Source organism: Phyllobates terribilis, unplaced genomic scaffold (genome assembly GCF_046119375.1).
Source record: "Phyllobates terribilis strain yellow unplaced genomic scaffold, ASM4611937v1 Scaffold_2__4_contigs__length_985480577, whole genome shotgun sequence".
Taxonomy (NCBI): domain Eukaryota; kingdom Metazoa; phylum Chordata; class Amphibia; order Anura; family Dendrobatidae; genus Phyllobates; species Phyllobates terribilis.
This window is the reverse complement of record NW_027362762.1, coordinates 834,352,698-834,424,786: the sequence shown is the minus strand read 5'-3', so window position 1 is coordinate 834,424,786 and position 72,089 is coordinate 834,352,698.

Genomic DNA, 72,089 nt, shown 5'->3' with positions numbered 1-72,089 from the left:
TGCTTTAAAAGGGAGGACCTAAGGTTTAGGAGCAGGCCTGCAGATGAGGTCAGGTGGAGGGTTACAAGGGAAGGAGATCAATATTTGTTTGACGGGTGATGGAGTTTGTTGATAGCAAGGAGAGTTTAGGGGAGCAATGGTTGTACGGGCATATGCAAGCATACTAAAAAAGTAATTGCAGGGAGATGCAGTTAGTAATTGGTTGTAGTTTTTACCTTATGTTCACTTCTGGCATATTTCTGGTATATTTCTATTGTACACTTAAAGGGGTTGTTTGGTCGAAATCGATAAGTCTGCAGTCACTCTGTGTGACTGCAGACTTATGAATCCCCCCAGCTTACGCACTGTGTGCTGTGGAGATTCACTGGTTTCTGAGCAGGGACCAGAGGGTATTTATGAGTTACGGATACTCTCAGCCATTGGGTGTGGCCTCGCTTCCATATGACGCACCCCCTGGGCCAGTGTTGTTTGGGGGATACCCGGAGCCGGATCAGATGGGGGTTGTAGTCTCCGAGTGGCGGTGACCCGGTCCGTGCCCAGGGTGTCAAGCTCAGTGTGTGGCAGCCCTACAGATGTTGCTGGATGTTCTTTAGTGTCGACTACGCCACCCGTTGATTTGCGGTCAATACGGCCGCCGCTGCAGCAGGGTCCGCTGAGGCTGATGGTGTGTGTGCAGCTTCTGATAGTATAACCCCCAACGGGAGGGGTATAGCCTCAGGGGGTCAGTTGTAGAGGGTGGTGGTTGTGGTGGTGCAGTGAGGGTGGTATTAAGACTCAGAGTCGGGCTGTGCAGTTCAAGGTGTTTACTTACTGCTGTTGTTCTGGTCACTCCGGCCTTGAGTGACCGCCCGAGCCGTGCTGCGTCCACCAGGTCCTGGACTCGGCCAACCCCCAGGTAATTCTTTAGCGTGATCCTGAGCTCCCTTTCTGACGTTCCTTTTCTCTGGCCTTCCCCACCAGGGATCCACCTATGTCCGGCTCCCTCGGGTCTCTTGGTGGGTACCCCTCTTCTGGGTTCCCTGACCCTATACTTGGTCTGCCTTCCTGGTGGATTTAGTGGGGGGTCGTGGCAGATCCTGCCCACAACCTCCGGTCTCTGGCTGAGGATTAGTGCCCTCCACCAGCTTGGGATCCGGTACCCTTGTGCCAACCCTTCACCCTGTTGCTTGTATTTGGGCTCTTGGGGTTCCCTCTTCTTCCCCTCTGGGTCCTTCTGACTCCTCTCTCTCTCTTCTTCCAGGACTGCTTGACCCTCTACAACAGACTGACTAGTAGCTGTCTGCCTGTCTGACCCTGATCTAAGATGGTTCCCACCTTATATACTCCCTCTATGTGTGAGCTCAGGTGACCAGCACCCAATGAGCTCCTAGCATTACCCAGACTGCTCCCCCTATCTGCCCCTACACTACTGGGATGTTCCACCCCCCCTGCCACTCCAGCCAGGGACAGACACTATCGTACCTGCACATAAACTGGTGGGAGTACCGTCGATCTGTCCCCCGGAAATGGGATGTATGTAGTGTATGCAGCCTACTGAGCTCAGTTCCCCACTCCATCCTTACCCGGGAGTGGAATATCACACCTCTGGCTTGAGGTGCAATACCCCTGTAGCAGCCGAATCCTCAGGGTGCTACATTCCCCCCTGGTAAATCACAGCACGTCCTCGGGCTGTAAGAGAACAAACATCCAAAACATACAAATTTTTTCATAAAACATAAACATATAAAACAATATATATATCAGCATAAACTTTTCATAAATAACATTCTTGTTCCTCCGGCCACGGTGCAACTTGTGACCGGGTAAAGTGCGACAGTCTCTTCAAGAAAAACAGTTTCCTATAAAACCGGTAGGGGGCACTTTAAGAAGCGCAACTATATACAAGGGAAAAGTGGCCGCTCTCAGTCCTCGGCCAGTGGGGAAAAGGGATGGCTGCTCACAGTCCTCAGCCTGTGGGGAGATGGGACACACTGGAACAGTTCACACTTGTCCCAACGGGGACATATTTAAAGCAGCAACAGTTCACTGTACCCCGACAGGTAACTATTTACAGTCTCTTTACCGTACTTTAACGACGGCGTCCTCATGCGCCTTCTTTATCTTCAGACCCGTCCGGGTCCTCTTGCTCCTCCTCACACCGCAGCTCCTCCTCCGTCAGGCGATGCACATGGAGGGCGTAGGGTCCTTTGGCACATTTGTGCCGGGTGAACGTGACCTCGTCCCCTACGTACAGATCACGTCCTCTGTGTCCCTCCGGCAGATGGCTTTCTACGTCTCTGCGGGTTACAAAGACGTCGCCGGGGGTATGATGGTCTTTTATGAAGCCCCACCCATGCTGCAGGTTGAATTTAATCACAGTCCCGGTGGTACGGGGACCATGAGCTGCACGGGGGTTCCTCCTGGTCCGGCTCTTCTGCCCTGCGCTCTGTTCTTGCAGCCGCTGCTCTCGGATCCGCCTCTCTTTCCGCTCTTGCTCAAAGGCTGCCAACTGCTGGCGGCAGCACTCCACTCGCTCTGCTGCGGCTGCCCGCGTTTCTTGAGTGAACCCCATGAGGTCTCCTCCGGTGGGGTCCCACTCGAATTGCGCTTCTTCTAGCGGGAGCGGGGTTCTCCTGACGGGCTTCGGAGCCGGAATCAGGGGCTCGCACAGGGGCCTTGCTCTTTGGAGTTCCAGTTGGTAGTACTCCTGGGGCCATACAAAGGGCTGCCCATCCGGGCACGTGTGCTGGGCAAATAGATCTTCGCCCAGGTGCGGCACTCGAGATGTTGAGGGCGCATTGATGGTAGCTGCGCCCGGGTTGACCAGGCCTTGCGACCAGGCTTGGGGCACCCTAAAGGTAAAGGGCACCGTAAGGACGGCGGCGCCCGGGGTTACTCGGCCCTGCGACCAGGCCGGTGGCTCCGCGGAGGTAGGGGGCGCTGTTGGAATTGCGGCGCCCGGGGGTACTAGACCTTGCGACCAGGCCGATGGTATTTCCTGTTTGGTCGCGCTCAGGGTCGAGGCGTGTGACGTCACAGGGGTCGCGGCCGCGGCTTCTACTTGAGGCCTAGTCCGGCATGGTGACGATGCAGCGACGGGCACGGCAGGGGGAATTTCGGGCTCTGCGACGGGGAGCTGGGACAGGTACACGGTTTCTCGGCTCGGGGTAGAGACGTCCCCTTTACCTGCCTCCGTCCGTTCAGCTCCCTCCTTGGCGCCGTCTCCGGCCTTCACTCCTCCTGCACCATCCTCAGAGGCGGTCTGTCTCCTCGTCTCGGGTGGCGTGCTCCGCTGACGGGTTCCGGTCTGCTGGGCCATCTCACGGCTCCACTCCGTCAGCGTGTCTTGCTGCACTTGGGCCATCCTCCGTGCGAGGCCCTCCAGCGCGGTCTGTGCACACTCCCGGTCTCGGGGGAGCTGTGCTAGGATCTCCACTAAGCCTAGTGGGGTTGTTGCTTGCAGCAGGCTCCTGACCACTGGGTCGGTGCTGCCTGCCTCTCCCTCCATCTCCGGGTACGGCTTCTCCGGAGTCCTCTCCAGACCTCTTGTCTCCGGGTGCGCTCTCTCCAGACTCCTCCAGGCTGCACCCATCTTCGTTCTTCTGTTCCGTCTCCGCCCACATTGAGGGTGGTCCCGGGGCAACTTTGTGATTGTCAGTTCCAGGGGCAGTTCTCTCACGCTGATGGACACTTCCAGCATCACAGTCTCTGTTGGTGGGCGCGGTTTCCGCTTTTGGCGCCATTCTTCGACCTGGCCCACGATGGGAGGTGGCCTCTTGCCACCCTCTGGCACGCCCATAATGGCGTCCGCTCTTCCAAGGCGGGAAATCTTTGGAAATGGCGGGAATCATCTCCCAGTGGCGGGAAACTCCATGGATGGCGGGAAAAAGCTGCAAATGGCGGACAACCGGCGGGAAACGACCTGTGATGGGGTCCGTTGGCGGGGACCCTCCGGAACCGGCGGGAGACTTCTTTTTGAGGTAACGGTGAACTTTTCTTCAGGCACGCAGTACCCGGTTGTTGCGGGCACGTAATCCTGCCGACTACGCCAAAGTTGACGCACCCCCTGGGCCAGTGTTGTTTGGGGGATACCCGGAGCCGGATCAGATGGGGGTTGTAGTCTCCGAGTGGCGGTGACCCGGTCCGTGCCCAGGGTGTCAAGCTCAGTGTGTGGCAGTGACGCGCCCCCTGGGCCAGTGTTGTTGGGGATACCCGGAGCCGGATCAGATGGGGGTTGTAGTCTCCGAGTGGCTGTGACCCGGTCCGTGCCCAGGGTGTCAAGCTCAGTGTGTGGCAGTCCTTATGATGTTACTAGATGTTCTTTTGTGTCGACTACGCCACCCGTTGATTTGCGGTCAATACGGCCGCCGCTGCAGCAGGGTCCACTGAGGCTGATGATGTGAGTGCAGCTTAGGTAGTATAACCCCCAACGGGAGGGGTATAGCCTCAGGGGGTCAGCCGTGGAGGATGGTGGTTGTGAAGGTGCAGCAAGGAGACTCAGAGGCATAAAATGCAGTTCCAGGGTTTTACTTACTGGTGTTGCTCGGGTCACTGTGTACAGCAGTGACCACCCAAGCCGTGCTGCGTCCACCAGGTCCTGGACTCGGTCAACTCCCAGGCAACTCCGGAGTGTGGTCCTGAGCTTCTTTCTGTCTCTCCCTTCTTCTGGCCGTTCCCACCAGGGATCCACCTAAGTCCGGCTCCCTCGGGCCTCTTGTTGGTCAAGCCTCCTCTGGGCTCCCTGACCCTATTCTTGGTCTGCCATCCGGGTGGATATAGTGGGTGATCGTGGCAGATCCTGCCCACGACCTCCGGTTCCTGGCTAAGGTGTGCTGTAGCCTCTGCCAGCTTGGGATCCGGTACCCTGTTGCCGACCCTTCACCCTATTAGCTCTCTTATGGGCTCTTGGGGTCCCCTCTGCGCCTCTGGGTCTCTCTCTCTTCTCCTCTGCTCTGCTTCTCAGGTTACACTCTGACAGACTGACGTCTCACAGACTGACAACTGACTGACCCTGATCTAAGATGGTGCCCACCTTATATACTCCCTCTATGTGTGAGCTCAGGTGACCAGCACCCAATGAGCTCCTAACTTTACCCAGGCTGCTCCCCCTATCTGCCCCTACACTACTGGGATGTTCCACCCCCCTCCCACTCCAGCCAGGAACAGACACTGTCGTACCTGCACATTTCTCTAGTGGGAGTACCATCGGTCTGTTCCCCGGAAATGGGATGTGTGTAGTGCATGCAGCCTACTAGCTCAGTTCCACACTCCATCCTTACCCGGGAGTGGAATATCACACCTCTGGGTTGAGGTGCAATACCCCTGTAGCAGCCGAATCCTCAGGGTGCTACATTCCCCCCTGGTAAATCACAGCACGTCCTCGGGCTGTAAGATATAAACAAAAACATCCAAAACATACAATTTTTTTTTCATAAACATAAACATAGAAAACATCATATAGATATCATCAGCAGCAATAAACTCTTCATATAAAAACTTTTCATAAATAACATTCTTGTTTCTGGTTCCTCCGGTCACGGTGCAACTTGTGACCGGGTAAAGTGCTACAGTCTCTTGAAGAAAACAGTTTCCTATAAAACCGGTAGGGGGCGCTTTAGGAAGCGCAACTATATACAAGGGGATATATGGCCGCTCTCAGTCCTCGGCCAGGTATTAGGAACTAGGGACACACGGGCATCAGTTCAATTGGCTGGTCCCAACGGGGACTATATTTTAACTAGAACAGTTCTTATACCCTGACGGGTAACTATGTACAGTCTCTCTCTACCGTACTTCAACAACGGCGTCCTCCTGCTCCTTCTTTAGATTCTTCAGACCCGTCCGGGTCCTCTTGCTCCTCCTCACACCGCAGCTCCTCCTCCGTCAGGCGATGCACATGGAGGGCGTAGGGTCCTTTGGCACACTTGTGCCGGGTGAAGGTGACCTCGTCCCCTACGTACAGGTCACGACCTCTGTGTCCCTCCGGCAGATGGCTTTCTACGTCTCTGCGGGTTACAAAGACGTCGCCGGGGGTCTGATGGTCTCTGATAAAGCCCCATCCGTGCTGCATGTTGAATTTTATCACAGTCCCGGTGGAAGGGGGACCATGTGCTGCACGGGGATTCCTCCTGGTCCGGCTCTTCTGCTCCGCGCTCCTTATCTGCGCTTGCTGTTCCCGGACCCGCCTCTCTCTCCGCTCCCTCTCGAAGACCTCGAGCTGCTGCCGGCAGCACTCTGCACGCTCTGCTGCGGCCGCCCGAGTCTCCTGAGTGAACCCCATGAGGTCTTCTCCGGTGGGGTCCCACTCGAACTGTGCCTCCTCCAGCGGGGGCGAGGTCCTCTTTACAGGCTTCGGAGCCGGAATCAGGGGCTCGTCTAGGGGTCTCTCTTTCCGGAGTCGGGGATGGTGAAACTCCGGTGGCCATATAAAGGGCTGCCCATCCGGGCACGTATGCTGGGCAAATAGATTTTCACCCAGGTGCGGCACTCTAGATGTTGAGGGCGCGTTGATGGTAGTGGCGCCCGGGTCGACCAGGCCTTGCGGCCAGGCTTGGGGCACGCTAAAGGAAAAGGGCACCGTAGGAACGGCGGCGCCCGTGGTTACTCGGCCTTGCGGCCAGGCTGGTGGCTCCGCGGAGGTAGGGGGCGCTGTTGGTATTGCGGCGCCCGGAGGTACTAGGCCTTGCGACCAGGCCGGTGGTATTTCCTGCTTGGCCACGCTCGAGGTCGAGGCGTGTGACGTCACAGGGGTCGCGGCCGCGGTTTCCGGTTGAGGCCTAGTCGGCGGCGGTGACGATGCAGCAACAGGCACGGCAGGGGGAATTTCGGGCTCTGCGACGGGGAGCTGGGGCAGGCACGCGGTTTCCCGGCTCGGGGTGGAGACGTCCCCTTTACCTGCCTCCGTCCGTTCGGCTCCCTTCTCGGCGCCGTCTCCTGCCTTCATTCCTCCTGCGCCATCCTCAGAGGCGGTCTGTCTCCTCGTCTCGGGCGGCGTGCTCCGCTGTCGGGTTTCGGTCTGCTGGGCCATCTCTCGGCTCCACTCCGCCAACGTCTCCCGCTGCACCCGGGCCATCCTCCGTGCGAGGCCCTCCAACGCGGTCTGTGCACACTCCCGGTCTCGGGGGAGCTGTGCTAGGATCTCCAGCAGGCCTTCTGGAGTGGCGACCTGCAACAGGCTCCTGACCACTGGGTCGGTGCTGCCTGACTCTCCCTCCATCTCCGGGTAGGCTTTCTCTGGACTCTCTTCCAGACGTCTTGTCTCCGGGTGCGCTCTCTCCAGACTGCTCCAGGCGACACCCATCTTTGTTCTCTTGTTCTGTCTCCGCCCACATCGAGGGTGGTCCCGGGGCAACTTCAGTTCCAGGGGCAGTTCTCTTACGCTGATGGACACTTCCAGCATCACAGTCTCTGTTGGTGGGCGCGGTTTCCGCTTTTGGCGCCATTCTTCGACCTGGCCCACGATGGGAGGTGGCCTCTTGCCACCCTCTGGCACGCCCATAATGGCGTCCGCTCTTCCAAGGCGGGAAATCTTTGGAAATGGCGGGAATCGTCTCCCAGTGGCGGGAAACTCCATGGATGGCGGGAAAAAGCTGCAAATGGCGGACAACCGGCGGGAAACGACCTGTGATGGGGTCCGTTGGCGGGGACCCTCCGGAACCGGCGGGAGACTTCTTTTTAAGGTAACGGTGAACTTTTCTTCAGGCACGCAGTACCCGGTTGTTGCGGGCACGTTATCCTGCCGACTACGCCAAAGTTGACGCGCCCCCTGGGCCAGTGTTGTTGGGGATACCCAGAGCCGGATCAGATGGGGGTTGTAGTCTCCGAGTGGCTGTGACCCGGTCCGTGCCCAGGGTGTCAAGCTCAGTGTGTGGCAGTCCTTATGATGTTACTAGATGTTCTTTTGTGTCGACTACGCCACCCGTTGATTTGCGGTCAATACGGCCGCCGCTGCAGCAGGGTCCACTGAGGCTGATGATGTGAGTGCAGCTTAGGTAGTATAACCCCCAACGGGAGGGGTATAGCCTCAGGGGGTCAGCCGTGGAGGATGGTGGTTGTGAAGGTGCAGCAAGGAGACTCAGAGGCATAAAATGCAGTTCCAGGGTTTTACTTACTGGTGTTGCTCGGGTCACTGTGTACAGCAGTGACCACCCAAGCCGTGCTGCGTCCACCAGGTCCTGGACTCGGTCAACTCCCAGGCAACTCCGGAGTGTGGTCCTGAGCTCCTTTCTGTCTCTCCCTTCTTCTGGACGTTCCAAACAGGGATCCACCTAAGTCCGGCTCCCTCGGGCCTCTTGTTGGTCAAGCCTCCTCTGGGCTCCCTGACCCTATTCTTGGTCTGCCTTCCGGGTGGATTTAGTGGGTGATCGTGGCAGATCCTGCCCACGACCTCCGGTTCCTGGCTAAGGTGTGCTGTAGCCTCTGCCAGCTTGGGATCCGGTACCCTGTTGCCGACCCTTCACCCTATTAGCTCTCTTATGGGCTCTTGGGGTCCCCTCTGCGCCTCTGGGTCTCTCTCTCTTCTCCTCTGCTCTGCTTCTCAGGTTACACTCTGACAGACTGACGTCTCACAGACTGACAACTGACTGACCCTGATCTAAGATGGTGCCCACCATATATACTCCCTCTATGTGTGAGCTCAGGTGACCAGCACCCAATGAGCTCCTAACTTTACCCAGGCTGCTCCCCCTATCTGCCCCTACACTACTGGGATGTTCCACCCCCCTCCCACTCCAGCCAGGAACAGACACTGTCGTACCTGCACATTTCTCTAGTGGGAGTACCATCGGTCTGTTCCCCGGAAATGGGATGTGTGTAGTGCATGCAGCCTACTAGCTCCGTTCCACACTCCATCCTTACCCGGGAGTGGAATATCACACCTCTGGGTTGAGGTGCAATACCCCTGTAGCAGCCGAATCCTCAGGGTGCTACAGCAGTCCTACAGATGTTGCTGGATGTTCTTTAGTGTCGACTACGCCACCCGTTGATTTGCGGTCAATACGGCCGCCGCTGCAGCAGGGTCCGCTGAGGCTGATGGTGTGTGTGCAGCTTCTGATAGTATAACCCCCAACGGGAGGGGTATAGCCTCAGGGGGTCAGTTGTAGAGGGTGGTGGTTGTGGTGGTGCAGTGAGGGTGGTATTAAGACTCAGAGTCGGGCTGTGCAGTTCAAGGTGTTTACTTACTGCTGTTGTTCTGGTCACTCCGGCCTTGAGTGACCGCCCGAGCCGTGCTGCGTCCACCAGGTCCTGGACTCGGCCAACCCCCAGGTAATTCTGGAGCGTGATCCTGAGCTCCCTTTCTGACGTTCCTTTTCTCTGGCCTTCCCCACCAGGAATCCACCTATGTCCGGCTCCCTCGGGTCTCTTGGTGGGTACCCCTCTTCTGGGTTCCCTGACCCTATACTTGGTCTGCCTTCCTGGTGGATTTAGTGGGGGGTCATGGCAGATCCTGCCCACAATCTCCGGTCTCTGGCTGAGGATTAGTGCCCTCCACCAGCTTGGGATCCGGTACCCTTGTGCCAACCCTTCACCCTGTTGCTTGTATTTGGGCTCTTGGGGTTCCCTCTTCTTCCCCTCTGGGTCCTTCTGACTCCTCTCTCTCTCTTCTTCCAGGACTGCTTGACCCTCTACAACAGACTGACTAGTAGCTGTCTGCCTGTCTGACCCTGATCTAAGATGGTTCCCACCTTATATACTCCCTCTATGTGTGAGCTCAGGTGACCAGCACCCAATTAGCTCCTAGCATTACCCAGACTGCTCCCCCTATCTGCCCCTACACTACTGGGATGTTCCACCGCCCCTCCCACTCCAGCCAGGGACAGACACTATCGTACCTGCACATAAACTGGTGGGAGTACCGTCGATCTGTCCCCCGGAAATGGGATGTATGTAGTGTATGCAGCCTACTGAGCTGAGTTCCACACTCCATCCTTACCCGGGAGTGGAATATCACACCTCTGGCTTGAGGTGCAATACCCTTGTAGCAGCCGAATCCTCAGGGTGCTACACATACACTTGTATGAAGCTAGGCCACGCCCTCTTGTCGGCCATGCCCACTGGACAGCCAAGTCTCTAGTTGGGGCGCGGCCTTATTCAATACAAGCCTATGGAGCGAGGCCATGCCCACTAGACGGGCCCTGGCCGGGAGCATGTATAACGCATACATGCCGTCTGGTCCCGGCTCAGAAACCGGCAAATCCCCGAAGTGCACAATGCTTGCTCTGGGGATATTCATAAGTCGCAGTCACACAGAGTGACTGCAGACTTTTCGATTTGGACCAGACAACCCCTTTAACAACAACACAGCAATGTAACATATTGTATAAAGGGGTTGTCCAAGACTAACTTCAATATCAGATCTGTGGTTGTCTGATATATATCACCTCCATCGTTCAGCTGCTGTCTGCACTGGTAGCAGCCACTTGTAAAAAAATTACAGAGCCAGAATGCATCTCCATTAGTGTTGAGCGAGCACTAAAATGCTCGGGTGCTCGAAGCTCGGGCCGAGCTCAACGTGATACTCGGGTGCTTAACCCGAGCAACGAGCCCAATGTTAGTCTATGGGAGACCCGAGCATTTTTGCGGCGGCACCCCCGGCAGTCGGTGGAAAGCCTAAAAAGTGCCCAAAACGATAGTGACAGTACTCAAATGACATGGGGACAGCATGGGGATCGCCCCAGGAAGCATTTCTGACCCCCAGGTCACAGCTGTCAACAACGTGGTCAGAGGTATTAAGCCACTTTAACGGGCTCACAATAAAACGTTCAAAAACTAAACTGAAACTGCTTTTGTGTGAAATATGTTAAGGAACTTCCTTTCCAGGGTAAAGACTTGTGTATAAGGTAAAATAAATAACCAAAAACAAAAATACTCCTCCACACCTTGGGCTAAGTTCACAAGTAGTATTTTTTATGCGTTTTTGCACTTTTGTATTGCTTTCAACCGTGACAAATGCATTCACCGGGAAATGTCATTTTAACATTTTACAATCTTATCTGGCCATGTGCTGTGTGACACATGCATACAGTGCTGAAAAAACATGGGAACAGCATGGGGAAGACCCCTGGAAGCATCTCTGACACCCAGGTCACTGCCTAAAAGTGTGCCCATCAGAAGTGATCCTTTCCGCATCAGAAGATGCAGACTTGCAACTATCCCCGTGCAAGTCCTTGTCCCAAGGCAGTGTTCAATTGTACCTCCCCCATTCCTTGCAATGCAAGTGCAAGTATGCAGCCTGCCACCCACCCACCCCCAGGCTGCAAAATCATACTGCTAGCTTGCTTGCACTTGAAATGGGACCTTTTAGTTTGGAGGAGGCCGAAGCTGGCCACTACCTCATGGCTGCTTTGGCAGCGAGGTTTCAATACTCAGTCCCAAGCCGCCCGGCGGCGGGGTGTCCACGCTCGGTTCCCAGCCGCCAGGGGGCGTCCGGGTGTCCATACTCGGTCCTCTGCCGCCCCGCAGCCGGGTGTTCACACATGGTCCCCAGCTGCCTGGGGGCGGCCGGGTGTCCATAAACGGTCCCCAGCAGCCCCTAATTCTCCTTGAAACTTCCCCCACACTTTTCTTAGCCTGGCCTGCTTTAGGGCAGCATTGGATGAGCCCAGCAGAGAACCAGACTCCTCTGGTGGGCCCTGGCTTCCCCATCAGGGGAGTTGAGAGTGCCAAGGTGAGGAGCATGATGATGATGATAGAAGTTAGCATCTGCTTTGTTTTCTTGGAATGCAAGCGTAAGTGTGCAACCTGCCACCCACCCCCAGGCTGTACCATACTGATAGCTTGCACTTGAAATGGGGACTTTTAGTTTGGAGGAGGCCGAAGCTGGCCACTACCTCATGGCTGCTTCGGCAGCGAGGTATCCATACTCAGTCCCCAGCCGCCCGGCGGCCGGGTGTCCACGCTTGGTCCCCAGCCGCTAGGGGGTGGCCGGGTGCCCATACTCGGTCCCCAGCCGTCACGTGGCCGGGTGTGGCCGGGTGTCCACACACGGTCCCCAGCCGCCCCTATTTCTCCTTGAAACTTCCCCCACACATTTCTTAGCCTGGCCTGCTTTAGGGCAGCATTGGGCGAGCCCACCAGACAACCAGACTCCTCCGGTGGGCCCTGGCTTCTCCATCAGGAGAGCTGAGAGTGCCAAGGTGAGGAGCATGATGATGATGATAGAAGTTAGCATCTGCTTTGTTTTCTTGGAATGCAAGCGTAAGTGTGCAACCTGCCACCCAACCACTCCAGGCTGCAATACCATACTGCTAGCTTGCACTTGAAATGGGGCTTTTTAGTTTGGAGGAGGACGAAGCTGGCCACTACCTCATGGCTGCTTCGGCAGCGAGGTATCCATACTCAGTACCCAGCCGCCCTGCGGCCGGGTGTCCACACACGGTCCCCAGCCACCTGGGGGTGGCCGGGTGGCCATAAACGGTCCCCAGCCGCCCCTATTTCTCCTTGAAACTTACCCCACACTTTTCTTAGCCTGGCCTGATTTAGGGCAGAATTGGACGAGCCCACCAGAGAACCAGACTCCTCCAGTGGGCCCTGGCTTCTCCATCAGGGGAGTTGAGAGTGCCAAGGTGAGAAGCATGATGATGATGATAGAAGTTAGCGTCAGCTTTGTTTTCTTGGAATGCAAGCGCATGTATGTAGTAGCGGCTAGGGCTGAGGTGGTCAGCGTTTTGGCGCATATCCTACCTGCTCCGAGGATTGCTAGATGTTTTCCAGCTACTATCCCAGTTCTATGACTCCCATTAAAACAAAGCTACAGGTGATGAATGATGGATGAGGTGGTGGCAAAAGAGAAAGAGCAGGAGGAACAGGGACCATTCACATCAATATCAGGCCAGTCAACCACACATGTCTTGTAGGATATGTTTCTGTACCAATAGAAGCAGTTCGGCTACACAGTTATAGGGCATGCAGTGAGTGCAATGCCTACCAAAAATTTCGAGGCACTCCAATGCCCCTTGGAACTGACATGGAGGTCAGAGGGCCTTAGCTAAACTGTTTTTTCCATTAACAGCAACTGTGTCTCCTGTGCACTGTTGGCCTAAGCAGTGAATGGAAGGCTTTCCAAAAATTATGAGGAACTGCAATGCCCCTTGAAAAAGACGTGGATTACAGCATACTAAATGCCTTCTACCCATTATTGGGGAGTGGGTCTCCCTTAGTATTCGCTTATGCATTGAAAAGCAAAAGCTGACTAAAATTAGGAGGAAATGCAATGCCCGTTGGAAGAATGGTGGAGGTCGCAGTGGAATAAAAAGACAATATCAATGCCCATTGGAAAAGTGGTGGAGGTCACAGTAGCTTAACAAGACGGTTTTAATGCCCCTTGGAAGAGACGTGGAGGTCGCAGTAGCTTAACAAGACGGTTTTAATGCCCCTTGGAAGAGACGTGGAGGTTGCAGTAGCTTAACAAGATGGTTTTAATGCCCCTTGGAAGAGACGTGGAGGTCGCAGTGGAATAAAAAGACAATATCAATGCCCCTGGGAAAAGTGGTGGAGGTCGCAGTAGCTTAACAAGACGGTTTTAATGCCCCTTGGAAGAGATGTGGAGGTTGCAGTAGCTTAACAAGACGGTTTTAATGCCCCTTAGAAGAGACGTGGAGGTTGCAGTAGCTTAACAAGACGGTTTTAATGCCCCTTGGAAGAGATGTGGAGGTCGCAGTGGAATAAAAAGACAATATCAATGCCCCTGGGAAAAGAGGTGGAGGTCGCAGTAGCTTAACAAGACGGTTTTAATGCCCCTTGGAAGAGACGTGGAGGTTGCAGTAGCTTAACAAGACGGTTTTAATGCCCCTTAGAAGAGACGTGGAGGTTGCAGTAGCTTAACAAGATGGTTTTAATGCCCATTGGAAGAGACGTGGAGGTCGCAATAGCTTAACAAGACGGTTTTAATGCCCCTTGGAAGAGACGTGGAGGTTGCAGTAGCTTAACAAGACAGTTTTAATGCCCCTTGGAAGAGACGTGGAGGTCGCAGTGGAATAAAAAGACAATATTAATGCCCCTGGAAAAAGTGGTGGAGGTCGCAGTAGTTTAACAAGATGGTTTTAATGCCCCTTGGAAGAGACGTGGAGGTCGCAGTAGCTTAACAAGATGGTTTTAATGCCCGTTGGAAGAGACGTAGAGGTTGCAGTAGCTTAACAAGACAGTTTTAATGCCCCTTGGAAGAGACGTGGAGGTCGCAGTGTGTAACGGGTCTGGGAGGCGGAACCTCTGAGCTACTATACAAGGGGGCGGTCCTTGTAAGGGAGCGGGTGGCGACCAGGCAGGCAGTCACAGCAGGTGACCGGGACAGTCTCTGGAAGAACGGGCAGGAGATCACGACAAGTGACTGGGGCAGTCTCTGGGTGAACGGGCAGATGGTCACGGCAAGTGACCGGGACAGTCTCTGGAAGAACGGGCAGGAGATCACGGCAAGTGACTGGGGCAGTCTCTGGGTGAACGGGCAGATGGTCACGGCAAGTGACCGGGGCAGTCTCTGGGTGAACGGGCAGATGGTCACGGCAAGTGACCGGGACAGTCTCTGGAAGAACGGGCAGATGGTCACGGCAAGTGACCGGGGCAGTCTCTGGGTAAAGGGTTGGTACGACCTGTGGCGGCTGATGGTAGACTTGAGCTCCCAGGTGAGCAGGCGAGAGTCTCTGGATAAACGGGTGGTCACAGCATGTGACGGCGGAGCCTCCAGGAAGACCAACAGACAGGCGGCAGAAGAGCGCTCCCAGATGAGCGGGCGAGAGTCTCTGGATAAGCGGGTGGTCACAGCACGTGACAGCAGAGCCTCCAGGTAGGCTAACGGACAGGCAGCAGATGAGCACTCCCAGGTGAGCGGACAGGAGTCACTGGACAGGCAGGTGGTCACAGCACGTGACGGCGGAGCCTCCAGGTAGGCTAGCAGACAGGTAGCAGATGTGCGCTCCCAGGTGAGCGGGCAAGCTGGTCCATAGACAGACTGACAGGAGTTGGAAGGCAGACCGTCGGACCTCAGGCTAGCAGGCAGGTAGCGGAATATCAGGCAGGAATAAGACAGCAAGCTGGCAGGAATCTGGCAGGTATCTGGCAGGTAACTGGCAACGGGATCTGAGGGCTGAAGCAGAGTAGTGAACAGTGCAACAACATTGCTCGGGCACCTCCATTTTGGAGGAGGTGCCTTATATATGGTGAAGTCCTCCGGCCATTGGCCGGGGACTCCTTAGGACGGCGCGCGCGGCCCCTTTAAGAGGGAGGGAGAGCGCGCGCGCCCTAAGCACAGTGGCCGGGAAGGAGCGCGCGCTGCCAGCAGAGCGGGAGGAGGACGCCGGGAACGGAGCAGGGAGTTGAGGGGAACAGCGTCCCTGCCTAACAGAGGGCAGGGACGCCGGCACTACAGTACCCCCCCCTTTAGGCCCCCCCTTTTTTAGGCCAGACAGAAATTTAGCAAGGATAAGAGGGGCATGGATGTTCTCCCGGGGCTCCCACGTTCTCTCCTCAGGACCAAACCCCTTCCAATCTACTAGAAAAAAGGTCTTTCCTCTTACCCTTTTGGTGGCAAGAATGTTCTCTACCTCAAACTCGTCCTCAGCAGAAACCGGAGCAGGAGGCGTACCTGTAGACTTGGAAAAAGAGTTAAGTACCACAGGTTTGAGGAGAGATACATGGAAGGAGTTAGGGATCCGTAAGTTGGCCGGGAGTTTCAATTTATAGGCCACCGGGTTGATCTGACTGATGACCTCCAGGGGGCCGATGAACCGAGGCCCTAACTTGTAAGAAGGTATCTTGAGTCGGACATATTTAGATGAGAGCCAGACTTTATCTCCGGGACGAAATTGTGGAGGATCCAGGCGTTTTTTGTCAGCGTGTCTTTTCATCCGTTCGGACGACTGAAGGAGTGCGGATCGGGTACTCTCCCAAATGGAGGAAAATTTGCTAACGAGAGATTCCGCAGCCGGGTTGTCCACAGAGGTGGAGACAGGAAAAGGAATCCGAGGATGCTGACCGAAGACTACAAAAAACGGGGATTTGGAGGAGGATTCGCTCTCGTGATTGTTATAAGAGAACTCGGCCCATGGTAGGAGATCCACCCAGTCTGAATGATGGGCATTAACGAAGTGCCGGAGGTAACTGGTCAGGTTCTGATTGATCCGCTCCACTTGACCATTGGACTGTGGGTGGTAAGCGGAAGAGAAGTCCAGGGTGACATCTAGCAGTTTACAAGTGGCTCTCCAGAAGCGTGAGGTGAACTGTACCCCACGATCCGACACGATGTGGAGGGGCAGGCCATGAAGACGAAAGATGTGATGAATAAAGTCTTTAGCTAGCTCGGGTGCAGACGGGAGGCCTGGCAGGGGAACGAAATGAGCCATCTTGGAGAAGCGGTCAGCGACCACCCAAATGACCGTACAACCGGCAGAGACTGGGAGGTCAGTTATAAAGTCCATTGCTATATGCTGCCAGGGGGCAGCAGGTACTGGGAGCGGAAGGAGGCGACCGGCTGGCAGATGTCTCGGAACCTTGTTGCGGGCGCAGGACACACAGGCAGAAACAAAGTCTATTACGTCCTTGTGCAGGGTAGGCCACCAGTAGTGCCGGGTAATAAGCTGGAGGGTCTTTTTCTGACCGGCATGGCCAGCCAGTTTAGACGAGTGACCCCAGTGAAGGATCTTCTCCCGATCAGGTACTGATACGAACGTCTTTCCGGGAGGGAGACGATTTAGACTCACGGGAGCCACCTGCATTACTCTGGCGGGATCGATGATGTGTTTCGGATCTTCCTCGAGATCAGACACCAGAAAGGATCGAGACAGGGCGTCCGCCTTGACGTTTTTGTCAGCCGGGCGAAAATGAAGAACAAAATCAAAGCGAGCAAAAAACAAGGACCACCGGGCTTGGCGCGGGTTAAGTCTCTGGGCATGCTGGAGGTAAGCCAAGTTCTTGTGGTCAGTGTAAATTATTACCGGGTGAAGAGCCCCCTCGAGCAGGTAACGCCACTCCTCCAATGCCAGTTTGATGGCCAATAACTCTCGGTCTCCTATGGAATAATTGCGCTCTGAGGAGGAGAAGAGTTTAGAGAAGAAGCCGCAAGTTACCATTCTCCCGGAAGATGATTTTTGAGTAAGTACCGCTCCGGCTCCAGAGGAGGAGGCGTCAACTTCCAGGAAGAACTGCTTGTTGCCGTCCGGGCGATGCAGCACCGGGGCGGAAGAGAAGGCCTGTTTTAAGGAAAGAAAGGCCTCCTCTGCTTCGGGCGGCCACTCTTTGGGATTAGTACCCTTACGGGTGAGCGCGGAAATTGGGGCAGTCCGGGAAGAGAAGTGTGGTATGAAGAGGCGGTAGTAGTTGGCGAAGCCCAGGAACCGCTGAATGGCCTTCAACCCCTCCGGTCGAGGCCATTTCTCGATGGCAGACAGTTTCTCTGGATCCATTCGTAGGCCGGTCTGAGAAATAATGTAGCCCAAAAACGGAAGCGAGGTCTGCTCAAAGAGGCACTTCTCGTATTTAGCGAAGAGGTGATTCTGCCTGAGCCTGAGCAGGACCTGACGAACGTCCCTCCGGTGAGTCTGGAGATCCGGAGAGAAGACCAAGATGTCGTCCAGGTACACCACTACGCAGGAGTAGAGAAGGTCCCGGAAGATGTCATTGATCAACTCTTGAAAGACAGCAGGAGCGTTACAGAGACCAAAGGGCATTACCAGATATTCATAGTGGCCGTCCCGGGTGTTGAATGCCGTCTTCCATTCATCCCCCTGACGGATACGAACCAGGTTGTACGCCCCACGGAGGTCCAGTTTGGTGAAGATTCTAGCCCCTCTCAGACGATCAAATAACTCCGGAATGAGCGGAAGGGGGTACTTATTCTTCACCGTGATCTGGTTAAGGCCTCTATAGTCTATACAGGGACGGAGAGAGCCGTCCTTCTTTTTTACGAAGAAGAAGCCTGCTCCCGCCGGGGAGGTAGATTTCCGGATGAATCCCCTGGCCAGATTCTCCTCAATATATTCGGACATCGACCGGGTCTCAGCAGCGGATAATGGATAAATACGCCCACGGGGAGGAGTAGTACCGGGTAACAAGTGTATAGGGCAGTCGTATGGTCTATGAGGGGGTAGTGTCTCTGCTTCCTTTTTATTAAAGACATCAGCATAAGACCAATAAGGAATCGGAAGTCCAGGTAGATTAGCTGGGGTAGGAGAAGGACGGACGGGATGGACGGGAACCAGACAGGTCTTATGGCAGTCCTGTCCCCAGCGAAGGACTTCTCCGGTCTGCCAGTCAAGCACGGGTGCATGTCTCTGGAGCCAAGGTAGACCTAGCAAGAGGGCATGAGAGAGTCCAGGCAGAACATGAAAGGAGATACTCTCAGAATGCAGCATTCCCACCTGCAGAGTAATGGATTCGGTGATGAGTTGGATGGGGCGTGGTAAGAGGCCCCCATCCACGGCAGCAACAGACAAGGGTACAGCCAGAGGTTTGGTGGGGATGCGGTATTTCTCTACCAGGGACTGTGAAATAAGATTCCCGGCTGCTCCAGAGTCCAGTTGGGCTAGTTCGAAATAACGGTTCTCCCCGCAGACGATTGAAACTGACAGCAGCAGAGATGGAGAGGATTTATTCTTGTCTAGGTCGACCTCTCTGAGCGAACCTAGACACAGGCGTTTCCCGACCTCTCTGGGCAGGCACGGATCCGGTGCTCCTTACTGCCACAGTAGAAGCAGCTCCCCTCGGCACGGCGTAAGTCCTGACGGGTTTTGACCATCTTGGTCTGGTCGACCTGCATAGGCTCAGGAGAGTGTACCTGGGGAGAGACGGAGGGAGTGACGGGTTTCTGAAAAGTAGGAGCTAGACGTGGAAACCTCCTCTCACGGGTGACCTCTTTGGCACGCTCCTGGAACCGTAGGTCAATCCGGGTGGCAAGAGATATTAGGTCATCGAGAGTGGTAGGAACGTCCCGACCGGCAAGTTCATCTTTAATACGGCCGGACAGACCCTCCCAGAAGACGGATACCAGAGCGTCGTTATCCCAGGCCAGCTCCGAGGCAAGGGTACGGAACCGTATGGCATATTGGCCCACGGTGAGACTTCCCTGACGGAGGCGTAGCAGAGATGATGCGGATGAGGTCTTCCGTCCGGGTTCGTCGAAGACTTTCCGGAAAGCCATGAGGAAGGCAGGCAAGTCGGACACCAGGGGGTCTCCTCTCTCCCATAGAGGATTTAGCCAGGCCAGGGCCTCCCCGGTGAGATGGGACATGATGAAGGCAATTTTGGCCCGGTCGGAGTTAAACTGGTGGGACAATAGTTCAAAGTGCAGGGTGCACTGATTAATGAAGCCCCGAGCCTGGGCGGAGTCACCTCCGAAGCGAGGAGGTGCAGAAAGCCGGGGTCCGGAGTAAGATACCATGGTATTGGTGGGCAGCGGAGCTGCCGGGTTGCGAGTCATGGCACTGGCGGTGGTTGCTGGTGGAGCAGTCAGAGTGTCCAGGCGAGAATTGACATTCCGCAGGTGACCCAGGATGGACTCCTGTTGGGACCTCTGACGGGACAGTTCATGACAGAGGTCCGAGAGCGAGGGAGCTTGGGTGCCACCGGGTTCCATGGCCCGAGCAAACTGTAACGGGTCTGGGAGGCGGAACCTCTGAGCTACTATACAAGGGGGCGGTCCTTGTAAGGGAGCGGGTGGCGACCAGGCAGGCAGTCACAGCAGGTGACCGGGACAGTCTCTGGAAGAACGGGCAGGAGATCACGACAAGTGACTGGGGCAGTCTCTGGGTGAACGAGCAGATGGTCACGGCAAGTGACCGGGGCAGTCTCTGGAAGAACGGGCAGGAGATCACGGCAAGTGACTGGGGCAGTCTCTGGGTGAACGGGCAGATGGTCACGGCAAGTGACCGGGGCAGTCTCTGGGTGAACGGGCAGATGGTCACGGCAAGTGACCGGGACAGTCTCTGGAAGAACGGGCAGATGGTCACGGCAAGTGACCGGGGCAGTCTCTGGGTAAAGGGTTGGTACGACCTGTGGCGGCTAATGGTAGACTTGAGCTCCCAGGTGAGCAGGCGAGAGTCTCTGGATAAACGGGTGGTCACAGCATGTGACGGCGGAGCCTCCAGGAAGACCAACAGACAGGCGGCAGAAGAGCGCTCCCAGATGAGCGGGCGAGAGTCTCTGGATAAGCGGGTGGTCACAGCACGTGACAGCAGAGCCTCCAGGTAGGCTAACGGACAGGCAGCAGATGAGCGCTCCCAGGTGAGCGGACAGGAGTCACTGGACAGGCAGGTGGTCACAGCACGTGATGGCGGAGCCTCCAGGTAGGCTAGCAGACAGGTAGCAGATGTGCGCTCCCAGGTGAGCGGGCAAGCTGGTCCATAGACAGACTGACAGGAGTTGGAAGGCAGACCGTCGGACCTCAGGCAAGCAGGCAGGTAGCTGAAGTGCGCTCCCAGGTGAGCGGGCAAGCTGGTCCTTAGACAGACTGACAGGAGTTGTAAGGCAGACCGTCGGACCTCAGGCTAGCAGGCAGGTAGCGGAATATCAGGCAGGAATAAGACAGCAAGCTGGCAGGAATCTGGCAGGTATCTGGCAGGTAACTGGCAACGGGACCTGAGGGCTGAAGCAGAGTAGTGAACAGTGCAACAACATTGCTCGGGCACCTCCATTTTGGAGGAGGTGCCTTATATATGGTGAAGTCCTCCGGCCAGTGGCCGGGGACTCCTTAAGACGGCGCGCGCGGCCCCTTTAAGAGGGAGGGAGAGCGCGCGCGCCCTAAGCACAGTGGCCGGGAAGGAGCGCGCGCTGCCAGCAGAGCGGGAGGAGGACGCCGGGCACGGAGCAGGGAGGTGAGGGGAACAGCGTCCCTGCCTATCAGAGGGCAGGGACGCCGGCGCTACACAGTGGAATAAAAAGACAATATCAATGCCCCTGGGAAAAGTGGTGGAGGTCGCAGTAGCTTAACAAGATGGTTTTAATGCCCCTTGGAAGAGACGTGGAGGTTGCAGTAGCTTAACAAGATGGTTTTAATGCCCCTTGGAAGAGACGTGGAGGCTGCAGTAGCTTAACAAGACAGTTTAAATGCCCCTTGGAAGAGCCATGCAGTACAGCATCTTAAAAACATTATTCCCATTATTGGGGAATGGGTCTCCCATAGTCTTTGCCTATGCCTTCCAAGCAAATGCTGCCAAAAATTAGGACGAAGGAACTTGCAATGCTGGCAGCACGGACCAAGGTCACCCTGGTGGTATAGTGGTGGTGGAGGCAGAGGATAAGGAGAAGAGAAAAATACAGCCGAAATGAGGAAGCGTACACCCATGTGTGGGTGTGAAGCGGTGCATGGGAATACACCTCCCGAAATAACACAGTGGATTTGACTTTCTGTTACTCTGCTGTCATTTGGTGATGATGAGAAGTTTGGCCCAATCCAGCCCTTGTTCATTTTGATAAGGGTCAGCTTGTCAGTGTTGTCAGTTGACAGGCGAGTGCGCTTATCTGTTATAATTCCCCCAGCGGCACTAAAAACACGCTCCGATAACACGCTAGCGGCAGGGCAGGCCAGGACCTCCAAGGTGTACAGAGCGAGTTCATTCCAAGTGTCCAGCTTGGATACCCAAAAATTAAAAGGCACAGAGGAATCACGGAGGACGATGGTACGGTCGGCAAGGTACTCCCTCACAATCTTTTGAGACTTTCCACTCCTTGTGAGAGTACCCCGCGCCTCAGGGCCTGTAAGCTGGGTGGGTCTGAGAAAACTGTCCTAGAACGTTGACAGTGTTCCCCTGCCTCTGCTGGATTGGAGTTGCATCTCTCTCGCCTGTACACCTTGGTTGGGCAACGAACTCTGACCTCTGCCGCTAGCGTATTCAGATAGGAATTTTTTTTAACAGTTCTGCAGCAAGGGCCTTCTCGTACTGCCCATTTTTGTAGACCTCTCCACCTCAGGAATAAGAGAGTGAAAGTTTTCCTTGTAGCGGGGGTCTAAAAGTGTCACCAACCAGTAATGACTGTCACCCAACATTTTGACAATGCAAGGGTCACAGTTAAGGCAGCGTAACATAAAGTCAGCCATGCGTGCCAGACTGGTAATGGGCAAGACTTCCGTGTCTTTACCAATATGACGACTGACCATGCTCTCCTCCTCCTCCCCCCTGTCCTCAGGCCACCCACGCTGAACCGACGGTATGACAGTTGTACAGGTACAACTGTCTACAGCGCATGATGCCAGCTCCTGTTCTTCCTCCTCCTACTCCTCCTCCTCTCCCTCATTGTCCCCCAATGCATGTTGGGATGAGATGAGGCTGGGCTGTGTGTAATCGCCCGCTATGGCTTCTTGATCCATCTCATCATACTCTGGCTGAAATACCTCCTCTTTAATTCTCTATAGAGAGCGTTGCAAAAGACAGACAAGTGGGATGCTGATGCTAATGATGGCACTCACCATCTTGGTGGACTCCTCAAAGTTTGTCAGGATGGTACATATGTCAGACATCCGGGACCACTCCTGAGGTCTTATGTGTGGAGTCTGACCTGAATATGGACGGCCTTGTTGCAGCTGGTACTCCACAACTGCTCTCTTCTGCTCACAAATCCTTTGCAACATGTGGAGGGTAGAGTTCCAACGTGTGGGGACATCACACACCAGTCGGTGTGCCGGAAGCTGCAAACGCTGCTGAAACACAGCAAGGGCGGCAGAAGCTGTAGCCGACTTGCAAAAATGAGCTGACAGGCGGCGTACTTTGACGAGCAGATCTGGCAACTCGGGGTACGATTTAAGAAACCGCTGAACCACGAGGTTAAGCACATGAGCCACGCATGGTACGTGTGTGATGTCGCCTCGTCTCAGAGCCGCCACCAGGTTACGGCCATTGTCACACACGACCATGCCTGGATGTAGGTTCAGCGGTCTCAGCCACAGATCTGCCTGCTCTTTCACAGCTATCCACAACTCACAAGCAGTGTGAGGTTTATCACCTAAGCTTATGAGTTTCAGCACAGCCTGTTGCCACTTGGCTGAGGCAGTACTGCAGTGCTTCCAGCTTGTAACTGATGTGGTGATATCTGAGATGGAGGCTGAACATGAGGAGGATGAGGATGATGCGCAGGAGCTGTACACTGTGGGGGCAACTCTGACTGACATAGGGCCTTCAATCCTCGGTGTGGGGAGGATGTGTTCCTTCCCAAGGTCCGACTGGGTCCCGCCTTCCACTATGTTTACCCAGTGTGCCGTCAGGGAGATGTACCGTCCCTGGCCACAAGCACTTGTCCACGTATCCGTTTTCAGGTTGACTCTCCCAGTAACTGCGTTGTTGAGGGCACGGCAGATGTTTTGTGACATGTGCTTGTGTAGTGCGGGGATGGCACACCGGGCAAAATAGTGTCAGCTGGGGACCGAGTACCGAGGGACGGCCACCGCCATAAGGTTGCAGAAGGATTCCGTCTCCACCAGCCAAAAAGGCAGCATTTCCAACGCAAGCAGTCATGAAATGTGCGAATTTAGGACTGTGGCCTGTGGGGCGTTGGCTGCGAATTTGCGCTTTCATTCAAAGCTCTGTGATATATGGACAATTGAACGCTGCGGTGGGACGTGGACTTGGACGTTGATGCTGTTTCTTGAGAAACTGCCATAACAAGTGAAGACTGAGAGGAGGGGGCATCTTTGCATGCAGTATGGACAGGGGATTGCCTTGCACTCACAATAGGGGGTTCTATCACACGCACAACAGCGGAAGGAGCAGTGATGACACCCACTGACACTGGTCGTGGACCCTGGGGTTCGCCCCACAAAGTCAGGTGCTTTGCTGCCATGTGCCTGATCATGCTGGTGGTGGTCAGGCTGGTAGTTTTGTCACCCCTGCTGATGCTGGCATGGCAGGTGGTACAAATGGCCTTTTTGGGGTTATCAGCAGAGTCTTTAAAAAAATTCAAGACTCTGGAAGACCTACCGGTTGTACTGGCAGCGTCCCTGCTGTTGGTGTTACGGGGAACTGTTGCCCGCCTTCTGTGTGCGGCCACCACACTGCTTCTTCCTGCCTGTTGGGGTACTCTGCCTCCCTCCCCCTGTGTGCTGCTGGCCTCGCTCTGCGTGTCCTCCTGCCACGTTGGGTCAGTTACTAGATCATCCACCACCTCCTTCTCTTCCACTTGCGCACCACGATCCTCCTCCTCACTTCGTGGCAATTGTGTCTCGTCATCGTCCACCTCTTGTGACAAATTGCCAGCGTCGACTTCCTGTAGCCGTGGCTGTTCAAATATTTGGGCATCGCTACATGGGATCTCCTCTTCCACCACTTCAAGTGGAGCAGGCGAGGGGCACAAATATGGAAATGGACCAGTGAACAGCTCTTCAGAGTGTCTAAGTGTGGGATCAGTTGCTGTCTGACGACACTCGGCATGGTGGGAGGAAGGAGCATCAGGGTGAGGAGGAGTATGTGGTCGAGACTCACGGCTACTAAAACTTGAGTGTGTGGAAGACAGACCGGAGGTGGTGGTGCACAGGTAACTGGAAGTATTATCTGCTATCCAATTAATAACCTGTTCACACTGATCAGTTCACAATACTGGTGTTGTAGTGTGGTTCCCTAGTAATTCGGTCAATAAGTGGGAGCGAGAAGATGTGGCTGTTGGTTGTGGCACATTTTCACCTTGGCCACGGCCCCATCCTCTACACGCACCATCACCAGAACGTCCAGTTCCACGTCCTTTGCCACGCGCCTTGCCCATTGCAAATGAAGTAAAATAGCTTACACTCGCACTATCAATGGAAAAAGGGTAATAAAAAGGAGATTAGAACCATGGAAGAGGAAAACCACAGTTCTATTTGTCTGGTCTACACCAGAATCTTTTAAACAGATATATTTGTGACTGAACAGACAGGGAGACACTATTACTGTTTTTTTACGTAAAACAGGCAAAAAGCTGGATAATACAGAGATTTGAACCGTGGAACTGCAAAACCACAGTTCTAATTTACTGGCGTATACCAGACTTTTTTAAATAGATATATTTGGGGCTGAACAGTCAGCGACACACTCAAACTGTTTTTTTTATGTAAAAAAGACCAAACAGTGGATAATACAGAGATTTGACCCGTGGAACTGCAAAACCACAGTTATAGTTATGTGGCGTACACCAGAATCTTTTAAACAGATATATTGGTATCTGACCAGTCAGGGAGATATTATTACAGGGGTTTTTTTACGGCAAAAAGTGCCAAAAGCAGGATAATACAGAGATTTGACCCGTGGAACTGCAAAATCACAGTTCTATTTTTCTGGCCTACACAAGACTCTTTTAAACAGATATATTGGTGTCTGAACAGTCAGGGAGACACTATTACTGTTTTTTTTTTACGGCAAAAAATGCCAAAAGCAGGATAATACAGAGATTTGACCCGAGGAACTGCAAAACCACAGTTATATGTATGTGGCGTACACCAGACTCTTTTAAACAGATATATTGGTGTCTGACCAGTCAGGGAGACACTATTACTGCTTTTTTTTTACGGCAAAAAATGCCAAAAGCACGATAATACAGGGATTTGACCCATGGAAATGCAAAACCACAGTTATATTTATGTGACGTACACCAGACTCTTTTAAACAGATATATTGGTGTCTGACCAGTCAGGGAGACACTATTACAGTTTTTTTTTACGGCAAAAAATTCCAAAAGCAGGATAATACAGAGATTTGACCCGTGGAACTGCAAAACCACAGTTATAGTTATGTGGCATACACCAGAATCTTTTAAACAGATATATTGGTGTCTGACAAGTCAGGGATACACTATTACAGTTTTTTTTCAGCAAAAAATGCCAAAAACAGGATAATACAGAGATTTGACCCGTGGAAATGCAAAACCACAGTTATAGTTATGTAGCGTACACCAGACTCTTTTAAACAGATATATTGGTGTCTGACCAGTCAGGGAGACACTATTACAGTTTTTTTTTACGGCAAAAAATTCCAAAAGCAGGATAATACAGAGATTTGACCCGTGGAACTGCAAAACCACAGTTATAGTTATGTGGCATACACCAGACTCTTTTACACAGATATATTGGTGTCTGACCAGTCAGGGAGACACTATTACATTTTTTTTTTTACGGCAAAAAGTGCCAAAAGCAGGATAATACAGAGATTTGACCCGTGGAACTGCAAAACCACAGTTATATTTATGTGGCGTACACCAGACTCTTTTAAACAGATATATTGGTGTCTGACCAGTCAGGGAGACACTATTACAGTTTTTTTTTTATGGCAAAAAATGCCAAAAGCAGGATAATACAGAGATTTGACCTGTGAAACTGCAAAACCACAGTTCTATTTTTCTGGCCTACACCAGACTCTTTTAAACAGATATATTGGTGTCTCAACAGTCAGGAAGACACTATTCCTGTTTTTTTTTACGGCAAAAAATGCCAAAAGCAGGATAATACAGAGATTAGACCCATGGAACTGCAAAACCACAGTTATAGTTATGTGGCGTACACCAGACTCTTTTAAACAGATATATTGGTGTCTGACCAGTCAGGGAGACACTATTACAGTTTTTTTCACGGCAAAAAATGCCAAAAACAGGATAATACAGAGATTTGACCCGTGAAACTGCAAAACCACAGTTCTATTTTTCTGGCCTACACCAGACTCTTTTAAACAGATATATTGGTGTCTGAACAGTCACAGACACACTCAATTTTTATTTTGGGGAGGGGCGGATACCAAAAGGTTAATAAGATGCGTATTTGGACAGTCTGACTGAGGAATTAAAAAATACAGGATTTAGATGAAAAAAAAATAATTTTTCCTGGCCCCTGAGACCGGGGCGATAAGTCTAGCAATTTGACCAACAGGAGCACACAGGACTGTAATGCAGCGTTTGCTGGTATAACCACTGCGTCTCCTATACAGCCTGCCTGCCTGATATCTGGGATGGATATTAGTCCTGAGAAGGACTGTTTGATTTGGCAGGCTTTAGAGACCCTACACTACCTATTTCGCACTATATATCTCTCCCTAACTCAGCAGCACTGACCCTACACTGGCTGATCTGGAGCGACTGTGTCCAAGATGGGGGCGCCCGGTTTTAAATACTCGAGGTGACGCTGTGCGGCCAGCCAATCACTGTAATGCCCACAAACAACATGGCTGCGGCATTACAGTGACTGGCTGGCAATCCCTGCATGTTCATTGGCTCTGTAAAGAGCGCCAAACGTGCAGGGCGGAGACCCGAGCTCCCACCCGAGTAACCCGGAAATGCTTGGTGCTCGCCGAACATCCCGAGTAGCGTGATGCTCGGGCGAGTAACAAGCAGTGTCGAGCATGCTTCGCTCAACACTAATCTCCATACATTGTTCAGTGGTTGCTCCCGGGTGCTGCATCTCCAAAATAAGTGAATGGGAAACAATGTACAGCACCTGGGAGCGGCCCCTAAACAATGAACAGAGCAGCGCTGTGGAGTTGACGTTTTTATTGGTACCATTTTTATTGCTTCAATCGTTTCTTTGTTTTTAATGGCTCCATTTGTTGTAATAAACATCGAAAGAATAGACATTTAACTATTTCTAAAGCCTTTTTCTAAAGTAATTTTTTTGCACTTTATATAGATGTATGTAGTTTTTTTTATGAATATTGATTCATCATCCACCACATGTCTCAGAAAAAGAGAAAATTGGACATAAATGAATGATATGATTCCATTGCTGGACAGTAGTTATATTACAGTTATATTATTTATGTCAGCTTTCATGGTATATACAGTCTACCACAGTACCCACAGCATCTTCTGACTGAAACGCAGCCCCAGAATCTTCCACCCACACACTCCAGATGGCAAGTCCAGGGAAAGTTTGACGAAGATGCTGCCACAGAGATATGAGAGGGATGACTCCCATTTCATCTTGATATCATTATTATTATTATTATTAGTTTGCCTCTGCAGTTTCATTTATATGTAAAACAGATGAGGTCTGTGAGAGGCATTGACTTACATTCATACAGTGACCTCTGCTGTCCAATTTATCCATGGATTAGACAGAAACGCATCCCTCTCATTTACCTCTCGCCTGCGCTTACATTGTCTTAATATTATTGCACATTCTATTGAATATATATTGAATATATGCAATTAGATCTGTGACCCCATATAACTGGAATATATTTCCGTCTCTTTTATTATGCAAATAACTGAATAAATACAGAATATCACTTGTTTTATTTAGTGTGCACCTGATCTGTATGTACTTCATGAATATATGCAACTTAATGAATCAGGACATTTTTGCGATATTCTTATATATTTTTCCTAGCAGATTATTTTTATGCTTAGATTTCACCTGATCTGTATGTACTATATATCTTCATGAATATATGCAACTTTAATGAATCAGGACATTTTTGCGATATTCTTATATACTTTTCCTAGCAGATTATTTTTATGTTTAGATTTACAGTATTACAGCTCTACTCAACATGTACATAGCTGAAATAGGGCATCTTTAGAAGAGCATTGCTTCAAGAACACAAAGGGCCCAATTCATGAAAATGTTTGTAAACAAAAGAATACAGCAGCACTCTGTAAGCGCAAAGATGCATGCAAACATTGAATGTATGACATTCAAACTGCATTACTGCTATATAGAATACACTGATTAGATATGGAAGAGGCGCTGGTAGGCTAACTATTAGACCTGCAGCAAATAAAACAACTACCAAAGTTGTAAAAGGATAAAAATCTAGATAATAATTCAGGTATTTGCACTGGGCTAATAGGTAGAATAAGAATATAGAACACAGAGTAATTAAATATGATTAAACTATTTTATTTATAAGTACTAATACTAAAATAGAGAGCAATTAATGATACTGTTGGTCCATATAAGCAGATGGACTTGTTTAGTCCTACATAAGACAAGAGAACCGGGTGACTATTCCTCATGTCCCTACACCCTCTATTACCACTTCCACTACTACTCCCACCACAACTCAAAATAGGTTTGATTTACTAGACAGGATTGTTGAAACCCCCTCCTCCCCTCCAGATGTTCTTTCAACTCCTCTTAATGAAGGGGGAATCAGTTCACCATCCATTACAGCCAAATCTAGACGCCCACAGATACGAAAGAGAACCGTTAATACTATTTTTTTTTTCAATTTTCCGGCACAAAAAGTAACGCCAAAGGGGCTTAAGGGGGAGGGGATTCGCCAAAAAAAAAGCAAGCTAACAAAGTAAATAACAAATGCCCATCCATCCTTAACTTGAGCCAGTATAATTTAAAACCAAATGAAATTGCCCTACTTGACTCAAATATGCTCCTGCAATGAAATTTAAGTTTCAGGCCTTCATAGGTATAAAGAAATTCATGAGAAATGTAACCATTAAACAACATTTAATGAAAAAAGACCCTATAACTACAAGACTCATCGCACAAATTGCCCAAACTCCTAGCTACCAACACACAGGGCTAAAAAATAAAACTAAGTTCCACCCCATGAGCAAATACTCATCGGAATTAGAAACTTTGAAAAAAATGTTACCAACGATATTCGACTCATAAGTGATAAAAGATGTTCTAAATTTAAACACAACCTTACCACCTCTGAATGCAAAGCGATCAGACAACTACAAACCAATCAGAACATTATCATATGCCCGGCTGAAAAGGGGGGAGGCATTGTGGTACTGGACAATGAACAGTACCACAAAGAATCTATGAGACTCCTAATGAAGTTTACATACACTATATAAAAAGACACATATGCATGTTTTTCTTAATATCAGACATTAAATCAGAATAAACCTTTCCTGTTTTAGGTCAACTAGGATTACCATAATTTTTAATATTTATTACTTACTGCAAAGTCAAAAGTTTACATACATTTCATTAGTATTTTGTACCATTGCCCTTAAACTGAATGACTTGGGTCAAACGTTTAGGATATCCTTCCACAAGCTTCTCACAATAGTTGGTCGGAATTTGGGCCCATTCCTCCTGACAAAACTGGTGTAACTGATTCAGGTTTGTACGTCGCCTTGCTCGCACCTGCCTTTTCAACTTTGCTCATAAATTTTCAATAGGATTGAGATCAGGGCTTTGTGATGGCCACTCCAAAACATTGAATTTGTTATCCTTAAGCCACTTTGTTACCATTTTGGCAGTATGCTTCGGGTCATTGTCCATTTGGAAGACCCATTTCCGCCCAAGCTTTAACTTCCAGGCTGATGTCTTGAGATGTTGTTTCAGTTGTTTCAGTATTGCCACATAATCTTCTTTTCTCATGATGCCATCTATTTTGTGAAGTGCACCAGTCCCTCCTGCAGCAAAATAACCCCAGTACGTGATGCTGCCACCCCTGTGTTTCACAGTTGAGATGGTGTTCTTAGGCTTCCAAGCTTCTCCCTTTTTCCTCCAAACGTACCGATGGTCATTATGCCCAAAAAGTTCAATTTTAGTTTCATCAGACCACAGGACATGTCTCCAAAAATTAAGGTCTTTGCTCCTGTGTACATTTGCAAACATTAATCTGGCATTTTTCTTTTTCTTTTGGAGTAATGGCTTCTTCCTGGCAGCTCATGTTGATACAGTACTCGTTTCACTGATATTGAGACAATCTTACCAGCTTCTGCCATCATCTTCACAAGGTCTTTTGCTTTTGTCCTTGAGTTGATATGCACATGTCGGACCAAAGCACATTCATCTCTGGGACACAGAACCCGTCTCCTTTCTGAGCGGTATGATGGCTGGACAATTCCATCTTGTTTGTACTTGCGTATAATTGTTTGTACAGATGAGTGAGGTATCTTAAAATTCTACCCAAGGATGAGCCAGACTTCGCTGATTTCTTTAGACTTCCCCATGCTGCTATACAAAGAAGCAGTGTGTTTCAGGTGTGCATTAAAATACAGCCACAGGTGTGTCTCTAATTAACTCAGATGTTGCCAAAAAACTATCAGAAGCTTAAAAACACATGACATCATCATATGGGCAGTCCAGAATTGTATAAAAGGCATAGTAATCTTAGCTTGTGTAAACTTTTGACTTTGCAGTAAGTAATAAAAATGCCTAAAAACATTCTCTCTCTCATTATTCTGGCATTTGGCAAATATTAAAAATTATGGTAATCCTAATGTATGTAAACTTCTGGTTTCAACTGTATGAAGACTCTCATTACCAGAGGATTCCAAGCAGGGTTTTTAAATAAACAAGAATTTGAATTCATCAATATTTTACATCCTAGGACCGCTGTATTCTACTATTTGCCTAAAATCCACAAAAGCCTCACTAACCCCCCAGGGAGATCTATCATCTCAGGGATTCGATGTCTCACTTCTAATTTATCCAGATATGTAGATTGCCATCTCCATGATTTAATCCCCAGTTGGAGCAGGGTTCTTTTTTGTGGCCAAAAAGGATGGTGGGCTTGAGACCGTTTATTGACTGTCATGAGCTCAATCGCATAACTGTACATAATCCGTACCCTCTCCCACTCATCCCTGACCTCTTTAACCAACTGGTGGGGTCAAGTTGGTTTACTAAGCTGGATCTCCGGGGGAGCTTATAATCTTGTTCGCATCAAGGAGGGGGATGAGTGGAAAATGGCCTTCAATACTCCCAAGGGTCATTATGAGTATTATGTCATGTCCTTTGGGCTCCGTAATGCTCCAGCTGTGTTTCAAACTATTGTAAATGATATTTTTCGTGATCTTTTGGGCATTTGTGTTAATGTTTACATCGTTGATATCCTCATCTTCTCCAGAGACTTGGCTGCACATAGGGACCATGTGTTCACCATTCTGAAAAGATTGGAGGATCATTTTCTTTATGTCAAACAAGAAAAACCCTACAGGGTTTCGAATGGACCCCGAGAAAGTGAAGGCGGTGTTAGAGTGGGCACAACCGGTTAACCTCAAGGGATTGTAGTGTTTTTTGGGGTTTTACCAATTATTACCATAAGGGGGCAGGGTAGACATGTCTAATTGGGGACTGGAGGCCATTAAGGTCTTTAATACACTTAAGAAGGTCTTTTCCTCTGCTCCAGTTTTGATCCAGCCTGATGTCAATAAGCCTTTTGTAGTGGAAGTGGATACTTCTGAGGTAGAGTTGGAAGCGGTGCTTTCCCAGGGTACCACCAATCTAACGCATTTGAGACCTTGTGCACTTTTTTCTCAGAAATTCTCTCTTCCAGAGCTCAATTATGACATTGGCAATCATTAATGTCTTGCCATAAAGTTAGCTCTGGAGGAGTGGAGGCAGGGCTGGCGTCAGCACCTGGCGCACCCGGGCAAGTGCCGGGGCCCTGAGCAGGCGGGGGGCCCACTCGCCGTCGGGCACACCGCCGTGCTCTGGGTCCCGTGAGCGGAGGAGAGCGGTGTCAGCTCCCTCCCCTCGCTTGCTCAGGGCCCCGGCAGCCGGCGCAATACTTACCTCACCCCGTGCCTTCGCAGCAGGTCCTGTCTCTTCCACAGCTGCTGCACTGTGACATCTCAGGTCAGAGGGCGCGGTGATGTCTTTCCACTGCGCTCTCTCCTGAGCCGTCACAGTGCAGAGCGGGAAGACGCCGGCGCGTGTGAGGAGTCCAGAGCAGCGGCAGCAGGTGAGAAGCAAGGTGAGTATTTGATTTTTTTTTTATTGTATGTAGGCATGGGGCATTATATGGTGGGGTGAGGTGGGGGTGTGTGACATCCTGCATGGGCATTATAAGCGATGAGGGGTGTGACATCCTGCGTGGGGCATTATAAGGGAGGGGGGGTGTGACATTCTGCATGGGGCAATATAAGGGAGGGGGTAACATCCTGCATGGGGCATTATAAGGGGGTGGTGACATCCTGCATGGGGCATTATAAGGGAGGGGGGTGTGACATCCTGCATGGGGCATTAAAGGGGGAAGTGACATTCTGCATGGGGCATTATAAGGAGGGGGAAGTGACATCCTGCATGGGGCATTATAAGGAGGGGTGACATCCTGCATGGGGCATTATTAGGGTGGGTGACATAATGCATTTGGCATTATAAGGGGGGTGACATCATGCATGGGGCATTATGAGGGGGGGTGACATCCTGCAAGGGGCATTACATGGGGGCAACAGCCTGCATGGGGCATTATGTCGGGGGAACAGCCTGCGTGGGGCATTATGTGTGGGGAGCAGCCTGCATGAGGCATTATAGGGGGGAACAGCCTGCATGGAGCATTATGTGGGGGCACAGCCTGCATGGAGCATTATGTGGGGGCACAGTCTGCATGGAGCGTTATATGAGGGCCAGTATCCTGTATGGAGCATTATATGGGGGCCAGTATCCTGTATGGAGCGTTATATGGGGGCCAGTATCCTGTATGGAGCGTTATAGGGGGGCCAGTATCCTGTACAGAGCATTTTATGGGGGCCAGTATTCTGTATGGAGCATTTCTGAGCTATTGTAGAATTTACAATAGATAGCACTCATGTAATGTAAGAAGTGAAATCTTCGGCATTGTACTATATATTGTAGCATCGGTGTTTCTGCCCCCTTCCAGGCAGAGACGCCGTCCCACTCACCTCCTCGCTCCCCACGCTCCCCGCTCTGTGTTCACCAGCGCTCCTCTTCCTGCTGCCGGCGTGCGCAGCTACCCGGGCACTGTGCTTAGGGCGTGCGCGCACTCCCTCTTAAAGGGGCCACGCGCGCCATCCTAATGAGTCCCCGGCCAATAGCCGAGGGTCCTCCCATATATAAGGCACCTCCTCCAAAATGGAGGTGCCCGAGCAAAAGTTGTTTCACAGTGTTTCTGATCTCTGCTTCAGCCCTCAGGTCCCGCTGCTAGCCTGACTACCAGTCCTGCCCGCCAGCCTGTTACCTGCCTGTTACCTGCCAGCCCGCTCACCTGGGAGCACTTGCCTGTTACCTGCCTGTTACCTGCCTGTTACCAGCTTGTTACTTACCAGCCGTGTCTGCCAGCCCGCTCACCTGGGAGCACTTGCCTGTTGCCTGCCTATTACCAGCCGTGCCTGCCAGCCCGCTAACCTGGGAGCGCTTGCCTGTTGCCTGCTTGTTACCTGCCGTGCCTACCCGGTGGCTCCTGCCGTCACTTACCGTGACCACCTGCCAGCCCACCTAGAGACTCCTGCCGTCACTTGCCGTGACCACCTGCCAGCCCACCTAGAGACTCCTGCCGTCACTTGCCGTGACCACCTGCCGGCACACCTAGAGACTCCTGCCGTCACTTTCCGTGTCTACCTGATAGCCTACCTGGAGGCTTCTGCTCGCCAGCCTGCCTGCTGTGCCTACCTGCTAATCCGGTCAGTCCCTGCCATCTGTACCGTGGGAGTCACCTGCTCCCTTACAAGGTCGTCCCCAGAGTAGCACCTAGTCCCTCTGCTCGGTCCCTCCTTGGTCACGGAGTCGTTAGCCGCCCTACGACCAGGGTCGGTCCGAGTTGATACTTAGTCATGCCCCTCTGGATCCCTCCTTGCACCGTAGCACAGAGGTTCCACCTCCCGGACCCGTAACATATATATATTTCTTTTCGGTATCTGTGCATCATGAATCATGGTATAAGTTAAAGGGGCCCACTGAGACTCTTTCGCCCAGGGCCCACAAAAACCTGGAGCCGGCCCTGAGTGGAGGCATCTCCTTGAGGGAGCTAAGCACCCATTCACGGCGCTTACTGACCATAAGAATCTGTTTTGTTTAGAGACTGCTAAGAGGCTGAACTCGAGACAAGCCTGATGGGCCTTGTTTTTACCAGATTCAATTTATCGATCTCTTACCTCCCCTGGGACCAAGAATGTTTGGGAACATGCTCTCTCTGAGTCTTTGTCCTTGTGAGTCTGAAATTATGGAACCTGATTTCATTCTTCCTAAGTCGTTAGCCGCCGTACGACCAGGGTCGGTCCGAGTTGATACTTAGTCATGCCCCTCTGGGTCCCTCCTTGCACCGTAGCACAGAGGTTCCACCTCCCGGACCTGTAACAGTTTGCTCGGGCCATGGAACCCGGTGGCCCCCAAGCCCCCTCGCTTACGGACCTGTACCAGGAGGTTTCTCGTCAGAGATCCCAACAGGAAACCATTCTGAAAAACCTGCGGAATGTCAACTCCCGTCTGGACATGCTGTCTGTCCCACCTGTATCCACCTTGAGTCGTGTGACTTCCGCTCCGGCAGCACCACTGCCCACCAATACCACGGCATCCAGCCCTGGACCCCGGCTCTCGGCACCTCCACGTTTTGCTGGCAACCCCGCCTTAGCTCGAGGTTTCATAAACCAGTGCACCCTGCACTTCGAACTCTTGGCACATCAGTTCATCTCCGACCGGGCCAAGATGGCATTCATCATGTCCCATCTCACTGGGGAAGCACTGGCATGGCTAAATCCCCTGTGGGAGAGAGGGGATCCCCTGGTGTCCGACCTATCGTCTTTCTTTGCTGCTTTCCCGAAAGTCTTCGATGAACCAGGACGAAAATCCTCTTCAGCCTCCTCTCTGCTACGTCTCCGCCAAGAGAGTCTCACCGTGGGCCAATATGCCATACGGTTCCGTACCCTCACTTCTGAGCTTGCCTGGGACAACGAGGCTCTGGTGTCCGTCTTCTGGGAGGGTCTTTCCGGTCGGATTAAGGACGAGTTAGCCGGTCGGGATATTCCTACCACCCTGGATGACCTGGTGTCACTAGTTACCCGGATTGACATCCGTTTCCAAGAACGTACCAAAGAGACTACCCGGGAGAGAAAGTTTCTTCGCCTTGCTCCTACTTTCCAGAGACCTGCCTCTCAACCAGTCACTCCCCGGGCGCACTCGCCCGAACCTATGCAGATCGACCAGACCAAGATGGTCAAATCTCGCCAAGAGTCACGCCGAGCCGGGGGGAGCTGTTTCTATTGTGGGAGTAAGGAGCACTTCATCCGTTCCTGCAAGCCGGGAAACTCCAGTGTCTAGGACAGCTTGGAGAGGTTGTCCTAGGCAAAAGTAAGCCCTCTCCGTCCCTGACTTTGTCTGTCTCTATCTCCTGGGGAGAGAACCGTCACTTTGAAATTGCTCACCTGGATTCTGGAGCTGCTGGAAACCTCATTTCCCAGTCCCTGGTAGAGAGATACCAGATTCCCACCAAACCTCTGGCTGAACCATTGTCAGTCGCCTCCGTGGATGGAAGACTCCTTCCGGTGACCATCCTGCTCGTCACTGAACCCATAACCCTGCAGGTGGGAATGCTGCACTCTGAGAAGATCTCCTTACATGTGCTGTCCGGACTCTCTCACTCCCTATTGCTAGGTCTACCCTGGCTCCAGACACATGAACCCGTGCTGAACTGGCAATCTGGTGAAGTACTCCGGTGGGGGCAGGATTGCCGTAGGACCTGCCTGGTTCCGGTTCGCCCGGCTCATCCTCCACCTACCCCAGCTAATTTACCCGGTCTACCGGCACCTTACTGGTCCTATGCAGATGTCTTTGGTAAAAAGGAAGCAGAGACACTGCCACCTCATAGGCCATATGATTGCCCGATCGACCTGGTACCCGGCGCCACTCCACCCCGTGGGCGTATTTACCCGTTGTCGTCGGCCGAAACCCGGGCCATGTCGGAGTACATCGAGGAGAATCTGGCCAGGGGATTCATCCAGAAATCTACCTCCCCGGCTGGAGCCAGATTCTTCTTCGTCAAGAAGAAAGATGGCTCATTACGTCCCTGTATTGACTATAGAGGACTCAACCAAATCACGGTAAAGAACAAATACCCCCTGCCGCTCATCTCCGAGTTGTTTGACCGTCTTAAGGGAGCTGCTAGGATCTTTACCAAGCTAGATCTACGTGGGGCGTATAACCTGGTCCGAATCTGTCAAGGAGACGAGTGGAAGACGGCATTCAATACCCGGGATGGTCACTATGAATACCGTGTGATGCCCTTCGGTCTCTGCAATGCTCCTGCCGTCTTCCAAGAATTGGTCAACGTCATCTTCCGTGATCTTCTTTACTCTTGCGTGGTGGTGTACCTGGACGATATCTTGGTCTTCTCTCCGGATCTTCCCACACACCGGAGGGATGTTCGTCAGGTCCTGCTTAGGCTCAGGCAGAATCACCTCTATGCAAAATTCGAGAAGTGCCTCTTCGAGCAGACCTCTCTTCCATTCCTAGGCTTTGTTATCTCCCAGACAGGCTTATGAATGGATCCTGAGAAGCTCTCTGCTGTCCTAAAGTGGCCCCGTCCGGAGGGGTTGAAGGCGATTCAGCGATTCCTGGGCTTCGCCAACTACTATCGTCTCTTCATCCCGCACTTCTCTTCCCGGACTGCCCCCGTAAGGGAGCAAATCACAAGAAATGGTCGCCCGAAGCTGAGGAGGCCTTCCTTTCCTTAAAGCAAGCCTTCTCTTCTGCCCCAGTGCTGCACCGTCCGGACTGCAACAAACAGTTCTACCTGGAGGTTGATGCTTCCTCCTCCGGAGCCGGAGCGGTGCTCACCCAAAAATCTTCATCCAGGAGAATGGTAACCTGCGGCTTCTTCTCCAAACTCTTCTCCTCGTCTGAGCGCAACTACTCCATAGGAGACCGAGAACTGTTAGCCGTTAAATTGGCGCTGGAGGAGTGGCGTTACCTGCTTGAAGGGGCTCTATACCCGGTGATCATCTATGCGGATCACAAAAACCTGGCATATCTCCAGAATACCCAAAGACTCAATCCGCGTCAGGCCCGGTGGTCTTTGTTCTTCGCCCACTTCGACTTCGTCCAACATTTCCGCCCGGCAGACAAGAATGTCAAAGCCGACGCCTTGTCCCGGTCCTTCCTGTCCTCCGATCAAGAGGAGGAGCCTATGCACATCATCGACCCCTCCAAAGTGATGAATGTGGCCCCCTTGGATCTGACTCGTCTTCCACCCGGTAAGACGTTTGTAGCGGTACCAGATCGTGAGAAGGTTCTTCACTGGGGTCATTCATCTAAACTAGCCGGCCATGCTGGCCAAAAGAAGACCTTCCTACTCATTATCCGGCATTACTGGTGGCCTAACCTGCGCAAGGATGTGGTAGACTTCGTCTCGGCCTGTTCGTCCTGTGCCCGCAACAGAGTTCCCAGACATCTACCAGCCGGTCGCCTCCTGCCTCTTCCCGTACCTGCTGCCCGTGGCAGCACATTGCCATGGACTTTTTTACTGATCTCCCTGTTTCTGCCAGTTGTACAGTCATTTGGGTGGTCGCCGACCGCTTCGCTAAGATGGCCCACTTCATCCCTCTGCCTGGTCTCCCGTCTGCATAGGAGCTGGCCAAGGATTTTTTTTTTCCGTCATATCTTCCGTCTCCATGGCCTACCCCTCCACATTGTGTCGGATCGAGGGGTTCAGTTCACCTCACGTTTCTGGAGAGCTACCTGTAAGCTACTGGATGTCACCCTGGATTTCTCCTCCGCCTACCATCCACAGTCCAGTGGGCCTTGTTTTTTACCAGATTCAATTTATCGATCTCTTACCTCCCTGGGACCAAGAATGTTTGGGAAGATGCTCTCTCTGAGTCTTTGTCCTTGTGAGTCTGAAATTATGGAACCTGATTTCATTCTTCCTAAGGGCATTGTATGCTCTTCTGTCAATTTAGCTTGGGAGGTAGTTAAGGCTCAGGGGGTGGCTCTGTCCAACACACCTCATGAAAAATTATTAAATCTGGTGCAATTACAATTGGGCTTACTCAGAGAGTGTCATGACTCGGTCACAGCAGGCCACCCAGGCATTAAGGGTACTTGTCACCTGTTGAGCAGAAAATATTGGTGACCGTCCTTGGGTAAGGATGTTGAAGCTTATGCTAATGCATGCGAGATCTGTGCCAGGAACAAAGTGTCTCGCATCACACAGGCAGGGAAACTTCTCCCTTGGCCCATTCCTGTACGTCCTTGGTCCCACATATCCATTGACTTCATTAAGGATCTCCCAGACTCCAAAGGTATGACTACGGTGTGGGTTATTGTGGACCGATTTTCTAAACAATGCCATTTCTTTCATTTGTCTCAGTTGCCCAGGGACAGGACTTGGTAGATTTGTTTCTTGTTCAGGTGGTAAGATTACATGGAGTTCTCATGCATATTGTCTCCAATCATGGGTCACAGTTTATCTCCAGATTCTAGAGGGCTTTCTGTAAATGCTCCGGGTTGGAACTCTCATTTTCATCTGCATACCATCCTCAAACTAATGGACAAATGGAGCGAACCAACCAGTGTCTTGAGTCCTATCTAAGATGGTTTTGCTCCCATACTCAGCATGATTGGGGATCATAATTAGCTTTGGCAGAGTTCGCCCTAAACAATAGACACTACGAGGGTTTGGGGATGTCTCCCTTCTTCTATAATCTAGGATTCCATCCTAGGTCCCCTTGTTTTGAGGGAGAGGACTATGTTCTTCCGGTAGTCTCTGTTACTATCCATCGCCTCCGGAAAGTTTGGGGGGGGGGGAGCCCGTATTCCTCTCAAGAAAGCAGGGGAGAGCATGAAAAGGCAGGCCGATAAGCGTCATCAGCAAAGTTGCAAACTCAAAGTGGGGGACAGAGTTTGGGTGTCTACTAAGAATCTCAAGATGAAGGTACCTTCTCCTAAGCTTGTACCAAGTTTTAAAGGACCATTTCCCATCATAGAAGTTGTCAATAAAGTGGCTTTTTGGGTAGGTCTGCCTTCCTCTATGCAGGTTCCCAATGTTTTTCACAAGACATTATTGAAAAAAGTGGTCACTCTGTTTGTAACCCAGGATCCAACTCCTCCTATTATGGTTGATAATACTGAAGAATTTTAGATGGAAAGTATCGTGGACTCTCGTAGCGTTCGGAACTCTATTCAGTATTTGATTCATTGGAAGGGGTGTGGTCCTGAGGAGAGGTCCTGGGTCTCGAGAGGTAATATACATGCCAATCGTCTAATCGATGAGTTCCATAAGAGGTTTCCAGACAAGATGGGTGGTGAGAGCCTGGAGGTCTCTCCTAGGGAGAGAGGTACTGATACGAATCATGGCTCTATGCTCCCACCTGGGAATGGAGTATGTCCCGTGCCACGCTACTCCAGTTGAAAGCACTGCCATTGTCCTGACTGTTATGTTCTGCTACCAGAGCTAAGGAAAGAGAGGAGATCTGTCCCTACGATAGAACTCAGCTTTATCCCTACGATGTAACAGGGGACCTGATCCTGCGATCAGACCTGCTAAAGTCCTAAGCTAGTCTGTACGGAGACCTATAGATGTGGGAAAGGAATCCCTACAAGTACTAAGGACTGGGAGGAAAATGGGACACCTCCTAACAGAAATAGTAGCAGACAGACGAACAAACAAAATATATAGAACATAGAGGTCCGTAGACCAAGCAAACTAACAGAGTTAGATACAGAGCACAGGCTAGCTAGAAAGTAGTTATACAATGAAGTCCAGCAAAGCCAGAAGGGCGGAGCAGGATTAAATAGGCCAACAAGGTCATGTGACCAGCAAAGAAAAAAACCTAAGAGCAAGGTTCTAACAGTACCCCCCCTTCTAAGAGGATCCTCCGGATCCCCTAGGACCAGGCTTATCAGGAAATCTCCTGTGAAACGCTCTGATAAGTCTGGACGCGGAAACATCATCTGACCTCACCCAAGAGTTATCCTCGGGTCCGAAACCTTTCCAGGCCACAAGATACTGCAAACTACCTCTATACCGTCTAGAGTTAAGGATGCGAGAAATTTCATATTCCCCGTCCTCCACCACCGGAGGAACAGAGGCAGAGGCGTCACCATCCGACACAACAGCTTTTTTTAACAGAGAGACATGAAATACCGGATTAATTCTCCAGGAGGTAGGAACCTCCAACCTAACAGCAGATTGGTTGACAACCTGAAGCACCTTAAAGGGCCCTACAAACTTGGGACCCAATTTCTTAGAAGGAATCCTCAACCGCAGATTCCTAGAGGACAACCAAACCATGTCACCAACAGCGAACAAAGCCTCCTGTCGTTTCCTATCAAAGTAGTCTTTAGATTTTCTGTTGGCCTCCTGAAGATTACCACGCACATCCGTCCAAACTCTCTCCAAATCACCGGAAAAATTCTCCTCCTCAGGCACGGCAGATCCCAACTTGGAGAACGACCCAAACGACGGATGTCTCCCAGAACAACAAAAAAAAGGCGAACAACCAGCAGAAGAAGATGTATGATTGTTCAGAGCAAATTCAGCAAGTGGCAGAAACTCAGACCACCCCTCTTGATTGTCTGCCACAAAACAACGCAAGAACTGCTCAACATCCTGGTTTTTCCTTTCTGTCTGGCCATTAGATTCAGGATGATATCCGGACGAGAAAGACAAATGAACTCCCAACCTGTCACAAAAGGCACGCCAAAAACGAGCCACGAACTGAGGACCCCTATCAGAAACAATGTCAGTAGGAACGTCATGAAGTCTGACAATTTCCTTGACAAAGGCCTTAGCGAGAGTTTTAGCGCAGGGCAGTTTGACGAAGGGAACCAAGTGACACATCTTGCTAAAACGGTCCACGACCACCCAGATGACAGTAAAACCCTCAGAGGGGGGAAGGTCAGTTATAAAGTCCATAGCCAAATGTGTCCAAGGAGCACTGGGAACCTCCAAAGGACAAAGCAACCCCGCAGCAGGAGTATGTGAGGACTTAGATCTAGCACATATAGTACATTGACGCACCCACTTAATGACTTCCTTCTGCCATCCAGGCCACCAAAAACTGCGACCCACCAGTCTCTTGGTCTCAGAGATTCCGGGATGACCTGCCAACCGAGATTCGTGACACTCAACAAACAAATCTCTCCTAAAGGTCCCAGGCACAAACAACCTCCCATGAGGAGTGTTAGATGGGGCATTCTCCTGTGCTTTAAGAATCTCATCTTCCAAAACGGAGTCCAAAGCAGCTATCACAACACCTTCTTGTAAAATGTTCTCCTCTTTCTCAGCACCGACTATGGGAGAAAAACTGCGAGACAAGGCATCCGCCTTAACATTCTTAGTACCAGGGATGTAAGTAACGGAGAAATTAAACCGCGAGAAAAACAGTGCCCACCTAGCCTGACGGGCATTCAGGCGCTTGGCAGCATCAAGATATATCAGATTTTTATGATCCATAAGAACCTGAACGGGAAATTCCGCACCTTCCAAGAAGTGGCGCCAGTGTTCAAATGCGAGTTTAATAGCCAATAATTCCCGATTACCAATATCGTAATTCAGTTCAGTCTCCGAAAATTTTTTTGAAAAAAAGGCACAGGGATGTAATCCATCCCCGTTATCCTGAGACAATACTGTGCCAACCCCCACAGAGGAAGCATCAACCTCAACCAAAAACGGCTTAGTCACATCAGGCTGCATAAGGATGGGAGCAGAGGTGAACCTCTCCTTGAGATACACAAAAGCTTCAATAGCCTCAGAAGACCACTGAACCGCATCAGCACCTTTCCTGGTGAGATCGGTCAGAGGTTTGACAATACTAGAAAAATTTTTTATGAATTTTCTGTAATAATTGGCGAAACCCAAAAACCTCTGTATCGATTTCAAACCAATAGGCCTAGGCCATTCCTGTACAGCTTGAACTTTAACCGGGTCCATCTCAAAACCTTCGCTGGAGATAATGTAACCCAAAAAACTAATTCTCTGTACAGCGAACTCACATTTCTCCAGCTTAGCAAAAAGCGAATTGTCCATTAACAACTGTAATACCTCACGTACGCTCCGCCAATGAGACTCCAGATCCGGCGAATAAATCAAAATGTCATCCAAATACACAACCACATTTTTGCCGATCAAAGGTCTAAGGATGTCATTAATAAGATTCTGAAAAAATGCAGGAGCATTAGTAAGACCAAAAGGCATAACCAGATTCTCAAAATGACCCACAGGAGTGTTAAAAGCAGTCTTCCATTCGTCACCCTCCTTCATGCGCAACAGATTGTATGCCCCCTTAAGGTCAATTTTAGAGAACCACTTGGCCCCCATTAACTGGTTAAACAGATCAGGAATCAATGGCAGTGGGTAAGGATTACGTACAGTAATTTTGTTAATGTCACGAAAATCCAGACAAGGACGTAAACCGCCGTCCTTTTTTTTTACAAAAAAAAATCCAACCGCCACAAGAGACTTAGAGGGCCTAATGTGACCGGCGGCCAAACTTGTCTGTATGTATTCCTCCAAAGCCTTCCTCTCAGGAATAGTAAGGTTAAATAAACGACTTTTAGGAAGAGTCGCTCCAGGGACAAATTCAATAGAACAATCATAGTCTCTATGGGGAGGCAAAACCTGCGATTCCTTCTCAGAAAAAACTCTCCAAAAATCCTGAATAGGAACAGGCAATTCTCCCCTATCCAAAGCTGCAATACGCCCGTTACAACACTTGTCATAACATTTATGGCTCCAGGATTTAATTTCACTGGTAGACCAATCCAGTACAGGATTGTGAAATTTTAACCAGGGCAATCCCAATATTACTGGAGAAGGCAAGTTATTCAAAACTACCAAATCCAATTTCTCATGGTGAACACCATTAATAGTGAGAGGAAATTCACAGACCTTGAGAGTAATATTCTTCAAAGGGGAACCATCCACAGAAACCACAGCAATGGGGGATGATAAAGGTTCGGGTTTTAAATTGAGTCTTTCCAAGAATCCCCCATCAATTACATTCAGAGTAGACCCGCAATCAACAAACACCCGAAATTCCATTAATTTTTCCTGAGCAATCGTGGAAGCAGCTAAAAATACACCCTTGGAATTTAAACAGGCAATACGGGCATGACTGACCTTTTTTTTTTCTTTCTTCATACGAAGCTCACAGCCTTTAATCAAATGACCAGATTTTCCGCAATAGAAACACAAGCCTTCAAAAAATCTACGGTCTTTTTCTTGAAAGCGAGGTGCCACCGATCCAATCTCCATCGGTTCACCACTGTTAGTACACACATTCTCATAACCAGAAACTGACATAGCAGAGGATTTGCTCTCATTAACCCTTGCACGCAGTCTCCTATCCACCCGTATAGCTAATTGCATAGCCTGTTGCAAATCTTCAGGTGTAGGATAAGCAATTAGCAGGTCTTTAACCCTTTCATTGAGCCCAGCAAGAAATAGACTTTTCAGAGCAGAATCGTTCCACCCTGTTTGAGTAGACCAACGACGGAAATGAGTACAATATTTTTCCACATTACCTGATCCCTGTTTCAAACATCTCAACTCACTCTCAGCTGATGCGACACGGTCAGGATCATCATATAATAGCCCCAAAGCAGAAAAAAAACTATCCACTGATCTGAAGCATGTATCACTAGGTTGCAAAGAAAAGGCCCACTCCTGAGGCTCTTTGCGCAAAAGTGACATTATGAACCCTATGCGCTGGGATTCATCCCCAGAGGACTTGGGTCTCAAACGAAAATACAATAAGCAAGCATTTTTAAATGAACAAAAATTCTCGGTGTTCACCAAAAAATAAATCCGGCAAACATACCTTAGGCTCCAAGAAATGTGCTCCAGGACAGTTACTCACGTGCTGACGGAGCTCGGCCACCTCCAGAGAGAGTCCCTGCAGGCGATGAGCCAAATCCTGAACCGACACCATGATGGAACAGAAAAATCTTTCCTTAGAGAATTTGCAGGCTGGACTTACTGTTATGTTCTGCTACCAGTGCTAAGGAAAGAGAGGAGATCTGTCCCTACGATAGAACTCAGCTTTATCCCTACGATGTAACAGGGGACCTGATCCTGTGATCAGACCTGCTAAAGTCCTAAGCTAGTCTGTACGGAGACCTATAGATGTGGGAAAGGAATCCCTACAAGTACTAAGGACTGGGAAGAAAATGGGACACCTCCTAACAGAAATAGTAGCAGACAGACGAACAAACAAAATATATAGAACATAGAGGTCCGTAGACCAAGCAAACTAACAGAGTTAGATACAGAGCACAGGCTAGCTAGAAAGTAGTTATACAATGAAGTCAAGCAAAGCCAGAAGGGCGGAGCAGGATTAAATAGGCCAACAAGGTCATGTGACCAGCAAAGGAAAAAACCTAAGAGCAAGGTTCTAACACTGACCCTGGAGGCGAAGTTGCTATGCGTGCAGGTAAACTGTCCCAATCTCCTGGAGCATCGAGTTCTGGTGTTGTCGGATGTGTGAGGACGTGGGACATTGTGTCTCTCACTGATTTCTCTGGCACTGACCAATGATGGGATTTTGTCCAGTGTGCTGCTGAAGCTAACAGAGAGTGACTGTCTGGGGATGATTGGGAGGTAATCAACACCTGATCATTAGGCGGGCTATATAATCCTGCTCCCTGCTCAGTCCTTTGCTGTTTATTGCAGTTCCCTATGTGCTTGGTGGTGAGTGGTGCTAGCATTAGTCTTGCTATCTTTTCAAAGGTTTTCTCTTTTGGTTTCACTTCCTTGGGTTCTTGCAGAGGTACTCACCTGGTTCTTGATTAGACATCTGCCGTGTCACCAGACATCAGTTGTCCGGTGACAGTGGGCCTGGGAAGGGCTCTGTCACGGGTTTGTCATAGGTGACAGACAGTTGCCCTGCAGTTGCTTGCAGGACATCTCTACGTTTGGCATTACAAACATCTTCCTAGAGGCTGGCTGTCTGTAGGACCCAGCGGCTACCTCCCTCTGGCTAATTAGCTTCCTGGCCTGGGTGTATAAATACCTGCTGTGTCTGAGAGCGAGGTGCCAGCGATATTCATTACTACTTGTGAGGCTTTAGCAAGAGCAGTATTTCGTCCTCTCTGGAGCTTGAGGCCATGTGCGCATTTGTTTGCAGTCGTCTAAAGCTAAGCAATTCCCCCCTGTTTGTCTACCCTTGTTGTCTATAGAGTTTAGTGGAGATCGACTAGTGCTCATCTCCTTCCTTCCCTAGCCTTAGCCATATGCCAGGGAAAGTCAGGGCAAGGCACGAGTGCGGTGATTGGTGAAGAGCCAATATAGGGACGGTAGTTGAGACAGGGTGACACTAGACCAGACTAGGAGGTTTCCACTCCCCTTTATCCCTAGTGTCTGTGCTCCCTTTCCCTCTTCCCTCTGTGTTGTACTAAGTCTTTCCCACACATTATCGCTGGCCCAGCACATTTTGAAAAAGAAAAAAAACTGACATTTTGTTTTTTTTTTCTCTGTGTGTTTTTGGGCGTGGACCTTTTTTTTTTTCCTTTCTCCTTTGGTATGGGTTCAGTTGCAGAGCAGTTGCACAGGCTGTCTCTGGAGGTGAATGACCTCTGTGGTGAGGTATAGCAGCAGCATCAACGGCTACAGGTCGCCAATATGGGGGTCTCTGCAGGTAGGCCTGCCCAGCCTGAACCAAGGTTGCCCTCCCGGACAGGTTTTCTGGAGATAGGGACACGTTTTTTGTATTCAAGGAGGCCTGCAAATTGTATTTTAAACTTCGTCCCAATTCCTCCGGAAATGAGGAGCAACGGGATGGAATTGTGATCTCTCTACTGCAGGGCGATCCTCAATCCTGGGCGTTTTCTTTACCGCAGGACTCGGTTTGTCTCCAGTCTGTGGAGGGGTTTTTTGGTGCTCTGGCCATTATCTATGATGACCCCGACCGAGTTGCCTTGGCTGAGTCTAGGCTACGTCGCCTTCAGCAGGGAAATCGGTCAGTGGAAACGTACAGTTTGGAATTCCGTAGATGGGCGACGGATTCCAAATGGAATGACTCAGCCCTTAGAAGTCAATTTTGTGAGGGGCTTACTGAAACGTTAAAAGATGCTTTGGCAGTATACAGTATGAAACTCCTCAGTCCTTGGAGGCTGCCATGTCTTTGGCCGTACGTCTTGATAGACGCCTTCGGGATAGACGGGTGAGACCACCTTCTCCGGGGCCTTCTTGTCGGGGTTGTGTACCTCTGCCAGGGGAGCGGTCTGGGGGTGAATCAGTACTGGGGGAGGTGGAGAAACCCATGCAGTTGGGGGGTGGCTCTGCATCATATATCTCCCCGGAGATTCGCAAGAAAAAAGGCGTATGTTATTTTTGTGGGAAAAGGGGAAATTTTGTTGGGACCTGTCCTTCAATTCTTTAACAAAAGGAGACTCAATTAACTCTTGGTAGTCTGGAGTTGGATAAACAAGGGGTGAATTTGTGGCCAAACTGCAGTTCCCGCTTTGTCCTGACAGCAGAGGTGGTGCTAGAAAGCAAAACCGAGAAAATTTCTGTGTTGGTTGACAGTGGAGCTGGAGTCTGCATGATGGATGCTGAGTTTGTGAAAACTCATGGTCTTGCTTGCTGCACTTTAGATAAACCTATTTACATTTTTACCATCGACTCGGCGCCACTTGCACAGAAAGCATTTACTCAGATTGTACAAAATCTAAAACTGAGGGTGAGGTCATTTCATTGTGAAATAATTCCTTGCTATGTCCTGGACAATCTTCCCATACCGATTGTCTTGGGTATCACTTGGCTTGTTAAACATAATCCGTTGGTGGATTGGCAAGCCGGGGAGATTATTGAATGGGTAGATTACTGCCATGAGAACTGTTTAGAGATTTCCATTGCTACTGTCTCTACGGAAATATTACCTGCTTGTTGTCTGATTTTGAGGACATTTTTTCTGAGAGGGGGTGTCAGGATTTGCCTCCTCACTATGCTTATAACTGTCCTATTAACCTGACCCCCGGAGCTAACTACCGAAGTCCAGACTATATAATCTTTCTGGCTCTGAGAGACAGGCCATGAAGGATTTCATTGCGGAAAGTCTGGAGAAGGGACAGATCAGACCCTCATCTTCGCCCGTGTTGGCAGGGTTCTTCTTTGTGAAGAAAAAAGATGGCGGTCTACGTCCCTGTTTAGATTTCCGGGAATTAAATCAAATTACCATCCGTGACCCATACCCCCTTCCTCTGATTCCTGATTTGTTCAGCCAGGTTCTGGGAGCTAAGGCCTTCTTGGATTTAAGGGGAGCCTACAACCTGGTTAGAATCAGAGAATGGGACGAATGGAAAACAGCATTCAAGACCCCGGAAGAACATTTCGAGAGTCTGGTGGTTATGCCTTTTGGTTTGACCAATGCACCTGCGGCATTCCAGCATTTCATCATTTCATAAATTATATTTTCCATCATTTGGTGGGGAGGTTTGTGGTGGTCTATCTGGACGATATTTTGGTTTGCTTACCTGATTTTGAGACTCATCGGGGGCATGTTAAGCAAGTGCTCCAGATATTAAGGGATAACAAACTTCATGGCAAACTAGAAAAATGTGTTTTTGCTGTTCAGGAGGTGCAGTTTTTGGGGTACTTGTTGTCATCTTCGGGTTTTTGGATGGATCCGGAGAAGATCCATGCAGTCCTTGACTGGGAACGTCCCGAGAACCGAAGGCTCTACAAAGTTTTTTGGGCTTTACTAATTTTTACCGGAAATTCATCCAAAATTACTCTGTTATAGTGAAACCCCTTACTAAGATAACTAAGAAGAGGTCTGATTTTTCCAAATGGTCGGATGCTTCCCTCCAGGCTTTTTCTTCCTTAAAGAATCATTTTGCCACTGCACCTATACTCAGTTAACCCAATGTTTCTCAACCCTTTATTGTGGAGGTTGATGCGTCGGATGTCGTGGTTGGGGCTGTGTTGTCTCAGGGTTCGTCCCCTGGTAAATGGTGTCCATGCACCTTCTTTTCTAAAAAATTGTCTTCATCTGAGAGAAATTATGATGTGGGTAATAGGGAACGTTTGGCGAACAAATTGGCGTTCGAGGAATGGTGACATTGGTTTGAGGGGGCTGTCCATCCTATTACTGTTATTACTGACCATAAGAACTTGTCATATCTCCAGTCAGCTAAACATCTCAACCCTAGGCAAGCCAAATGGTCCCTGTTTTTTACTAGGTTCAATTTTGTTGTCACTTTTCATCCAGGGGTCAAAAATTTCAAGGCTGATGCTTTGTCCCGGAGCTTCCCTGGTGGTGACCATGAGAACCCTGCCCCGATATTACAGAATGGGGTAGTCATTTCGGCACTTTATCCTGAACTAGAGGGTGAGGTGTTGGAGGCACAGGGGGATGCCTCTGCCTCCTGCTCTTCAGGAAAGTTATTTGTACCATCTAATCTGCGCCACAAAGTAATTAAGGAACATCATAACTCTATGCTTGCTGGGAATCCAGGTGGTAAGGCACCTCCTCTCTCGTCGTTTTTGGTGGCCAGGGTTGCATCGGGATGTAATTGAACATGTAGCTGCTTGCAATATTTGCACGCATTCTAAAGTGTCGCATCCCCATCCGTCTGGTACTCTTCTTCCACTACCTATTCCTAACAGGCCATAGACACACTTGTTCATGGATTTTATTACTGACCTACCAGTTTCTGCAGGCAAAACGGTGGTTTTGGTGGTAGTAGATAAGTTCAGTAAAATGGATCATTTTGTCACATTGCCTGCGCTTTCAAATGCCAAGACACTTGCTCAGGTGTTCATAAATGAGATCGTGAAGCTTCATGGGGTTCCCTCTGATGTGGTGTCAGATCAAGGGACCCAGTTTGTTTCCAAGTTCTGGAAGGCATTCTATTCTCGATTGGGGGCGCAGCTGTCTTTTTCCTCTGCCTTTCACCCTCAGTCGAATGGACAGACCGAGCTTGTCAATCAGAATTTGGAGACCTACCTCAGGTGTTTTGTTTCTGAAAATTAGGAGGATTGGGCATCTTACCTACCTCTGGCAGAATTTGCCATTAATAATCATCATCAAGAATCCACTGGCAGGTCACCGTTCTTCAGTGCATACAGTTATCACCCACAGTATGGTACCTTTAGTGGGGGGAGGAGCTTCAGGAGTTCCTGAGGAGTAACGGTTTGCTTTGCCGCTCTTCTCAGTATGGCAGGATGTGCTGAGTAATTTAAAGATCATGGGAGACAGGTATATGGCTGACAGAAAACACTTGCCAGATCCGGACCTGAATGTGAATGACTTTGTGTGGTTGTTTACCAGGAATATAGGGCAGGGACACACGGCCGTATAACTTGTTCGATGATCGCATCGCACTGAACAGACTGGCCGGCACCTCTCCTGACCTGAGCATGACAGCATGATGGATTTCTATGCAGCTGTCAAGCTGAGGTCAGGAGAAGTGCCGGCCAGTACGAGGTTTTTCATGCGATCCTCGGACGTGAAATACGGCAGTGTGTCCCTGCCCTAAGATTGAAAGTTATTTCTTGGAAGCTGGGACCTAGGTTTATTGGTCCCTATAAAATAACCGCCATCATTAACCCAGCAGCATTTCGTCTTGAACTTCCTCAGGCCCTTAAAGTCCACAACGTGTTCCATAGGTCCTTACTTAAAAAATATGTGGAACCTCTTAAGCCCTTACCTCTACCACCACCCCCAGTAATGGTTGATGGTAATCTGGAGTTCCAGATTTCGAGGATTGTAGATTCTCGTCTCCAGCGTCTTTCTCTACAATACTTGGTGCACTGGAAAGGCTATGGTCCAGAGGAGAGGATGTGGGTTTCAGCATCAGAGGTGAATGCTCCCACCAGATTGGTTCACTCATTTCACATCTCTTTTCCTGAGAAACCTAGTCCTGAGTGTCCAGAGGCCACTCGTAGAGGGGGAGTACTGTCACAGGTGTGTCAGAGGTGACAGACAGTCGCCGTGCAGTTGGTTGCAGGAGATCTCTACATTTGGCATTACAAACATCTTCCTAGAGGCTGGCTGTCTCAAAGACCCAGCAGCTACCTCCCTCTGGCTAATTAGCTCCCTGGCCTGGGTGTATAAATACCTGGTGTGTCTGATAGGGAAGTGCCAGCGATATTCATTACTACTTGTGAGATTTTAGCAAGAGCAGTATTTCGTCCTCTCTGGAGCTTGAGGCCGTGTCCGCATTTGTTTGGAGTCATCATGTCTACCCTTGTTGTCTATAGTGTTTAGTGGAGATCGACTAGTGCTCATCTCCTTCCTTCCCCAGCCTTAGCCATATGCCAGGGAAAGCCAGGACGAGGCATGCGTGCAGTGATTGGTGAAGAGCCAATATAGGGATAGTAGTTGAAACAAGGGGACACTAGACCAGACTAGGAGGTCTCCACCCACACCTTGCGTGACAGACTCTGCCAAAGTCCCCATTCCATTTACTGGGAGCTGGGCTCGCCTAGCTGGGAAGCTTGTGCCAAGTGCCTATGTGGCTGTGCCTTTGCGGGTTTGGTGCCAGTATTGCTGGGTGCCTCTGCGAAGCATATAACAGTCAGCACCACTTACTGTGCATTCACGTGAAATGTGGGAAGCCTCCAGTGTGGAGTCTCTCTCTCTTCTCATTACTGAGGCCCGTTAAACACAAAGCAAACACAAACAGCATCCTATTAGGAAACCTCAGTGTGTTAAGCCACATCATTTCAGGCAAATGGATTACTTGACATTGCATGTATTTTTAAAAAAATTTGGCCGAGCCTGGCGAATTTAATTGTTAAATGTTTCAATCATTCCTATGGATAGGGGATAACTCTGAAACTTGAGAATACCCCTGTAAGTTCCTCCCAGGAAAACAAAGAATGGAGAACACCTTCATCATGGTGTTTCGTGTGGAATCTACACTGATTTAACAATTATCACTAGTGATGGGTGAACCAGTGACTGTTCGGGTTCGGCTAACTCAGCCGAACAGTTTTTTTAAAAGTTCGGGTTCGGGTACTGTTCTGGTACCCGAACTTTTAAAAAACTGAACCCGTACTTGGACCCCATTCATGTGAATGGGGGAGCCAAATATCCCTGGTTTCCCGCGCTGCCACTTGCGCTGAGCACAGGCGCCGGCAGTAGTCTCCCATCCGCCAGCGCCTGTGTTCTGCTGAAAGTAAAAAAAAATGTTAAAATTAATAAAAAGATGTTCAAATAAAAATAAAGCACAATATACTCACCTTTCACATAATCCCCGAAGCCCATGATCACCTGTAATAAAAGTAAAATAATAAAGCAACCTCATACTCACCTGTCCGCCGCAGTCCAAATAGCGAGTGTCCCTCGAAGATCACATGAACAGAGCGGCCACATTGTAAAATGTGACCGCTCTGTTCAGAAGCCGGCAATACACTGACTCATGTAATGGGGGGCAAGGTGGTAGTCGGTGGCGAGTGGCAAATCAGTTTCAGTGTTTGGATCTTCACCCTGGCCCGCTACAGACAATGGGGACTCTGAGAATCCCTGTGTGTGTGTGTGCTGTGGTGATTCTGTGGCTGGAGCCTCCATACTCACTTCTGACCCGCCATCCCGGGTGTCGACTCTTTCAACCTTCAGAAGAAGGAGACCGGACAGTTTGATAAAAGCCAAGTCCATTTTACTTGTCAAACAAACAATCAGCATTCAAAGGATAGCAGGAATTCCACTTATTCACTTCTGCACCAAACAGAGGTACATTCTTGGCGGTTACTGGCGATGTTATTTGTGGCAAATATTACTGGCAATTCACAGTTCAGGCAGAGGACCTCCATATTACTAATGCAGCGCCACCCGGGTCAATGTGTTTCACCGTGGAACTGCACTCAGACCAATCTTTCTTCTGGAATAGAAGTAAGGGAGCTTCTCCCACTATCTTCTTCCTATTCGAAACCAGACCTTGCTGTCTCCGTCCATCTGACTGCAGCTCTCGGGCCTATCCAGCACTAGGGCCGTTCCCACCACCTCTCTTAGAAAGGTTCCTCAAACGTCTGTTCCTCACTGTAGGTCCCCCAAATTGCCTGTGTCCGGAGAACACTGTTGCACTGTAGTTTTGCTGAGAACACTTGCTTCCTTTTACACTGGCTCCCACACACACCCTTCTGTTGTACTGGTTTCTGTGTCCTCCTGACACGTCCTTACTAATCACTGTCCCTCACTCAACTGACCTAAAATGGCCGAAACTGAACTCCCAGTGCTCCCTCACTCACTAAGGGCGGGCCCCAAGCTAGTTAACCCTCAATGTGCCCCAACTACCATAAGGGTAATGTAATCTTAAACAGTATCTCTGCTGCCATCTAATGGCCATACCTGAAAACAACAGTTTTTCAGATGACTCAAACATACACAAGATTATTAAAAGAGTACAGTTCCATAGGGGAGTGGAGCAGACATTCTCAACACACCCCTCACACTCAAATGAACACAAACCTGAGCCCAAACAGTAACACAGACTTCCTGATAAAGTCCGTGTTCGGGGTCCGTGCCCAAACAGTAGGTGTTCAGTGCGGACCCCGAACTTCACTGTTCAGGTTCGCCCATCACTAATTATCACCTTTCCGGAGTTTTGGTTAGCATTTTTAATATCTTGATTATAACAATACAGTGGACTTGTGTACTTTATATGTTGCAAAACTAAGACTCCCAACATGGTCTGAGAGCCTGTAGATGCTGCAGAATGTGAGTTGCAGTTGAAAGAAATCACATCAATCATAAGAAACCTTCAAGACTTTTGTTTTAATTAAAGAATTTATTCAAATTAAATTAAAATTGGATAATGATAATTGTTAAGGAAAGCATTCCATATGGTGCTTGGTTTTATTAGCATTTTTCTCCTTTAACACCTTGCAAAGAAATGACATTTACAAGCTGTATATGGCTAACTGGGGTGTGCTTGTTGCCTCAAGGGCGTTCATGATGAGTCATTTGTCCACCTCAGAAGCCAGCTCTGAAATTACTGCAGCTGCAGAACACTTTGGAAAGCAGAAATTGTAATCACTATAATGCTTTGTGAAGTCGTGCATTAGAATTGAGCAATGTTATGCTGCTCTTTGATGAGTGGGAAAATAGGTTTTCCTGACCTACCTATAATTACAGAAGACAATTACAGTTTCATATCTGAGCCAATAAGACTCATATGCTCTTTGCAGGCTAGACACTTGCCAGCTTGGTCTCAAGTCAACTGAACATAAATAGTGCAAACTGCAGCCTCTAGCATCAGATTGAATACTAACAAGGAGTAAGAGGAAAGGTTGTGCCATGAAATGAATAATAAAAGAAAAAAACAAGACATGTTCACTAATTAAGGGTGCCTGTACATGTAACGACCGGAACGCCAGTCGAATGTGTATGAGGAATACGGTGCTGCTATGACTCCGACCTTGTATAGTGGCAAATAACTTTCTTTATACAGGTCACAAAAATTGACAGGGTTAAACAATTCTACAAAATATGGTCCACAACAGCCACTAACACAAAATACAAGTTATGCAGCCCGAGAGAGCCCAAGTGCCAATCTCGCGGGAATGAGCCAAACTACCCCTGGGCTATGCCGCTCCCACCCTTATTCAGTACAGGGCCTACCCAGGATGTTACCGCGGACGTGGCACGTGGTCCTCCCAGGAATATAACCTTACACCCCCCTCCCACACTAATACAATGGGATCTGGGTACCCTTCTTTTCCCCTTAGAGAACACTCATATATATTTAACCAACGCGTTACCTATACAGTGTACAGTTTCTCTTCTCACAAGAGCAAAGAGAAATCTTTCAGACTTAATACATATACAAACAGTTAACAAACTAAACCTTTAATTAGACCCTGATCTCCGGCCACAGGGTTTGATCAGCTTCTCCTTCTCACCAAGCTCTCCAGCACATCCAGGTGTAAGCAAGAATTAGAATCAATCTCAGTCTCAAAGTGTAGTTCACAACAGGGCTCCTTAGTAGTATCCACGTGTACAGTCTTAGTAAACCAGATCCTTCACAATCTCTGGATCAAGCCTGATCAGTCCATCAGCAGTGATATACACCAGGCAGTTCTCAGCACTACTGGAATCACTAGCTAGCTTTCCCTAACTGACTACACAGTTGGTGACCGGTCACATATCTCAGTTACTCACAAGTCACAGCTTCTTCTTGGACACACCGTCTGGCTGCAGTCTGTACAAGCTCTCCAACGTTACTCAGCATTCAGACGCATGTCGCCTTCTCATAGGACTTCCTGGATCTCTCTTTCCCGGGCTTTTTTACAGATCCCTGGGCTTTTTCTTTACTTGTTTCTTGCTGACCCCTAATGGCCGGACTAAGTCATTGCAGGAGAAATTTACACTGTCATAAATATGAGCTCATTGCTAGAAAGACATGTCAACATGTTACACTCCACCCCACTTACAATTTGGCGTCCCGACAAATGGTTTCATACCACTCATATGTAACACATACTCCTCAGGATTATATCGTATCGGGGGAACACCAGCTGTGCTCCTCTCCGATCTCCGCAAACCAGTACCTGCTGAGCTCGATGGAGGGTCCACCGCATCTATTGGAACAGTAACATCAGGGGCGGTGTCTGGAACACCTGGAACTTGTGCTATCGGACTCTGCACGTCCGATGGTCTCACCCCTAAGTCATCCCAACAGTCGCATTCAACATTGCTCGGTGCAACTGCCATAGGTGGCGCAGGTGACTCAGGGTGACAGGCAGGTATGTCGGACATACACCTCTTTAGCCAGTTCCGGTGCATTGTGCGACGGGGTCCAATGCACCCTTCGGGAACCACTGTGTACACACTTCCCCCTGGGAATACCCTTTCCACTACTGTGTAGGGTGCTTCCTCCCACCTGTCGCTCAACTTCCCTCCCGGACACGTGACTCGCACTAGCACCTTATCACCCACCCGGAACTCATCTAGGTGCACCGGCCCCCGATCTCGGTGGGGATGATCCTGCACATGGTCTTTTACTATCCGGTGGATTTCACGCAACCTTCAGCGATGATCCTGGACCCACTCACTGGCTGTACGATATTCTGGTTCATCGAGTACAGTGAGACTAAGTTCTTCAATCTCTCGCCCAGGCCGACCAAACATCATCGCGTACAGAGTGAATCTTGTGTTGCTATGGACCCGATTGTTATAGGCCCACATAAGTTCTGGGAGGAACTCAGTCCATCGCTCCTTCTGCCTCTGTTCAAGCGTTCTCAGCATCTGGAGCAAGGTTTGGGTGAACCGTTCACAGGCCCCATTTCCCTGCGGATGGTACGGCGCTGTCCGGGATTGCTGAATCCCATAGACTTGCAGCAACTCCGTTATGAGCTGACCTTGGAAGCAAGCACCTTGATCTGAATGTATCCTTTGAGGACACCCATAAACCTGGATGAAATGCTTACAAATTGCCTCCGCTGCAGACTTAGCAGTCTGATCCTTGGTGGGGACAGCGACGGCAAACTTACTAAAGTGATCAGTCATGACCAGACATGACTGATGACCACTTCTGGAGTACCCAATTGACAAGTAATCCACCATTAGCACTTCCAGTGGGGCAGACGTCACGATTGTCTGGACAGAAGCCCTCTGCTCTGGGGACTTATTCAGCTCACATGCCCGGCACCTACCACACACCTCTCTCACAACTTCTTCTAAGCCAGGCGTGTACACATACCGTTGCTGCCAACGATAAGTCTTCTCAGGCCCGAAATGTGCACCCCGCGTATGAGCATCCTGGGCAATGTCCGGAGCCACTGAAGCTGGAATTACTACCTGCCAACGGTACCCCAGCTCTGCTGCTATGTAGATCCAGCGATACAGTATCCCCTCCACTATGACCAATCGATCCTACTGCCTTAGCAGCTTTTGTCCTTCGGCACCCAGCCGGGCTCTTGCTCTCCCATCGGGCCAGGATTTTTGACTCAGCCATTTCTTTACTCGTGACAGTTCGGAGCCTGCGTCCTGTAACTCAGCCCACTCTTGACGAGTCTTGCCCAGCAACGTGGTGACCCATGTCGCCACCCCACTTGAACGTGAACGTGCCACGTCCACGAACACAGGCAATCGCCTCAAATCGGGGATCTCAGTATCCTCGAGGTCTTCATCCACCCCATGCTCGGGTGCGCCTCGGGTCACTCGTGATAATGCGTCAGCATTGGAGTTCTCTTTACCCAAACGTAACCGAATCCGGTAGTTAAACTTGGACATCCGAGCTACCCATCTCTGTTCCAGGGCTCCAAGCTTAGCGTTTTCCAAGTGTGCAAGCGGATTATTGTCCGTCATCACGAGAATCTCAGAACCAGCCAGATACTCTGCAAACTTCTCAGTCATGGCCCACACCAGGGCCAACATCTCCAGCTTAAACAAGCTGTAATTGTCCGGATTTCGCTCGGTGTCCCGTAGAGACCGGCTAGCATACTTGATGACCCTCTCACGCCCATCTTGTTCTTGGGCTAACACAGCTCCCAGAACATGGAGACTTCCATCCGTGTACAGGGTGAACGGTTGGTCAAAGCGAGCATACGCCAATAAATGTGCCTGTACAAGGGCGGCCCTGACCCGATCAAATGCCTGTTGCTGTCGGTCAGTTCACCGAATTGGCTGATTCTTGGGCCCCTGTGCCATCCCTCTCAACAACTCATTCAGTGGTTCAGCCACCTTAGCAAAGTCCTTCACAAACCGACGGTAGTATCCAGCTAAACCAAGGAACTCTCATACTTCTCTCATGGTCTTGGGACGAGGCCACCCCTGAATGGCCTCAATTTTACTCGGTGCTGGTCGCACACCCTCAGCAGACACTGCATGCCCCAGATACTCGATCTGTGTCTGGAACAAGTGACATTTCTTTGGCTTGATCTTAAGTCCATTGTCTCTCAGTCAGTGCAACACTTGCGGGAGCTTCTTCAGGTGGTCGTCGAACGAATCTCCAAATATAATCACATCATCCAAATATATCAACACGGACTCGAAATTGTAGTCGCCCAAGCAGTATTCCATTAACCGCTGAAATGTTCCTGGAGCATTAGTTAGTCCGAAGGGCATTTGATTAAATTCGTACAGTCCCATTGGCAAGATGAATGCTGTCTTCTGCCGATCTAGAGCTGCCACGGGCACTTGCCAGTAGCTGCTGGCCAGGTCAAGAGTGGAGAAGTACTTTGCCTTTCCCAGGGCAGACAGGGATTCCTCGATCCAGGGCAATGGGTAGGAGTCACGTACTGTGTGCGCATTCAGCTTACGGTAATCAACACAAAACCGTATGGTCCCATCCTTTTTCCGGACCAGCACGACCGGTGCGGCCCAAGGACTTTGACTCGGCTGGATCACGCCATTATCCAGCGTCTGCTCCAGCATTCCTTTGACCTCCTAATAAAGACTCGGTGGGATCTAGCGATATCTCTCCCGAATTGGGGGGGTGTTTCCCGTGGGTATCTCGTGCTCCACAGCCTTGATGCAACCAAAGTCTTCATCTCCCCTGGAGAAGGCAGCCTGATATTCCCACAGTGCAGACTCCAGTCTGCGAGCCTGTTCGGGAGTCAACTGGGACTCATCCACTCCCATGATTTCCATAATCCTTCTGCCATTCCACTCAGGCGTGGGGGATTCTTCAGCTGTCGTCTGCATCGACAGGGTCCAGGCAGTCCGGCGGTCTGCCCTCACATGCAAAGCCCATTCTGTGAGACCCACATAAGGCTATATAGCCATGTGCACTAAACAATGTGTAACATCCCTGGCGGTGTGCTTGCTTAGTGCACCACCTCCCACTATGCAAGACCGCAATCTTACCTGTCAGTCCAGCCTACAAACCTTGCTCCAGTTCATGCTGTGTGCATGTCTCTTGACTGACTGCTTAGGGCAGCGGCCCGGTTACTTCCTGATTCTTATAGCTGCTGTGGGCGCACCCCTAATACGTCTCCAGCCTATTGCTGTAAGTCACTGGATATTTAAACCCCCTCCACCCAGAAGGAGGTGCCTGAGCAACACCTTCACTCAGTTAGTCTTTGCTACTGAATTGCCAGGTCCTGTCCTGTTTCTAGTCTGTTTCCGCCACTCTGGGGGCTGCATACCCAGACCTGTTATCTCAGACTTCTAGTCTGTTTCCGCCACTCTGGGGGCTATATACCCAGGCCTGTTACCTGTGACTTCTAGTCTGTTTCCGCCACTCTGGAGGCTGTATACCCAGGCTCGTTCTTGTATCTCATTGCAGTAGCAGTTCCTGTCTGAACTGTATCCTAGCCTGTTACCTGTTTTTCTCTATGTCCGTACTTTCCCTTTTCCCGCAGTATCTGAACCTGCACCTAACTCCAACTCGTTGTCTCTGTACTTCTGTTCTAGACATCTTCCTGTATTTTCCAGTCTGTTCCATGTGAACAGAGCCCTGTCCTCTCTGCCTTGTCCACCGCACCTGCGGTTTCGCTCCGCTCTGTCTTGCCTACCGCTCCAGCGGTTTCTCTCTGCTCTGCCTTGCCCACCGCTCCGGCGGCTTCTCTCTGCTCTGCCTTGCCCACCGCTACGGCGGCTTCTTTCTGCTCTGCCTTGCCCACCACTCCGGCGGTTCCACTCTGCTCTGCCTTGTCCACCGCACCTGCGGTTTCTCTCTGCTCTGCCTTGTCCACCGCTCCAGCAGTTTTCGCTCCGCTGTGCTTGCTCACCGCACCAGCAGTTCCTCTCTGCTCTGCCTTGTCCTCCGCTCCGGCGGTTTAACTTTACTCTGCTTGTCTACCGCATCTGCGGCTCTGTACCTGTCTCCCAGTCTGTACTGGACCCTATCCAGCCTGCGCTCCAACCTGCTAGTACCTCCCTATCTGCACTCCAGCCGTGCTTGCCAGTATCTCCCTGTCTGCATACCAGCCGTGCTTGCCAGTGCCCACCTGTCTGCATACCAGCCGTGCTTGCCAGTGCCCACCTGTCTGCATACCAGCCATACTTGCCAGTACCCACCAGTCTGCATACCAGCCTTTCTTGCCAATACCCACCTGCCTGTATGCCAGTCTAACCTGCCTGTTCCAGCATTCCCCGGTGTGGGTCAACAACTGTGACCGGGGTCTGACCTGGAGTCGCACCTGGTCCCTCTGCTCGGTTCCTCCTTGGTCCACGGAGTCGACTAAGCCACCTTGCGACCTTGGTCGGATCGGGTTGATACTTAGTTATGCCCCTCCAGGCACTCCTCGGTTCATGGTACAGTGGGATCACTAATCACGCTCACGCCAGCCAGTCCGGGCGCGAGCGTAACACAATGAGTAATCAACCAGTAACCACTGTGGTCACACTCATATAGATCTTAGGATTTAAGGGTCAATAGTATAGCAGCTGTTAGTAATGCCAGGTGTATGCTGGTAATCACTAGATAGTGGTGCATTCAATTGTATAAATATATCAAATGAATAATTTCATACCCAGGCACAGGACCACAGGATACCAGAGCTCACAGAAGGGCCATGCGTTCACCCCAACGCGCGTTTCGGCGCTGCCTTCTTCAGGAGGCGTGAATCATATAGAGAGGTGTGCCTAATTTAGTAACATATCAACCAATCAGAACTTGTGGGAGGGCCAGCTATGACATTTGTAGCGTCACGGTTGCCGGGTCGACCCGCAACGTCAGTGTCATGCAACCGATCACGTGACGGTCACATGGGCCTATGTGACCACGCAGGTCCTTGCAGGGAGACGCCGAGAATCGCGGGACGCACCTCAGTGGCTACTGGTTGAGTACTCATTGTTTAGTACACATGCCTATATAAACTTATGTGGGTCTCACAGAATGGGCTTTGCATGTCCCGTATCATGATGTATTTTTAGATATTGTATGTCTCTTGCACCACCTGTGCATCAACTGTCTGTATTCCAATTTTTATATTGACTCAATAAAAGTATATATTTTTTACAGTAGAAAAATTTGGGTGCTTGATAGTTGTTGTTTCTCTATGGTTATGTATCTCTTGCGATTATACCCTTGCTATCACATTATCCATAGGTGCGATTTATTTTGTGCTACTAACTAAATACTATGGATTTTCGCCAGTTGAAAATTATAATTAAATGTGTGGGGGCAGTATAGAGAGGGGAAAGTGTGGAGGGACAGTGCATGGGCACAGAAATAAGGGAACAATACGCAGAGAGGGAGTTGTGAGGAGGTTGCACAGTATAGAGACTGGACAGTATAGGGGGGACAGTGTGAAGAGGGGGCCCAGTATGGAAAGAGAGTAGTGTGGTAGGGGGACATTTAAAATAGACACACTGAAATGGTTATAGCTAATCAGGCTTTACAGTGTGGGGGTTATAGCTAATAAGGGCAGACCGTAGTCAATAAAGTTCACAAGAACGGACAGTGTGGAGGCAATTTTATAGGAGAGGACAGTGTGGAGACCATGTGCCATAAGAGAGACAGAGAGTGGTAATTATTTATTCAGGGGCACTGAGAAAGGCAAATATTTTTATTCAGCAGCATTATAATGACACTGTTATTTTTAAGGACACAGTGTTAGCATGGGTTGCAGAAGAGGGAGAAGATGGAAGTCCGCAGACATGAGCTGTGATTGAGAAAAGGTATGATGATATCTTGACAAGATAGAAAAAAAAAGAAAGATACCTGGGTATACATATTTTTGTGATAACAGGTCTCATTACTATTGTGGTTCATGTGTGATCTGCAGTCTGATAATGACTGTTAACAACAACTTCAGTATCTCCTTACCATTGTTAAGGACATACTGGGATTAAAAGGTTTATGTGATACAACTGTATATGGGAGTGACCTGACAGTGAAATTGATTGCTATATTAAGCTTGGCAATGTATTCCTGTAGTGTTAAAGGTGATAGTGGTGTATTCCTGTACTGTTGGTGGTTGTGATGCTGTATTTCTGTACTAATAGTACATTTGGTGATGTATTCATGAACTGATGGTGGTTCTGGTGATGTATTCATGCACTGATGGCAGTTCTGGTTATGTATTCCTGTACTGTTAGTGGTTATGGTGATGTATTTTGGTATTTTTGGTGGTTCTGGTGATGTAATCATGAATAGTTGTTGGTTTAGATCCTGTACACACATAGCAGTCCATAAATTGTCAGATATGGTGATACATGGCTATGTTAGTGTGGCACCTGAGGAGTCCGGTTGCCACATTGGCATTGCCTCCCTCACAGGGGGTGATGCCATGCCTGGAAGCAATGAGGGGTCCACTTATTAGGTAACACCAGCATCCAACACTTTTCCTGGCTCCAGACCAGAAGGGGGAGCTCTAACCCGGTTCAGAGGAGCTTCCCCTTTAAATTCGAGCCCGGAGGCGGGGGTTAGAAAAGTCAGTTGTAGTGAGAAAAGTCAGTTGGGGACAGAGGAGAGAAAGACGAGGGAGAACCTGGGGAGGGGAGCTGCGACCAAGCTCGCCCCAGAGAAAAGCGGCAGAAACCGGACACCGAAGTCTGTGGTTGCTCGGGTACTGAAGTCCCGGAAGCTAAATCTGGAGGGCAGGAAACTGCAGGTCTCCTGGCCCCACCAAACACCCGGCGGCTCAGCAGCATACTAGAGCCCGGAGCCGCCACGTAGGAGCGACACTTGTAAAAGGCTCTAGCTACCTGCCATACGGGCTAGGATTTAACAATCACTCAGGAAAGAGGGCCTCAGCATAGCTTTAGGCAGCAGGGCGAAAGAGGAGAGCACAGAAGGAAGGCCTACAACCCCACCTGGCGAGGTGGATCCCAAATTGCTTCTAGGCTGCCCGGATCTCCATTACCTTCTGTTACCAGTGCCCCGGTCTGCACCATCAAACATCAAGTAAAGGTAGATGAAACCGCCACTCCTGTGTCATCTTGTCATTATCTGCACCCTCAGTCCAGCACCCCAACATCCACAATCCCCTACATAAACCGTACAGGTAGCCCAGGGGCCCTGTTCTACCAATGGGGAGCAAATCCATCCCAGCTGCGTCACCAACGGCCTCAGCGGTCTCTTTCAGCAGTGGTAGCCACCTATAGCCGCATACCACTGGTGGTAGCGTCACAAAACTTTTCCCCTAAATAAATTGTCCTTTTTATTGACCGCCTAGGGCCCCGGATTGGGTCACACCCCCGTGACAATCCCAAGGAACCGACCGACCCGGTGGTGAGTACCCCACGGTCCTAGGGGGCACATCAGTAGCAAAGTATTTATAGTAGCAAAGTATCATCAGTATCATCAGTAGCAAAGTATTTATCAGTAGCAAAGTATCTTATATTTAAGGACTCTGTTGAGACTGGGTCTGTACCACTTGATTAGCGACAGGCGAATGTAGTGCCAATATTCAAAAAGGGAGCAAAAAGTAACACCGGAAACTATCGGCGGGTGAGTCTGACGTCCGTTGTGGGCAAAATTTTTGAAGGCTTTATTAATGAGGCAATCATGGAGCATCTTGATGCTAATAATCTATTAACCCCGAACCAACATGGATTCATGAGGAATCGCTCCTGCCAAACAAACCTGATTGACTTCTACGAGGAGGTTAGCTCTCGAGTAGATCAGGGGGAACCAGTGGATGTCGTGTATCTCGACTTCTCAAAAGCGTTCGATAGCGTGCCACATAATAGGTTGGTATACAAAATGAGAATGATGGGGCTGGGCGAAAATGTCTGCAAGTGGGTAGCTAACTGGCTAAAGGATAGAAGGCAGAGGGTGGTTATAAATGGAATATACTCAGATTGGGTAAGCGTCACTAGTGGGGTACCACAGGGGTCTGTACTAGGCCCAATGTTATTTAATGTAACATACCTGGCGGCGTCCTTGCATAGTGGTCCATTTCCCACTGTGCAGGAGCGCGCACTTGATCTCCTGTCCGGAATGTCTCTCTGGCTTCCCTCCATGCTGTCTGTTTGTGTCTGTCTCTGCTGCTTAAGGGCGGCGCCCGATCACTTCCTGCTTTTTGTACCTGCTGTGGGTCACACCCCTTGTGCGTCCTCAGCCTATTGCTGTCTGACACTTGGTATATAGCTCAGCAGCTCCCTTCTATCCCGGGCTGAGCTAAGTGTTTTCCTTCAGTGTGTGCTTGCACTCTGAAGGTGCCAGGTCCCGTCTTTGTTTCCTTGTCTGCCTTTCCTGGAGGCTGTATTTCCAGGCCTGTCTGAACTTAGTCCTGTATGTCTCCTGCTTTGCGGTATTAGTTCCCGTGTCTGAACTAAGTCCTGTATTTCTCCTGCTTTGCGGTATTAGTTCCCGTGTCTGAACTAAGTCCTGTATGTCTCCTGCTTTTTGTATCAGTTCCCGTGTCTGAACTGAGTCCTGTATGTCTCCTGCTTTTTGTATCAGTTCCCGTGTCTGAACTGAGTCCTGTATGTCTCCTGCTTTGCGGTATTAGTTTCCGTGTCTGAACTGAGTCCTTTCTGTGTTCTCTTGTCTGTCCTGTCTGAACACGCTCCTTGCCTGTTCGTTCCGCCTTCTAGTGGCCGATTTCCTAGACCCGCTCCTGTTTCTGGTCTGTCCTGTCTGAACACGCTCCTTGCCTGTTCGTTCCGCCTCTCTGGGGGCCGTATTCCCAGACCCGCTCCTGTATCCCACTGCAGTGTCGGTCTCCTCCGTACACTCAGTTCCAGTCTGAACTCTCTCCTGTCCTTTACCTGTTTTGCCTCTATGTCCGTTCCCTTCCTTTTTCTGCAGAGTCTGAACTCGTACCTAACTCCTGCTTGTTGCTTCTGCAAGTACTGTGTGAGTATCTGGCTCTGTCTTTCCCTTCCTGTCTGTTCCGTGTGAACAGAGCCCTGTCCTCCCTGCTCAGCCTTGTCTGCACTCTAGCTGTGCTTGCCTGTAACCCTCTGCCTGTATTGTTCCTGAGTCCCGGTGTGTACTGGGTCCTATCCCGCCTGTGTTCCTACCTGCTAGTGCCTCCCTGTCTGCACTCTAGCTGTGCTTGCCTTTACCCCCCTGCCTGCATACCCGCCTGCCTGCATACCAGTCGTGCCTGCCTATACCCTCCAGTCTGTATGCCAGCCTACCAGCCTGTTCCTGTATTTCCCTGTGTGGGTCAACAGCCGTGTCCGGGGTCTGTCCTGGAGTAGCACCTGGTCCCTCTGCTCGGTTCCTCCTTGGTGCACTGGCGTCGTATGCCGTCGTGCGACCCTGGTCGGATCGGGTGAATACTTAGTCACGCCCCTCCAGGCTCTCACTCTCCGGCACGGTCCAGTGGAATCACTACCAATCACACGCACACGCCGCTTAGCCCGGGCGTGTGCATAACATTTAATATCTTTATTAACGACATAGTCAACGGGATAAATAGTAAAATATCAATATTTGCAGATGACACAAAGTTATGTAAAACAATTAATACAAAAGAGGATAGTGAAGACCTACAGAGGGATTTGGATAAGCTGGGTAGGTGGAGCATTAAATGGCAAATGAGGTTTAACGAGGAGAAATGTAAGGTCATACATATGGGAAGGAAAAATGGAAGTCACCAGTACTCACTGAATGGGAAATCATTGGGGAATTCAGAGATGGAGAAGGACTTGGGCATCTTGATTGATAGCAAACTAAATTGGAGTGCCCAAAGTCAGGCCGCTGCTGTAAGGGCAAACAGGGTAATGGGATGTATCAGAAGAGGTATAGCTGTAAAGGATGAGAACATTGTTCTTCCACTGTACAAAGCACTGGTCAGACCACACTTGGAATACTGTGCTCAGTTATGGGCCCCAATATATAGAAAGGATATAAATGAGCTTGAAAAGGTACAAAGGAGGGCAACAAAATTAATAAGGGGAATGGAGGGACTGCAATACCCAGAGAGGTTGGCAAAACTAGGACTATTCAGCCTGGAAAAGAGAAGGTTGAGGGGGGACATAATAAATGTGTACAAATATGTTAGGGGACAGTATAGAGACCTTGCCCGGGATTTGTTCAAAAGGAGGGATATTACGGTAACAAGAGGGCACTCACTAAGACTGGAAGAGAAAAGGTTTCAGCACCAGCATGGGAAGGGGTTCTTTACGGTAAGAGCAGTGAGAATATGGAATTCACTGAGTGAGGAGACGGTAATGTCGGATTCACTAAACCAGTTCAAGCGGGGACTGGATGCTTTTCTAGATACCAGGCAGATTTCTGCATATACTTAAAAATAGAATAAAATAGTAGGTTGATACAGGGATTTATTCTGACTGCTGGTTTCAGAGTCGGGAGGGAATTTTTCCTCAGGTGAAGATTGGCCAAATCATTTGGGGTTTTTGCCCTCCTCTGGATCAACTTTAGCAATTACAGAACTAACAGGTCGAACTTGATGGACGCAAGTCTTTATTTGGCTTTACTAACTATGTAACTATATATATTGTGCTATCTGCCAAGGGTTACTACATCTGATTAACGATTACTGCATCTGTAGTTGTATTAGGAGCATTAATTATAAAATTAAGCACTGTAGCATGTTAAATTCTGGCAGAGTTTAATAGGTCTAATTTTGATCTTTTTCACAGATCAAACATATCCATTTCAGTTTATGGGTCAGTGAAAACTTGGAAAGCTCTCCAATAGCATTCTAGTGCTGTCCCTTTTTCAATGACAGTTTGAGAACAGAGGCAATGCCTAGTAAACCTTCGTAGATTTTTTTTTTGCATACTGATGAAAATCTGATCCAAAACATCAATTCAAACTGAACACTATTTCTCTTACACAGAATAAAAACCCATGTGCGAAACCAGGGGTGGATTAAGAGTAGCAAGGGCTCCGGGCAGTTTAGAAGGCGTGCCCCCCCCCCCACACACACACACACACACACACACACACCCCTGTGATAGATCATGTGTTAGTTCACGTGAAATTAATTTTGCACAATAATAATATATTATAATATTTTTTTTACATTAATTGGATGACTTAATATTGAGCACAATTAAGTATGCTGACATCCCCAATATAGAGTATGAGACCCTACACACAATATGAGCTGCCACATAATCCTCCTATACACAGCAGGAGGCCGCACGTAGCCATCTATACACAGCGGGAGATCGTACGTAGCCATCTATACACAGCGGGGGGGGCACGTAGCCATCTATACACAGCAAGAGGCCGCACGTAGCCATCTATACACAGCGGGAGGCCGAACAAAGCCATCTATACACAGCGGGAGACTGCACGAAGCCATCTATACACAGCGGGAGGCCGCACAGTGCCATCTATACACAGCGGGAGGCCGCACGGTGCCATCTATACACAGCGGGACGCCGCACGGTGCCATCTATACACAGCGGGAGGCCGCACGGTGCCAACTATACACAGTGGGAGGCTGCATGGTGCCATCTATACACAGCGGGAGGCCACACAGTGCCATTTATACACAGCGAGAGGCAGCACGGTGCCATCTATACACAGCAGGGGGCCGCACGTAGCCATCTATACACAGCGGGAGGCCGCACGTAGCCATCTATACACAGCGAGAGGCCACACGTAGCCATCTATACACAGCAGGAGGCCGCACGTAGCCATCTATACACAGCGGGAGGCCAAACGTCGCCATCTATTCACAGCGGGAGGAGGCCGCATGGCGCCATCTATACACAGCGGGAGGCCACACGTAGCCATCTATACACAGCGGGAGGCCGCACGTAGCCATCTATACACAGCGGGAGGCCGCACAGTGCCATCTATACACAGCGGGAGGCCGCACGGTGCCATCTATACACAGCGGGATGCCGCACGGTGCCATCTATACACAGCGGGAGGCCGCATGGTGCCATCTATACACAGCGGTAGGCTGCACGGTGCCATTTATACACAGCGAGAGGCAGCACGGCGCCATCTATACACAGCAGGGGGCCGCACATAGCCATCTATACACAGCGGGATGCCGCACGTAGCCATCTATACACAGCGGGAGGCCGCACGTAGCCATCTATACACAGCGGGAGGCCGAACGTTGGCATCTATTCACAGCGGGAGGAGGCCGCACGGCGCCATCTATACACAGCGGGAGGCCGCACGTAGCCATCTATACACAGCGGGAGGCCGCACGTAGCCATCTATACACAGCGGGAGGCCGCACGTAGCCATCTATACACAGCGGGAGGCCGAACGTCGCCATCTATTCACAGCGGGAGGAGGCCGCACGGCGCCATCTATACACAGTGGAAGGCCACACGGTGCCATCTATACACAGCGGGACACCGCACAGTGCCATCTATACACAGCGGAAGGCCGCACGGTGCCATCTATACACAGCGGGACGCCGCACGGTGCCATCTATACACAGCGGGAGGCCGCACGGTGCCATCTATACACAGCGGGAGGCTGCACAGTGCCATCTATACACAGCAGGAGGCCGCACGGTGTCATCTATACACAGCAAAAGGCAGCACGGCGCCATTTATACACAGCAGGGGTCCACACGTAGCCATCTATACACAGCGGGAGGCCGCACGTAGCCATCTATACACAGCGGAAGGCCGCACGTAGCCATCTATACACAGCCGGAGGCCGAACATCACCATCTATTCACAGCGGGAGGAGGCCGCACTGCGCCATCTATTCACAGCGAGAGGAGGCTGCAGGGCGCCCCCCAGATACAGCGGGAGGAGGCCGCACGGCGCCCCCCAGATACAGCGGGAGGAGGCCGCACGGCGCCCCCCACATACAGCGGGAGGAGGCCGCACGGCGCCCCCCACATACAGCGGGAGGAGGCCACATGGCGCCCCCAACATACAGCGGGATTAGGGCACACGGCGCCCCCCACATACAGTGGGAGGAGGCCGCACGGTGCCCCCCAGATACAGCGGCAGGAGGCCACATGGCACCCCCCAGATACAGCGGTAGGAGGTCGCACGGCGCCCCCCAGATACAGCGGGAGGAGGCCGCACGGCGCCCCCCAGATACAGCGGGAGGAGGCCGCACGGCGCCCCCCACATACAGCGGGAGGAGGCCGCACGGCGCCCCCCACATACAGCGGGAGGAGGCCACATGGCGCCCCCAACATACAGCGGGATTAGGGCACACGGCGCCCCCCACATACAGTGGGAGGAGGCCGCACGGTGCCCCCCAGATACAGCGGCAGGAGGCCACATGGCACCCCCCAGATACAGCGGTAGGAGGTCGCACGGCGCCCCCCAGATACAGCGGGAGGAGGCCGCAAGGCACCCCCCAGGTACAGCGGGAGGAGGCAGCACAGCACCCCCCAGATACAGGGGGAGGAGGTCGCACGGCACCCCCCAGATACAGTGGGAGGAGGCTGCACGGCGCCCCCCAGGTACAGGGGGAGGAGGCCGCACGGTGCCCCCCAGATGCAGCGGGAGGAGGCTGAACGGCACCCCCCCAGATACAGTGAGAGGAGGCCGCACGGCACCCCCCAGACACAGCCGGAGGAGGCCACATGGCGCCCCCCAGATACAGCCGGAGGAGGCTGCATGCTGTCACGCACACACATAAACATATACAGACATATACATACACGCATAAACACAAAAATATATATAAACAGACATCACACAATGATATCTGCCTGCACACACACCCACTGTGACACACACACACACTGTGACACACACACGTCACTCACCATCCCCGGCTCAGCTCCAGTCGTCCAGCTCCTCTCCTGTGGTAACTAGCAGTGCAGGGTGCACACTGCGTGACGTCACACTAGCAGACACGGCCGCGCACAGGGCCGTGTCTCCTAGCTGTGACGCGGCCGGGCCAGCACAAGCATACAGGGAAGTTAACAGGTGCAGTGCTGGCCCGGCTGAAGAAGAAGCAGCGGCCCTGCGGCTTTGCTGGGGGAGCCTCTGCCTGAAGGTGACTGCCGCATTGGCGCCACCGCGCCGCACATATTATAATGAGGGCAATCTGTCCAAGGGCCCCCTGAAGCCCCGGGCCCCCCGAAGCCCCGGGCGGTAGCCCAGATTGCCCTCATTATAATCCACCTATGTGCGAAACTGACTTAGTCACATTGAATAGCACTTACAGGGCATGTTAGGCATGATCTTCTGGATGGAGAAACCAATAATGGTCTCTGAAAGTGTCAGGTACAATTTACTATAAGAAAGAATAGAGGATTTAGTAAGTAAGAACAGGGGATTACATGTCAGTCTGTAACCGATAACTGCTGAATCATGGGATGGAAGTGAAGTTTTTCTATAAATGGTAGGTTATTGAGGAGAATGAAATAATCCTTCTGAGTAGGTTCCAGAGTGTATGGAATCCATAAGCCAGAAGCCATTTCCTATCTTCCGTGCAATAAGGATAAACCTAATGTAACTTAGAATGAAAGCAGTATGGTCTAAGCTATGACCTATATAATGAGTCTAGAGATCTTGCCTCATCATTACTCTCTTTGCAATAGGTCAGTTCAATCTTGACTCCAATCTCAACCACTTTTTATCAGTGTTCTACTGACGCTCATTATATTGAACAGACATTGCCAAGCAGTAGCTGTAATTTGATACATCAGCAAAAGCAAGACGAGGTTAAGAGCTCAAATAATATGATGTCACTGCAGCTAATTAATAAGCAGAAAGGAAAATTTTTAGAGACAAAGGAAGGTGGAAAGTTGAAACTATAGAGTAAAATTTGTGGCTTTTTTACATTTCTTTAAGTAATATATTTTAGAGGTCAATTTACATAGCTACATAATTATTTAGTCATAGAGTTAATTCAGTTGAAAAAAAAGACAAATGTCCATCAAGTTCAAATGAGGGATGGGAAAGGATAAAAGGAAGGGATATGTGTACAACCACAATGCACGATCCAGTCTGCCTCAGAAAAGCTAATCTTTCTCTCCTGATTCTAATTATCGACTCATTGGACAAAAACATTCATAGAAGAACTTTGCACTTTTAAAAAAAAAAAATACGTTATTTTTTTCTATATTCCCACTGTGACCAGCTCCTGAGGTAGACTATTCCACAGATTAATAGTTAATATGGCAAGCAAGGCTTCCTTTTTCCAGGCAGAGGGACTTTTGTCTGATGAGATGGATTTACAGCTTTTGAACATACTTTTTTGCATGAGCCATTTATGTACTTGTACAAGTTAATCAAATCCTCCACTTAGACATCTGGTCTTGAGGCTACATAAATATAATTATTTTAGTCTTTCCTTACAACTAAGATCTTCCATGATCCTTGTCCATTTAGTGGTATTTCTTTGCAACTTTTCCAGTTCCAGGTTGTCCTTTCTATGAACTTTAAATAAAGTTTCTTTAAATAAATTACCTTGTGATCCTCCTGAAGTTCATCTGTGTTTCTTAAAGGGAATCTGTCACCTGGTTTTCACATCCTCAACTGAGACCCTGATTCGAGCATTGTGTGACTTAGGCTATGTGCCCACGATGCATAAATGGTCAGGATTTTTTCCTGAGCGTTTCTGCATCACCCTGGCGGAAAAAAACGCATGCGGAATGTACATGTGTTTTTCATGCCAGGGACATGCGGAAATGAAGCGTTCTTCACTGGCATTTCCGCATGCGGGTTGTCAAGCGCTTTCCAAGCGATTTTAGCATCACTTGGAAAGTGCTTGACCACTTGGTCACACTATATAAATCCATGAAAACAGCATGGATTTATATAGTGTGACCCGAGAGAATGGCTAAAGATAAAAAAATAAACCTATACTTACCTTCTGATGGCCCCCGAGTCTTGCTGCGCTCCTGTGCTGGCTGCCGGCAGATCGCGGTGCGCTGTACTGAAAGACCTGTCGTCACATGACTGTGACGTCACCGCAGGTCCTACAGTCCTTCGCGATCTGTCGGCAAGCACAGGGAAGGAGTCCGGGGGCCGTCGGAAGGTGAATATAATCTTTATTTTTTATTTTATTCTTTTTTTACAGCTTTTAATGGTACCTGGGTGTGGATGAGACTCTCCTCTCCTCTCCACCCGGGTACCATCCGCACATTAGAACGCGCCAATTACGAAAGTACAGATGCAGTCTTGCGGAATTGGCGCATTCTAATGCAAGTCAATAGCGGCGAAAACGCAGCACTTCCGCAAAATTAATGGACATGCTGCGGATTTTTGAGCGCAGCATAAACGCTGCGGAAAAATCCGCAGCATGGGCATTGAAAGTGTAGAATTGCATTGGAGACCATGGGGTAAGGTTTACCAAGTGTTTCCCAAGCGTTTACGCTGCGGAAATTCCACAGCGTAAATGCTTGAAAAACGCATCGTGGGCACACAGCCTTACTCGGTTTCTTGATGCAGTTTTGATAAAACCTGTTTTCTCTGCTGCAGATCTACCAGTTCTCTGAATGTTCTGTATAACCTCGCCCACACCACTGACAGCTTTCTGTGTGCACTGTGCACAGTAAGAAAGCTGCCAATCAGTCGTAGAGGCAGGGTGATGGTCTACTGTTAATTAACCCCTTTATGACCAAGTCAGTAATAGTAAGTAGCTGCGCCCTGGGCCTTATGGCCAGCTATGTACTATTACGCATAATGCGATCGCGCCCACACACAGCTGACACCCGGTGCTATGTTCCAGGAGCGGTCCTGCACCGATGCTGCACATTAACCCCCGAAATGCTGCGATCAAAGTCGATCGCAGCATTACGATGGCAAGGGGAGGTAAGCGCCAATACTTACCTCCTCTGCCAGTGTCCCGCGCTGTCTGCGGCGGCTCCCGGATGTTGTCATGGTGACCCGATGTCATCATGACAACATCCGGGTCACCAAACAGC